The sequence below is a fragment of the Nyctibius grandis genome, chromosome 1, assembly GCF_013368605.1.
Source record: "Nyctibius grandis isolate bNycGra1 chromosome 1, bNycGra1.pri, whole genome shotgun sequence".
Taxonomy (NCBI): Eukaryota; Metazoa; Chordata; class Aves; order Nyctibiiformes; family Nyctibiidae; genus Nyctibius; species Nyctibius grandis.
In genome coordinates this window covers 58,481,028-58,553,116 of record NC_090658.1, presented here as the reverse complement: position 1 = coordinate 58,553,116, position 72,089 = coordinate 58,481,028, and the positions used below count along the sequence as shown (strand labels likewise).

Genomic DNA, 72,089 nt, shown 5'->3' with positions numbered 1-72,089 from the left:
AACGTATTATTCATCACTGAGATGATGACCAAAAAAAAAGTCCAACTCCCACACAGGCAAATTTTATGAAAAGTGAATTTCATGCTTCTCACAAAACTTCACGTCAATTAAGGCCTTCTTACTACTTTCTCAGGCAAGGGTGTTCAGTATAGTTTTCACTGCTTCCAGATTTAAAATGTAACTAATTGTGCAGTTTCCCTTGGATTCACAGTTTGAGACTGACTCACATCTAAACTGGCCAAAAGTCATTGTCATCCAATGGCTGCCCAACAGAGTGATGAAGATGTTTTGATTGCTGTGGTCTTGGCCTTCAGACTTCAGAGGAGTACCTGTCACTCTTGTGTTGAATCCTCACTCCTAACAGTCTTTCAGCAGAAGTGCTAGAGTTATGTGAAGTCATGAAAAGAACACTAACATTGTCATGCTTCAAATAAAGCCTACCTGTAGGAGGCACGCTGGTGGATGGCTACTGAAAGTCTTCTGCCTCCACTGCCACTCTTTGGTTGAAAAACGAGGCTTCCAGCACCTTTACATTTCCTTTACATGGAAATGGCTGTCCAAAAATTGCTGGCACTGAGTGCCGGTGCTCCTCATATACAGCAGGACTCTCAACAGAGCATCTGCAAAACCTGCATGTGCTGACAAAGGCACTTCCTAATCTAGGTCATCCTGATTCAGGGGGTTATCTCAAGGGCTAGAGTACCTTTCTGAACACTATCAGAATTTATTTTCTTTTACTTGCGTTCCAGAATATAGATGCCTGCACAACTCCCCTTCTTACAAAGCTGTATGAGTTTGTAGTTTGATTCAAAACACATGAAATAAAGTCTTTCTAGTAGTAACCCAGAATCCACGTTTCTCTCATTCTCATTCACTTTTGATGTTTCTCTGGCATCATGAAGTTTTTATTAGCCCATTTATAACAAAGCATTTTCAACAGGAGGGCTCAAGAACGTTCCTTTTCCCTGGCCATTGCCTGAACACATACAACCCTCTGGTTAGCACAATTTGCGAGAAAACTGAGCTTGAATCTGCTCTGGCAGTAGCTGAGGACCCAAAAGTTCTCACCCCGCTATGTTGTTGGCATAGAAGGAGTTCCACCACTTCTTGGAGATGTAGGAAGAAAACTGGGATGCTGATGTGTAGGTGAGTTCAGAGAACAGCCCCAGTTCAACACACTCAGGTACGACAGGCAGCAGCACATCTGCTCTGTGGATATTGAGATGTAAGCATTGAGTCTGTTGTGGCTCAGGGGCTTCTGGACTCTTCAAGCAGCAGAACTTAAGACACCTGATGAAATTTAAAAGTTTGAATTAGCTTCGGTGTCTTTAGGTCTTTAGGTTTCTTCAGGGTCAGACAAGAGCAGAAATAGCTTTTTCTCTTTTTTCTTCATTTTTTTTTTTTAATGACTACTGTCTTAAGCATGGTTTCTGTCCCAGATATCAATAAGTTTTTGGAACTTAGACGTAAATTTAAAAACTGGGGAACTAATACAGTGAGGTCAGTATTTGCCAGCATTTTTTCACTTTCATCCATTGTTAACTATCTTATGATTAGTATTTTGAATGCTTATATAAGATTTTAAGTATTATCTACTCATTTTACTTTTGCTTCATATATTGTATACATGATTATGGTAATACATAATTACTATACTTATATATGTATATAATTATTCTTGCTGTTGACCATTTTAAACTTAAAACATTTTACTCTCACTATATCTAGTCCCTTATTTGTTTTTCCCTGTTACGGTGGAAAATGTAAGACGCCATTTATTTTAGCTTGTTTTCAGCAAAAGCATCATCTTGCATCATACTTTCAGTGTCTATTGATAATTTCCTTGTTTGTTTTTAATTAATATTATCAGTCATTCAGCATATGACACTCAAAGTAAATGTTAAATCTCTGGCAGGAAAGTAATCTAAATGGCACTTTATGTGCCGCAATAAAATGGCACACAACGGTTGGTGTTGTTCGGGAAATGGAGTGCTTTACTGGAAAATGGAGCATGATGACCAGCTATCCTGACATTACAAGCCACTTGAGAATCACCAGGCTTATAAAACTGACCTCAGAGAGATGAAAAGAAAGTACCTCCAACACATTTGTGGGGACAGCATCATCATCCACGGCTCCCCAGCTCCAGGTGAATCTGCTGCCCTTCTCTATCCTCCCGTAGTGAGGGACCCAGTTGCCCTGCAGCTTCCTCACCACAGCTTCTTCCCCATGATAAACCAGAGCACAGGACCCAGGCTGCCATTGTTCTGGAGCTGAAGATGAGTTTTGCACTGTACTTTGGCCTCTCCTGAAACAGGTGTCAGGTTTTTTAATAGAACTTTATTTTTGCTGAGAATCTAGCAATACTATTATCTATCATTCTTATTAGCTTAGTAACTGTATATTAGAAAGTCAGCTCAATTATTATTATTACTATTGTGATCTATCATTATTATAGGTTATACAGTTAATGGTGAAGAGTATATATCATGAAAGTGTACAAGAAGGACCTAGGAAATACGGATTTATCATATGGCTAATCCTGACTCCCTTTGTGTCTTGATTTTTTCGCTATACCACACTTCTCCATTTTTCAAAAATATATGTAAATATCCACAGAAAATAATAAAAGCACACCCTGCCAAACACATTCACCAGGATTACAGGTTGTTGAGTTCCCATACTGCTGTGGGTAGGACATTCGTAATGCTATAAGCACTCATTCCTGGCAGGGTCCATGAAAGAGGTCTTATCCCCGTGACTGTTCCTGCCTCAGCAGTGAGCACGTCTCCTTGCAACATGTGATCAGTCTAAGAACCAGTTTACATCAAGCTCACTAATCTTTTGTAGTAAGTGTCACTAGTCAGCACAAACAATAGTGTTTGATTGAAATTTCTTCTCTTTTGAAGGAATCAAATTGCAGTTTTGTCTTCCATGAAATCAGGCTCACTGGCTTATGAATAAGATACATTATACATCATAATTCGTTTCCTTGTTTATATGCCTATATATATGATGTGCTCAGCCAACATTCCAATAAACAGATTTCTTTCAAGAAAAATCTCTTATGCTTTGAAGTGATAGCTTCTTACATTGTTTTCTGGCAACTGGAATTAGCAATACCTCTTGCGTAAAGTTTAATAAGGTTCACTTCCATACCGTTAATGACTAGCAGGTAACACTTGCTTATAGGGAAATCTTATTTCCATGCAAATAGGTCTTCTAGCTTTTCTGTGCAAGTACAGCTCAAGAAAGAGAAGATACTGAAGGATGTACAGTTACAAAATGGAGGTCTAATGATGTGAAATAGTATTACAACAGGGTATTTTTGTTTTTTGTTACAACTGACCATGACTCAGAGCAAAATATACCTGCATATCTTGCAATTTATGTAAGATGCTACAGTAACACTTTTTCAGGGTTCCGTTGTGGTATAGACATCAAGCATTTTCAAACCATTCTTCATTTTATAAATAAGCAAAAGAATGACCTAATGAAACCTTTTATTCTAGGAATAAATAGGCAGGGGGGTTGAACTAGATGATCTTTAAAGGTCCCTTCCAACACAAACCATTCTATAATCCCATGATTCTATAACTCTATGAGTGGAAGGTTATTTTTATACGAAGGTAATAAACATCTTTATATTAAAACATAAAAACTCCACCCATCCAAAACACATACTCAAAGAAAGTATATCAAATATAAATTCCAGGAGGAATTTATGAACCTAATGTTATCTCAGTTCATATGAAACTGAAAGAGAAGTAGTATATTTCAATGTATTAAAATTTATTCTTTTTTCCCATTTGAAACTGACACAGATTTCCCATATCAAATAAAATATCAGAGTTCAGCTATCAATAGTGCTGCTCCTGTTTGCTCTTTGACTTTTTAATATACCTTCCACTTACAGTGTAAACACCAGGAGCATACTGAATATATAAAAGCAATTAGTTATCAATAATGTAATCATGGTTGTTACAACATTTTAAATGTACTTATTCCAAACTATGGGACAGAGGCTAGAGAAATAGAAGGTGTCATGGTTCCTTCCCCAACTTATTACGCATTAAAAAGCTGAATCCCATTATATGTCTACAACTCCATTTTATATTTGTGATACCAGAAACACATACATGATGATCATTATTTCAAGTATATATGTATTAGTGTTTTGTGCTTTGAAATTGGACTCTTTTCACTGTAATTTTTTGCCTTGCCCTGCAAAAAAACAACATACAGTATAAGATTGCTAGGAAAAGGAGCTGACATTTTCCATCAACCTGTTGATACCTGTAATTTTTAAGGTAAGACTAGTAAAAACTTATTTCAAGCTTTATGAGAGATGGATTATATCAAAAATCCTGAAGCAGTGGAAGCTATGCCAAGGGTCTATCCCGTTACTCCTGGTCATGAAGTGCACGTAGTATAAATTCAAAATTTGCCTATGGTATGCTTAGCTCACCAGTACACAACTGCAGTTTCACACAGGTATAATTCCTGTGAAATCTTTGGTGTTAAACTAGAATAAAACTGGAGTACCAAAGTTTCGTTTGCAATAATGTATTAAGACAAAGAAAAAAAAAGATGGAGTGTTAGGAAGCCTCCTGTGGCAAGGCAACAGTTGGAAAGAAAACTAATCAGACACAGTCAGAAACAGTTGGTTTTGATAGACTGTAAACAGTAAAAGTCATGATTTCTCTCAGTCATCTGACACCTTCAATACTGCAATTGCTTATTTAATCCTCCTCACGTCAAGAAGCAAATGCAGCTTTATTAGGCAGCTCATGCAAGCTTAATTTTTTCTCTGTGTTCTTCACCAGTACTTACCAATTAACACTGTGCATCAACAACCTGCATTTGTAGCAGCTGCTGAGCTAAAAATGTATTCAGATAGTATAACAGTATTCAGAACTGTCATGCTCCTTCTAGGAACATGACCAAGTGAAGTTAACTATTATAAAATATATTTTGGACTACAGCTATATAATACCTGAAAGGGAAATGTTCATCTGTAAATTTTCCATAGCTGTCCAGCTTAACAATCATTAAACTCTCTATTTCATTCCTCAAGCTCTGGGTCCTATTTTAGCAAAGTTCAGCTAAGTAAATATCTCAGGTTTAGTCATAGGCATCTTACAAAATATTTAATTTTAGATCTTGACTTCTTATGCCACATTGGTTAACTCATCGGCAGAATCTTGGTAGCAAAGCTGTTGCAACCAGAACAGACTGAGGAAGTAAGAGAAGCCAGGTTTTGTAAGGAGAAACAATACCTTTTAATAGACCAACACTTCAAATGGAAAAGCAATCAGATTCAAGCTGTTCTTAAAGTATGTACCAGAAACAACAAAGAAACTTTTAAGACTATGTAAGTATGTTTTGTGAGAATACAAAATTCCTGGATTCTGGCCACAGAGATTTGACAATTTTCAAAGACATTGTTTCCACAGAGTTTTTATAACAGCTGTAGTTGTGGCTTAATTTAGCCAAATTTCTATAGTACATGTTTATTTCCTTTCCAGCACTGAGCCAGATGTCAAGTGGAAGACTTGGAGGGATTTTTTTCTGTTGCTTGGTTGATTGAAACTTTTTCTGTCTTTCCTCTTCCAGTGTGCTGGTGCAAGTAAGAACACATTTGTATTACGTAAAAAATACCGGTGAAATGTGAATAAATGACTATAGTTAGCAAGAATGGTTGATGCATTCGATTATCAGAGGAAAATATCATCAATGCATTTTACTATCATATATTTTAACCTTTTAAACAAAGATTTTCATTGAGAATATTATAAAGTTCCTTCAAGTTACATGCTATATGTTGTAAGAGAAAATGAATGTATCTTCTTTGCTTTGTTAATTCCCCTTCTTTCTAGGCTGAGTGAAGAAAAACTAGATATATTCTCTATAGAACTGAAAGTGTTCCTTAATCTGTCTTTGCACTATGTAAAAATCATTGACCCACACTTTGACACTAATGGGGAGGTCTCAGATGGAGCTAAAGGCTTAAATAGAGACTTCAGAAAATGAAAGTCAACCTTCCGCTTTTTTCTGGACACAATCTTAAATGTAAGAAATATAGAGCAGGTTGTAAAATGCAAAGGTTGAATCTATCACATGCTGTTTCATTTTTTTTTTTTGTTTTCCACATTCCAGATAAACTTTAACAAAACCTTCTTGCAGTGGAATTTTAGTAGATTAGTTTGTCCAACAAAAGCTGTTTCTGCAAAGAATTATCATGGAGTAGACAATGTTACATGTGCAAACTGAGTTGTACTAATTTCTTCTGTACCTTGAAAGAGTACAGCTCTTATACTTTATGATCTCAAAGGAGGCAAGCAGCCCTTGTGATCCGAGTCAGTCTCTGCTAAACTCTTGTAATGCGTGCTAATGCAATGTTCCTAAGGGAATGTCATGGTGATATTTATCCTCAGCCTGCCTGCTAAGAAAATCCCTGCCAAGCAGGAGAGGAGGCATCTGTATGTGTGATTGAGCAGCATTTTTAGGCTAGCAGATATTGGAGGGCTCTGAAAAGACTCAGATTTGGTAGAAATTGAATTTGAGAGAACCACCTGAGGAAAGGGCATTTGGAATTTTTTTCTTTAGTTTGGGGGATTAACTTGACATTTAAAGTACTACAGCCATCTGTAAAATCACACCTTGTCCAGGAGTGCCATTATAACATGTTGAACTCTTCCAGACTGGATGAAATAACAAGTTAATTGTGATCTTAATAGATTTCTCAGGTGCTTGCTGCAATCAGATCTACCTTTTTAACAGTCCTTATTGCTCACTAATTACATTTCTTCTCTTAATTTCTCTATTTCTTTCCTATTCCTTGAGGAGTATGGAAACCAATACAACTAATCACCTCTGAATTATGCATGTGAATCATCCCAGAAATACGTGGTTGGGATCTTTCTCTAGGTCAAGAGGCCATTTTAGATACAGAATAATATCTCATCTTGTGGTAGCAACTTACTGTGAACTTCAGTACAGCCAGAGGCTGTGTGTGACAACTAGCTCTTAGGCAAGAATTTTCATTCTAAACTAATTAACGTGTCCTAAACCCTAAACTACTGTAAATGAGAAATAATTTGAGATGACTGACTCACCTGATAATTCTTTTCTTTCCTATTAAATGTATTGAAACTGTCTGAGAGCTCTATCAAATGGACTTCAATTAACCTAACACCCTGACTGCTATGATTAAATGCTATTTGGATATTATTTTTCTTGTACCATGTCATATTATGACATAAATTTCAAGTTTAAAGGTGTTACTTGGTGCAATATATTATTTATTTATGGTGTGATTCCAATGGAGTTGTGATATGCAAATAGGAATACAATTAGAAGCAGAGGGAGTATCTAAAACTGGTATCTGTTTTCTTTCATATACTAATTCAATACAATTGTTTAGCAAATGAGTCATGAATAGCACCCTACAGAATCTCAGCATATCAAAAAGGCACACTTTGATCCTGATCCACAGTATTTTTCATTATCTTGAAAAGGATTCAGTTCAGTTTTTCTCCTTATATGGGCCTTTCTTTGGCTTACCCGTAAAATCAGTGGCCTATTCCATCTTCGTATCTGTCCCCATTTCCTTAGTGTCAGGGTTTTTTGGGTTCGCAAGAACAATATCATGTTACCAGGATATATATTCAGTTTTTGTAGATCTATAGAGCTAGTCATGTATTCTTTTTTCATCAACAACTAACTGTGACCTTGCAAGGACTTAGGAAGTATACAGAGAATCTAGACCTCGATTGTTGGATTCCTCCCTGTGGAACACAAAGGCAAAAAAAACCAGAAAAAAAACAGGTATTTCTTTATAAGGAATTTTCTAAAGAGTAATGAAAAGTGAACTCCAATGATATAGTGACCCACTTCAATGATGTTGTGGTTTAACCCCAGCTGGCGACTGAGCACCACGCAGCTGCTCACTCACTACCCTCCACAGTGGGACGGGGGAGAGAATCGGAAGGGTAAAAGTGAGAAAACTCGTGGGAAGAGATAAAGACAATTTAATAGGCAAAGCAAAAGCCACATACACAAGCAAAGCAAAACAAGGAATTCATTCACTGTTTCCCATGGGTAGGCAGGTGTTCAGCCATCTCCAGGAGAGCAGGGCTCCATCACATGTAACGATTACCTAGGAAGACAAATGCCATCACTCCGAACGTCTTTCCCTTCCTTCTTCTTCCCCCAGCTTTATATGCTGAGCATGACGTCATATGGTGTGGGATATCCCTTTGGTCAGTTGGGGTCAGCTATCCCAGCTGTGTCCCCTCCCAGCTTCTTGTGCACCCCCAGCCTACTTGCTGGTGGGGTGGTGTGAGAAGCAGAAAAGGCTTTGACTCTTTGTCAGCACTGCTCAGCAGTAACAAAACAATCTCTTCATTATCAACGCTGTTTTCAGCACAAATCCAAAACACAGCCCCATACCAGCTACTATGAAGAAAATTAACTCTATGCCAGCCAAACCCAGCACAGATACAGCGAACCTGAAGGTAGCAGGAAACAAAGTTTAGATTAACCGTGTTTATGTTTTATGCTGCAGAGTTTTCAACAGATTGTCATTTCCACTGGAAAGTCCAAGACCTGCCAAGAATTAGATAAACAGCTATGTATGCAAGTGTGTGTGGGAATATACATGCATGTATCGTTATCTACATTGAGTGAGGTAATAAACATGCAGCAAAGCACATTTTCCCAATGGTATTTGATTTATCATGAAACACTGAAAATGGTAATATGTGTTCCATTTTTCTACATAAAAGTGTGGACTTCCTTATCTTTGAGTGATATTTTTGTATGTATGAGGTTTCACTTTCTCTGGAAGTATTTTGTGACCCAAAACATTGATTATTCTCTACTTTTCTGCATTTACTGATAGTTTTAGAAAAGTAAAGTCAATGCAGCTACAATATTGACAACCATCTAAGTTTCTCTGTATGTGTAAATCTACACAACAAAACAGCCAAAATGAAACTCAGTCAGAGATTTCTGAGTAACAGACATTCGTAATGAAGAGCTTTACTATTTGCTGATATGTGACTCTCTTATATGTTGAATTGGAATATAGCACTCAGATCCCTTGGATGTCCAAGACCTAGTCCTTGCTATCATAGGAAAACCATATCAAATTACCAAATTCACAAATGTACTAACTTTATGAAGTACTGGTTTAAAATTCAGTTTGGAACATACTTCCAGATTCTCAGCTCTGTGGTAGCTAGAAACTTCATCTCATTTCTCACATAAATTTACTCTTTGTTAATTTACACAAACTTGTCTCCCACAAGCATTATCCTTTTTGTTTAAATAGCTTTCCTCCTCCTATGTGTTTATCCCTGGTGGAATAAAAATGAAAGGAAGGAAATTATGGCAGGAAATATGGAAATTATGGTAGGAAATTATCCCAACTTTAATCTGTCCTTTTATTTTGAAGTTGTATTTAAAAGAGAAATAAATAAAAAGAAAAATAAATTGAAAGAAAAATCTGATTCACCAAGCTACTCTTTTTTGAATATGTATACACTGTGTACTTAACATAAGTCTATGAAGAAATACAAAAGCGGTGGTTTTGATCACATCACACAGTTATAGGAAACCTTTTGAAGATCTCCATAACTAAAAGAAATTTAACCAGGAATATGAAGTGTCAGGAAACACATGAAATCATAATCTTCATAATAATTATATGTACCTCCACACAATCATCTTTGACATAAGTAATAACAGTGTCCTCCATCCAAAATGTGGGTACATCAATTGTATGACTGGAGAAGGGGTCACATTTGTTCAACATTGGAGAAGTACCACATGCCCTTGACAGGCTCTGAATGCAGTGTTTACTCCTGTAAACCAGAACAATTCAGAGAAGTCATAGACATTCTGGGTCCTTCATCAAAGTAGAAAGATAATGATGTATCTGGAAAACACTTTGCTTGCAACACATTCTTCAAATATTTTCTAGACTGGAGATGAGCAGTTCATTAATTAAACAAATTGTCTCCTAAATGAATCAAGTTATTTGAGGCACTTTTCAAAATCCAGTCTCTTGGAGTTCTTGTTTGCTGGCAGTCAATACTAATAAAAGGAAAATAAGATTAAAAACATTCATTTGCCTGGGTTACAGTGCAACCAGCTTTAAGAAGTTTAAATAAATTTTTGTATGTAAGTTTGAATGGTTCAGCTTAAAACTTTCTACCTCTACCAAGCACAGATAGAGCATAACCTATTTTTTCCATTTACTTTTATTTGGTTTTATTTTGTTTCCTTGTGCAAAACATTAGCAATATGTTCCAGTTTAAGCTTGTATCTAAGCTGCAGAATACAAAGGAAAACTGACAGCTAGATAAGCTGTCCTTGGAAACCTAGTATTTGTATAATTTATTTAAAATTATTGTCTGAATGAAATTATTTAATCAATACATTTCTGAAAAGCTGTAATAGCAGAAACACCTCAAAAAGAAAAAAAAAAAAAGAATTAATTTTTCCTGTTAGTTATGTCATATCTGGGTAATTACTCCAAGAGGTTTGCAGTGTGTATCTAGTGCACCTAAGCATTACAAAACAGAAGATTTTGCAACATTTGAGTTGAAAATCTCAGGAAATTAGACCTGGCCAAGCCTCTGTTTCTGAAGATGATAATGTAGAAACTAGAAAAAATATCTAAATGTATAACAATTCTTAAATTAAATATCAAATCGGATTTAAAAATAACTAAGGACTTGGATTTCTCTTATTTTTTCAGCAGCAGATTTTTCCACAACGAAAAAGACTCTCTTTCTTGTAGTGTCACAATTGTACTGTGATTTTATGCAGATAAGTTACAATGAGATGCTCTTTCAAATTCCTTTGTTTATGTGCAGTAATACAAAGAAGCCTAAAATAATAGTGGGTACTCAAGGAAATCCACAGTAGTCCTCAACTGGTGCAGAGCTAGCTAAAAAGAAAACTCTTTAAGCTGTATGTATGTTGTGGGCTGAATTTGGAAGGCTGTGGTTCCTGAGCCTGCCAGAGCTCCTCTGTCAAGGCACAGCTCTTACAAAGTGTAATCAAACAGCCTAGATTACAGCAGCCTAAAATCTGCTCTAAATTTTACCAGAGCCAGTGTAGAAGTCCTTGAAACCATAATCTTTTCCACTGTGGTCTACCACTGCAGCTACAGAGTAAGGCTGGGGCAGGAGAAGTTCTCCTTCATTGATTTCTTCGCTTTATAATAGAAAGTAATTTAATAATCTGTATGCATTGTAATTATGTAGCATGCTGTTTTTACACTGAAGTTTATCATTCAGCAAACATAAAATTAGTATAAAACACAGTATGTCTGAAGCAGAATTTCTGATAGATTTCTCTCAGGGAATTGTTAAGTGGTAATGTAATTAGGAATATAAAATAGAACATTTATATGGATTAGTCCTTATTACAGAGATAAATTGTCTATTGGCCATGCACTTACTTATTAATCAGATCCTGCAAACATATTTATAAAGAATAGCCAAGAAAAAGTCCCATTGAAATGTCATTCTGACTTTACCAGGTGAAGTTCTGTTTGTTCCATCGCCGAAAAGCAACCTAATTAACTCATATGTTATTCCAGAATCATTCAGAATATTGTAAACATGCAAAAGCTATTCAGCTGGGCTAAGGACAGGGAAATGAAATTTTGAATTAGCCATTCTTTGGGAAAATACATTTAAAAGGAGCCTGAAAGTTACAGAACGTGCAATGCCCAATTAAATTTGATCTTTACAGAATCAAGACCCTTCTCTATGAAAGAAGGGTACATAAAGCACTTGTATTCTCACCTGTACTGGACAAAGAATGAATCATAAATCAAAGAGCAATGACCCAAGTAGTCCACTCAGCTGGATTTCTTTATTCCTGCACAGCAGTAGACTAATGATCCAGAAGGTAATCCCTGTTGTAACCCTTTAGCTATGGATGAAAGGAAACCCTCGGCCCCTCATCATCACTGGCACTACACTTTAGCACAATATTTTAATATACATGACATAAATACACAAATAAGTGCTTGTATGGCTCTCTTCCATCTTCCTTTTGAAGAATTAATGCTGATGACAGGCCAGTGTGTAACCTATACCACTCATTACTCACAGAGGAAGTCAAAGGACATATAGCTCTCCTTATCCTAATCTCCCACATAACCTGCTAGGGTTTTGCTGTGAATTGACCTCCATTTCCCCTTCCTTAAGCTGGCAGAAGCCAGCAAAGGGCCAGGGGTGCTGCTGCTGTCACCCGACTGCCCAGTATCATGGATGACGGAAGGGAAGCGTGAGGGCTGCACTTGTCATCTCCCTTGGCTGTAGGATTAAGGAAGTTGGATTGAAAAATACAGGCTATAGCCATGCAAAAGGATACATTCAGAGATCTAGGTTCACTCTAGAACATGACCCCACTGGGCATGAGGAAACAGTCTTGGAAACGGAAAGTCATTTACAAGGTGAGAGAAGACAGACTTTGTTTCTTTAGCCTAACAAAGCAAGGGCTGGGAGGGAAATGCAGTCTATAAATATATCTAAGAATACAACTCCTGAGAATACCAATGGTACTCTTACAATGAGGACATTAGGATGGTAACAAATGGTTGGTGAGGCATCTGTCAAACATTTAGGCTACCCGTTAAAAGAAGGTTCCCAACAAGTACAGCCACTACATCCAGAAGCTGTCGTGCAGCAGCAGAATTAGGGGACAGACAACCCAGCTGTGCTCCTGATGGAGTTTGTTAAGTTAAAGAATAGACTTGCGTGATGTGAGGTCCTCTGACAGCAAGAGATGACTCTTGCTTTCTTCTCAAAGCAAGAGTCTTAAATCTACAGGGAACAGAAAGCCATATATAAACTAGGTTTAATATCAGGTACTTTTTTGAAGGCACAGTCTTCAGCTGCTCTATCTCAACATTTACCAGTTTCTTCTTCTTTCATACTACATGCTTCACTTTTCAAGACCGGAGCTCTGGCACCAGCTTTGTAATGCCAAGTGCAATGCACTGCTCTGGAAGTAATCACCAGACTGGACTGAAACCACCGGCACAAAATCTAGAGTTTTTCAAACTCTTCTTACTTTTTAACCAAGATTCAGTCTTTCTGCATAAATTATATATCCCTAACTTTGTCTTGAAAAGTCTTCCTAGAATACAGCAGTTTGCTTTCTATACTCCCTAATAAGAGGCAAAATTTCTTGCATAAAACAGTGTGCAGATGTTCTGGCTGTTATTGTGGGAAGAGGGATTGGCTGAAATTCAAAGATGAAGAGCTGTGTTAGAATAGCAACAAATGGTGATAAGGCATCTGCCAAACATACTTGTGACCACTTCCAGTAAAAAGCAGTTCAATAGTATATAAAATAAGCAAACAACGAGGAGTCATCCAGGCTCCATATAAATTATTTCCTCTCTATCAAAAAGCTGATGTGCAAGATCTTGACATACCATTTGGCAAAGTGGCAACACTATCAGGTAATTTTACAAGCAAAACTAGAGATCATACTGTCTTTCTCCTACCCAGTCAACAGCCCGGCTATTTCACTGGGCTTGCACCACTGGGGCAACGCTCTAGTGTTGAGGTAGACCAGGAGGTCTCCCATCCCCCTAGGGTGAAATCGGTGTGCTCAGCTTGCTCCCTGAAATGCCTGTACACCAATGCACGCAGCATGGGGAATAAACAGGAGGAGCTGGAAATCCGCGTTCGGTCGGGGGGTTATGATCTAGTGGCAATTACAGAGACTTGGTGGGACACCTCGCATGACTGGAATGTGGTCATGGATGGCTATGTCCTGTTCAGGAAAGACAGGCCACTAAGGAGAGGTGGTGGAGTTGCTCTTTATGTGAGTGAGCAGCTAGAATGTATTGAGTTCTGTCCAGGGGCGGATCGGGAGCCAGTTGAGAGTTTGTGGGTACGAATTAAGGGGCAGGCTGGCAGGGGTGATACTGTTGTGGGTGTCTATTACAGGCCACCAGATCAGAATGAGGAGGGTGATGAGGCCTTCTACAGGCAGCTGAGAGCAGTCTCTCAATTACAGGGCCTGGTTGTCGTGGGGGATTTCAACTACCCTGATATTTGCTGGGAGGCCTACTCAGCCAGCCATCCTCAGTCCAGGAGGTTCCTCCAGTGCATTGATGATAACTTGCTGATGCAAATGGTAGATGAGCCAACTAGGAGAGGAGTGTTGCTGGATCTTGTTCTCACTAACAAGGAGGGTCTAGTTGAAGCAGTGAAGATTGAGGGCAGCCTTGGTTTTAGTGACCATGAGATGGTAGAGTTCAGGATCTCATGTAGCAGGAACAGAATAGCTAGCAGAATTACAACCCTGGACTTCAGGAGGGCCAACTTTGGCCTTTTCAAGCAATTGCTAGGGGAAATCCCGTGGGACAGGGTACTAGAAGGTAAGGGGGCCCAAGATAGTTGGTTAGCATTCAAGGACTGCTTCTTCTGAGGTCAAGATCAGAGCATCCCAGCAGGTAGGAAGTCAAGGAAGGGTACCAGGAGACCTGCATGGTTAAACAGGGAACTGCTGGGCAAACTCAAGTGGAAGAAGAGGGTGTACAGATCATGGAAGGAGGGGCTGGCCACTTGGGAGGAATATAAGTCTGTTGTCAGAGGATGTAGGGAGGCAACTAGGAAAGCTAAGGCCTCCTTGGAATTAAACCTTGGAAGAGAGGTCAAGGACAACAGAAAGGGCTTCTTCAAATACATTGCAGGTAAAACCAACACTAGAGGCAATGTAGGCCCACTGATGAATGAGGTGGGGCCCTGGAGACAGAGGATAAAAAGAAGGCAGAGTTACTGAATGCCTTCTTTGCCTCTGTCTATAGTGCTGGAGGTTGCCCTGAGGAGCCCCGGACCCCTGAGGCCCCAGAGGAAGTCAGGAGAGAGGAGGAGTCTGTCTTGGTTGATGAGGGCTGGGTCAGGGACCAATTAAGCAATCTGGACATCCATAAATCCATGGGCCCTGATGGGATGCACCTGCGGGTGCTGAGGGAGCTGGTGGAAGTCATTGCTAGGCCACTCTCCATCATCTTTGCTAAGTCGTGGGCAACGGGAGAGGTGCCTGAGGACTGGAGGAAAGCGAATGTCACTCCAGTCTTCAAAAAGAGCAAGAAGGAGGACCCGGGTAACTATAGACCGGTCAGCCTCACCTCCATCCCCGGAAAGGTGATGGAACAACTTGTCCTTGGTGCTGTCTCCAGGCACATCGAGGATAGGAGGATCATTAGGGGCAGTCAACATGGCTTCACCAAGGGGAAGTCATGCTTAACCAACCTGATAGCCTTTTATGAGGACATAACCTTGTGGATAGATGATGTTAGAGCAGTGGATGTGGTCTATCTTGATTTCAGTAAAGCGTTTGACACAGTCTCCCACAGCATCCTCGCAGCTAAACTGAGCAAGTGTGGTCTGGATGATTGGGTAGTGAGGTGGACTGTGAAGTGGCTGAAGGAAAGAAGCCGGAGAGTGGCGGTCAATGGGACTGAGTCCAGTTGGAGGCCTGTATCTAGTGGAGTCCCTCAAGGGTCGGTACTGGGACCAGTACTATTCAATATATTCATTAATGACTTGGATGAGGGAATAGAGTGCACTGTCAGCAAGTTCGCTGATGACACAAAACTGGGAGGAGTGGCTGACACGCCAAAACCCTGTGCTGCCATTCAGAGAGACCTGGACAGGCTGGAGAGTTGGGCGGGGAGAAATTTAATGAAATATAACAAGGGCAAGTGTAGAGTCCTGCATCTGGGCAAGAACAACCCCAGGTATGAGTACAAGTTGGGGGCAGACCTGTTGGAGACCAGCGTAGGGGAAAGGGACCTGGGGGTCCTAGTGGACAGCAGGATGACCATGAGCCAGCAGTGTGCCCTTGTGGCCAAGAAGGCCAAGGGCATCCTGGGGTGTATTAGAAGGGGTGTGGTTAGCAGGTCGAGAGAGGTTCTACTCTGCCCTGGTGAGGCCGCATCTGGAATATTGTGTCCAGTTCTGGGCCCCTCAGTTCAAGAAGGACAGGGAACTGCTAGAGAGAGTCCAGCACAGAGCCACAAAGATGATTAAGGGGGTGGAACATCTCCCTTATGAGGAGAGGCTGAGGGAGCTGCGTCTCTTTAGCTTGGAGAAGAGGAGACTGAGGGGGGACCTCATTAATGTTTATAAATATGTAAAGGGCAAGTGTCATGAGGATGGAGCCAGGCTCTTCTCAGTGACATCCATTGACAGGACAAGGGGCAATGGGTGCAAGCTGGAACACAGGAGGTTCCACATAAATATGAGAAAAAACTTCTTTACAGTGAGGGTAACTGAACAGTGGAACAGGCTGCCCAGAGAAATTGTGGAGTCTCCTTCTCTGAAGACATTGAAAACCCACCTGGACGCGTTCCTTTGTGATATGATCTAGGTAATCCTGCTCTGGCAGGTGGATTGGACTAGATGATCTTTCGAGGTCCCTTCCAATCCCTAACATTCTGTGATTCTGTGATATCCTACTGGCAAAAATTGCTGCTCTGTGTACACTTCCTTAGTAGAAATGTCTTCACTGACCCATCTCATCTAACAATAGCAGACAGTGACAGTTTTCAGCTTCTCTTCTGTTTTCCCCCTAAGCCAGAAAGAGGATATGGGCTGGATAAGAGCAAATTCTGACTTGACAACTATTAAGTAAGATGATCATATTAAAAGTGTTTATATTGCCTCTTTGGAAATAACTTAGGCTCTTATTGTCTTTTTGAAATGTGAAATAGGGCCTCTAAATGTCCAGACCAGTTCCAGAAAAGATCCAGAAAATGGATCTTATGTACCACTCTTTAAATATATTATCATATGCAAAACTCTATCTAGTATTAAATAATTCACTCAGTGGGGAAGGACAAGATCTTTTTTCTCCTTTTTTTTCCCCTTGTTATTGTAACATTCCCCATTCTTTGCCAAAAACATGCTTTACTGAAGATATTCTTATCACACAAATGGTGATATTTAGATGATTTTTTTTCACTGTATCATAATGATTTATGTCACTCTCAGCTTAATCTTTGAATAATCAGCCATATTTTTATCTACAATTATGGTTCAATTAAGTTATTGAAAATACTTATAAGGGAAAGCTGTTTTTTTCCCTCCCTACAAAGTGGCCTGCATGTATCTGTGTATAAAACTGAAGTAAAACTTTTCCTGTTGGTTTACGTCAGAACCAGAAGATGCATCAAATTATTCTTTGGACTTTTTAAAAGTTTGATGTAAAAGCCCAGTGTCTAGTTTCCTACCTCCACTCCTAAACCAGCTTGGCAACCTGGTAAGTGATTTGTCTGTGACTGTTCCAAAGCAGAATGGAGAAAAGCTGAAAATAGTGTAGTTGCCCAAGCCAGCGCGGGCCCCGAGAGGCCACATGTTCTGTTTAATGCATCCAAGGAAAGATCAGCCTTCTGTGCCAGTCACAAACCAAACGGGAAATCTCCAGAGGGAAGTCAGGGGCTGTTTGTGAGCAGGACAGGTTACTCCTGCAAATCTGGTTGTGCCAGTGCTCTGCAATACTCATCTCCATAACCAAGGCTGGCAGGTATTAATTGCTGCATCATAAATTTAAGGTTTGCTGCAATTGTTCCTCTCAAAAACAGAGGTATACATTCATAGAGTAACTTTGCAAGCCAAAGGTGAGAGTATTAACAAAGAGTGGGGAAGCTTGTAGTAAGTGGAGGAGGGAGAGAGAAAATAAGGAAAAATGAAAAAGGTAGTGGAAAGCATAGGTAGTATCACAAGAGGCAACGGACAGCCTTTTCCATCTACCTTTCCCTAATGCCTTACAAGCAAATAATTTGTTCCTGTATACATGCATATTAGGAAAAATTTCTTCACTGAAAGAGTCATCAAGCACTGGAACTGGCTGCCCAGGGAAGTGGTTGAGTCAGTATCCCTGGAGGTATTTAAAAGACGTGTAGATGTGGCACTTACGGACATGGTTTAGTGGTGGACTTGGCAATGTTAGGTTTACGGTTGAACTCGATGATCTTAAAGGTCTTTTGCAACCGAAATGATTCTACAATTCTATCAACTCTTCCCAAAAGGTCTTTCTTTGGGGAGAATTCAATATTCCTATACATGAAGTTATACCTATGCTTTAGATCCAAGTTACTCATTTTCCTATTTTTAAACAGAAATTTTGTCTCAGACTTTCCGGTGGAACAAATATTCATAGCCCCTCAAACCCATTTAAAATATCAGAGGAGCTGTTAGGGTTTTATTAATTTTTATGTGTTTTTACCAGCTGTAATTTTAAAATGTTTTGTCAACTTTTGTAATTCTCATGGTTTTATATGCAGTCCTGAGGTTTGCTCTTGAATGGGTGATGATTGTACAGATGCACACATGCATGCAAATCCTCTCTGGGGATTCAGGACCAGAAAATATCCCCTTTCAGTGCTGGTAAAGATGCACTTCAAAGTGAGTCTGTCCCTCTCTTTAAGAGGTCCATGGGGTAGGTCCAAAAAGCTAGGAATAAGGTCCAAATAAGATAGTAATTGAGAGCGGACTACCATTAGAAGACCACCTTTCAAGAGAAAATTTCAAAATTACATCTAACTTTTGTAAACCATTCATTGGCTTAGGCTAAAATAAATTCTGTCAAGGCTAGATAGAAATAGCAATAATAGCATTTAATCTGTGCAAGCTAGGTTTTTTTGACATGCAGTTGCCAATATTCAAAAAAATGCAAACCGTAAGGCTACATATTTATGACAACTAGTCTCCATAAATCTCAATTTTTATCATGTTTGAAGCTTCCTTCTAAAATAGAACAGTAAACTTGTAAGTGAAACTTGTAAATCAGTTTTATCACTGTCTATGTGTGCATATGTATGATAAATATACTTAAATTCCAAATTGAACTTGTAAGTAGGTCTGATAAGTTTTTCTACTTCAAATTTCATCTCATTCTAGAAAGTGGGAGGGGAGTCATGGGAGTGTTATGGCTGGTATCATGCATGAATATGCATTTCATATGTCGTGCATGCAGTACTGCACACTTTGCTTACTGCAATGGAACTATCAGTTCTTACAACAGTAAGTACTTCTTTAGAAAATGATCCAGTTGGTTAAACCTACAATTTTAATAAAAAGCTACCAGATTCTTATTCACAGCAACAGTGAATCAGCTGCAAATTTCCAGTTCCATACTAAGCTATAATAATATAAAGCTAAAGAAATATGGACTGGAGGCTTACTTCCTCATCTAATACAACATAGTATACCTCAGTTAAAAAATAGTACGTTCCTGTATGACTATAGTAGAGACAGAACTTACTGGGACCTCTGCTGTTCCAGGTACTTGTAGCACTGATTCAAACCAGTAGTAGTTTGCTGTGATAATAAAATGATTTATTGTCTGCATATTCTGTAAATTACATTTGTTCTGAAAAAATAGTAAAGTGTATTCATATCTATTTTATATATAAGGAATAGTTTCATCATCAAAGCTACAAACAATTAAAAGTAGAATAACCGGTGACTTTAGGCATCAAACAAATCAAGGGATAGCATTCTTCTTTATGTGATTTGACAGCTCCAAAGCATCCAAAACACAACTGAAAATAAAGGATACGTTTCTGGTCTTAATATGATTTGTATATTGTGAAATATTAAAATGTAAACAAGGAGGAAAGATGTTGTCAGAGGTCAAATAATATTTAATGCTTTTTCATTTTCTCTAGTTGCTTGGTAAGCTGCTAGAAAAGCATTCCCTTTTGCTTGGCAGTAACCTTCAGAGATCTTTATAATGCAGTTTTACACGTTTCACACATTCTTCTCACATTTTTACACTTGTTTGTGAAGCTATCTGGAAATGTATCCATATTATCATACAGGCTTATCTGAAATTGTACCACACCTAAAATAAGCCAATTAATTAGTAATGATGGGCTTTTTTCAGCTGCACACTCATTTTCAAATGAATTTATTGAAGTAAAGGATTTACAGCATATGGACTCACAGACTTCTCAGGAGTTAAACTGGCATCTATATGTACAGCTTTCAGTAGAGAACTCTGGAGTAGTATTTACAATGTAAATATCAACTTTTATTACTTAAGAAACAAATATATCACAACTTTCACTTCACAACATATTTGTTCTGGTTTGATGACTAAAGTCATCTCTTTGAAATACTATGTGGAACTCAAAAATAACTTGTTCTTGTCATAGACTTTACCGCGTGTCCTTCAGAGATCCTGAAAAGCAAAGGAGAAATATGTTTTAAAAGTCATTTTCGTAAGCAGTTGCATCATGAAGTGTATGAAAGCAGACAGCAGATAAGAAATAACACTTGATATAAAACAATTGCTGCACTTGGGGCTGACAAGCATGAGATGGAGCTATTCGCAGGAGCTTTGTGGGCATTACAGACAGCAGACAAGGCGGTAGGATGAGGAAGAAAGGTTGAAGGATTAGGCAAAAGCATTACTGCACATTGGCCTAAAGTGCAGAACAGCTCACTTTGAAAACAACTGTATCCTTGAAACGGATACACGAATTCAGGTTGCTTGATACACACTCCATCAGCAACTGGGCACTGCAATAAAATGACCAGTAACAGCCAATGCTGAGTAAGCTATTCACTTATAGGGAGATCTGCATCATCTGTACAGTCCATAAAAAAATGAAAGGACTGAAAATATTTCCAGGAAGGCACCCACGACCTGCTGCATCACTACTCTCTCTCAGTCAATGCTGGAAGTTTTAGAAGGTGCAAAATGCAGGAGAATTTTTGAGATAATCTTCTCTAGAAAGAACACTACTTTCCCAAATCCCATCCCCTAGAAATTGTTTTGTTACTTGATGCACGAGCAGTTTATGTTCTTGCTAATCTTTGGGAACTTTAGAGGAACTACTACATTTGTGGAAAGGAAAAGAACATTTTCTTTCAGTCTTAAAAGGAAACAACATTTTGGAGAAATATCTTTTCTCCTTCCCTCCTCCCAAAAAAATGTTATCTTCAAGAGCAGCCCTTTTTCTCACTTGTAGTTCAGACACAGCTGAATGCCAAACACCATCCTATCATGAATTTCATGATACACTTTCGAGAATGCCAACCCAATTCACTTCTCCGTTACCCTTTCAATTAAATGCCCCTGCAAGTGCTGTGATGTAGAAGAATTTACATTTCAGTAAACCAAAGAAACATTAGTTGTGAATGATTTTAGAAAAATAGTAATAGCTAAACGGAAAACAGTAACTGCAATATTTGCATGTCAGACGATCCCTCTGCAGCACACCTTAGATGGGAGTCAAGTGCTTTCTTAATGCTTAGGGTTCATGTAGCTGATCCTGTTAGTTCTAGGGGTAACTCCCTTCTAATGAAATACATGGTAAACAAAATGTGCAGGGTTTTTTTTAATTAAAAGAAATTAAAAGAAATATCCTGGAGGTTGTTCTCTCAAGAAATAATAATCTTTGTAATTAAAAATGAGTCAATTCTGGTTTTATGCTGCAGTGCACACAAGCTGAAACACCCAAGTGAGTTAGGTACATTATTAACAGTGCCATTTAATTAGGAATTTTCATTAACAGCAATCATGGGATAACTTATTGTTATTAAAATGACTATTATATTCAGACACAATCCCTATAGAAACATGCAGTGTTTCATGAAACATAGCTCTTTCCTGGATGATTCTGCTTTTCTGATAGGCCACGCTTCATGTATGATTAATCTCATTTTATGGTCAAGTCAACTAACACACAGCAAGAGGAAAGAAAATCTGGGCATACCAGTGGGAGGTGGCTCAGCAGCTCATCTACAGAATCATAGTTTTCTGAAAAGGAAGGTTCAAGAAGTTCTGCTTCATCTGGAAGTTTGGCGGGGTTTAGCTCTTCCTGGCTGTTGCGATCAGAAACAAGTTTTATTGCCCTCAGAAGAAAAAGCAAACAAGCAAGCAACGCCTTCTTCTAACTGTAGCTATTGCACATTTTGTTACACTTATATGAAAGTGTTATAAATCACGTGAAATAGCATGTTTAACAGGTGAAGAAACATGATATTTAAAAGCAGTTGTCTAAATGAGTGAATATGCAAACAGAATATAAACTCTTCAAAAACATATGCTGGCACTTCTCACCTACACTGATTAGGTCTTTCTGGGACTTCTAAGTTTTCATTTAACGTGCTTACTTAAAGGCAAATTTTCAACAAATAGTGCATTTTCTTTATAAAATTGTTGTTCATGTTCTATATCTCTGTGGATTTTTTCTTTAAAAGGCTTTTTTAAGAAATAAAACTGTTTTAAGAATCTGTGAGAAGCTTTTTAAAATTGCCAGATGCTGTCTCCTCTTTATTCTTTTATTCTAATTCGATTGTAGTGTCTGTTCACGTCTGGAAGAAAACGCTATCTGTATCTGAAAACGATGTTATAAACTACATTATAAAGTCATTAATGTTCATTGCCTTTTGTTTGTCCCCTCTACATACATGCTATAAATCTTTTCTGTGTTAGTACTATACAAGTATGGAAAAAATATATATTTGCTTTCTTGTAGTACCTTCTTTTTCCAGTTAAAACTGAGTTTAAGTATTTCTTCACAGCCATTTGCTTTCGAAAGCGGCTATAGTTGTCAGTGAAGACAGCATCAGAGTGGCGTTTGACAGGACTGTCCTGGGAGCTGGTGATACAACAATTACAAAGAAAAAAATCAGTGGACTATATTAGTTTTAAAGAAGATATCATTAAATCAGTGAAACAAACTTTCTCATGTTGATTAGCTAAATAAAATCAAATTTTCATTTCAGCTTTCATTTCCAGCTGTGACATTTCTTCTGTTGAAAAGCAGCCATTGCTTCTACTGCTTACTACGTATTTTAATAATAAGGATTAAATTCTAAGTATTCAGTCTTTTTGAGCACACCTTTCACGGATTTATTTCTCCTGCTCAACTTTGCCATGGCCCATGCAGTTAGGATCCATACTCAATGACTTCTAGAGTCCCTGTCCCAGGAATTCTGCAGGATCAAATGGCTGACTGAATTTCCTGACTCGCTCCTGTCTGTTCTCATAGTCCAGGTTACTCTTTTTTCATAAACTCACTTTATTCTGGTTTCTAACATCTGCATAAATATATTTTAATACAATGCCTAGGTGCAGACTGGTTTAAGTCACAGTAAGCTCTTAAAGGACCTGGTCACTCTTCACATTTAACTCAGCGAGGATGGAGCCTGTCTCTGAGGAAAGTAATAGTTTAGAATCACATACATAGCTACAAATACTTGTTTTAAGGAGGTATCCAAATTGGGAGGCCTATTTTTCATGTATGATCTTGGGAAGTCTCGGGGTGTTCTGCTTTAAATGATCTGTTTATAGCGTATGAGAAACAGGCACTATATGTTATGAAACAAAGGCAGCATTGACATAAATGTGGGACCTAATTTTCACTCAGCTTTTGAGCATTCATAGGAACTGTCATACTGGGTCAGACCGAAGTATTCTACTATTCTGTTCCCAAGAGTGTCCAGTAGCTGCTGCTTAGGGATATGAAAAAAAGGGAAGTATACAGTGATCCTTCCCAGCATCCTACGACCATTAGTTTATGAATGTCCTGATCTGGAAGTTGCATCCAGATCTCTTGTCTATGGATTTGTCTCATTCTTTTTTGAATCTTTCTATAAGGCAGATCTCCCAAACATATTGCTCTGGCAATATGTTCTACAGTAGGAAAAAATATCATTCCTTTTTGTTTCACTGTAAACTAATCGTTTCTTAATTTCATTGAGCAACCCCCTGTTGTTACATAGGTACTGAGTCATCAATCAGTTTGTATTCACTTTTGCCATTCATCTGCCAAAGCTAGCAAAAACACTATCAGACAAAAAAATTAGCAAATTGGTGTGATAATCATCATAATATTGCTAGTATTTATTATCAGTGCTGTGTGCAGTGTCTGTTGCTCTACCCCTCACAGCTGTATCATGAATAAATAGTAACATATTCATTTAGTAACAAATACCACTAAGTTGTTATATAGGATTTTCAGCTCCCCCATTATTACATCAGTTTCTCATTCATTATCTCTAAATTGCAAAAAATGAGAACTTAGGTACAGAAGAGTAAAAAATTGCCAATGAAGCCAGCTAGGAAAAAAATCTACCTAATGTAAGTGTCACCTCACCTAACTCGTTTTCTAATAAGCGAATGCAGATATCTCTTCACAGCAAGTTTAGCCAAAAGATGGCTGTAGACACTGGTGAAAATTCCATCAGCATGCCTTGCATTTCTGAAATGGACAATAAATAAACTCTACAATACAACCTGGGTTGATATCATTTTGATAACGTTCATTTTGTAAATATACTGCTTTCCTTAAGTTATCTATTGTACATATTAAATTAAGCTAATTTCATAAAACAGCTTCCAGATTTTCACATTATACTTTTTAGCCCTTCCTGAGAAGTGAATGAACTCATCATGCCAGAATGGCAACGCAATCAATATTTCTGCACACATTCCTACTGCTACCAATATTCAACCAGAGGCCATGTGTTTTTTCTCTGTAATTGATTCTTCCTTTCCTATTTCTCAGTTTGAAAATGTGACCGATCTTTTGGCATAATTCAAGTAGTGCGTCATCATTTGTATTTATGATAAAAAAGAAACTCACCTATCAATAATTCTGGACAGATCAAAATAGAATTTCTCATTTTCAGGTAGTGTGTTCTGCAAAATTTCTGATTCAGACTTTAATGACCCATAGGCATGGTCAGGTTCACTGGCTCCATCAAATGGCATTCTGTTTCCCAATCTGTTGAAGAAAACCATGAGAAGTACAGAAAGCTGAGGACACACAACACTTCACTGCAGCTTACATTCTGGCTTGTGTCAAAATGCACATTTACCTACTTTAATCCGTAAGGCATTTTAAAGTAGACTGGATAAAACAAAAATCACTTTCAGGTATAATCCGTGCTCAGGGATAAGAGCAATCGACATAACAGATCCTTCTCTCTAATGCATATTTTCTAGATATATGTTGTCATTGCACACAATTTACTCCAGTGAACAGTGCATAATGTATGGCAATTACAGCTCAAGTGATAACCATGAAGCTTTTCACAACAACTATATGTTATATAAACGATGGGTGGAATTACCAGCCTCCACCCATGCAAAGTGAAAACAGTTCCTGTGAAGCACTTACCTTCCAATTAAGACTTAAAATGTACATTAAAATGCAGTATGAAACAGTTCTTAGGCCTTCTCTAAAGAAAGTAAACACACCCTGAAGAACTTCAAACTAAGTATGAAGTGCAGTCATGTATCTCTACGTGACTTTATTCTCTTATGTTTTAATTAATTTGGTGGTTGCAAGTTAAAAAAGGTTCACATTTAATCTTCTAAAATCACGGCAATTGCTCTGTATAAACCAATTTACAGCTACTTCACAGTTTCGTAAACTGCTCTTTCTTATGATGTGTCATATTTTATCAAGGGCAATCTGACTGCATGGCGGTAGTTTGGCATCAGGCATTTCTTTTAGTTGCTCTCATGTTCTCTGGCAGACAAGAGGCTACCATCGCTATAGTAAACCCCTGTGTGTGATGATGTGCAAAAATTACATACTAAAACTAGTATAGTCTGTTGTCCTTGTAATTTTACAGTCATAGCTATTACTCCACTTATATATCTGAGGCATGTTAAGATTTCTGTCTAGTAAAAAAAAGTAAAGTTGTGTAAAATAAACCAACTCAAGTCACACCTTTTGAAAATCAGTCACTATGCTGTACTGTTTTCCTTTGGTCTTTTTACACTTTGCATTCCTTTTACCTAAATGTAAAACGTACCTTTCTGCCATCTGATTTACTTTAGTTAGACAGCTAAAAACAACTTCAACAGTTCAAAGCACGCAGCAGTACAAAACTACACATCAGTCCGTATGTGTCAATTCCCCTCATTCATGACACAGGAACTTTTAATACGTTCGATTTTGCCTGTCTGTATCTCTGCTTTTTAAAATACATATCCACCTAGCTGAACTTCGGAGATCGAGGAGCTTTCCCTTAAGAAAAGCTGAGACTGTTTTGCTGGACGTGCACCATGACCCCGAGCACGTTTTAACACATATCCTCTACGCTGTCTACATATACGGTGGTCACCGCTACCCGGCTCCTGGGGTAGCATTGCTGCTGGTGCCTGGGAGGGTGCATGTGTGTCTCGGGGGGCTTTTCAAGGGCAGGTTCGGCGGGCACCGACTGGGATGGGCCCCGCACGCTTGAGCGAAGTCTCAGCGCGGAGATGCGCACCGCCAGCTCCCGAGTGAGCACCCCGGCACGGAGCGCCGCACCGCGTGCTTGCAGGAAAAGCACAGCGGAAGACCGGCGCTTCTCAGAGCCCCCTCTACCCCCATCCACGGCGGGCAGGGGCGCGGAGCGGGGAGCGGAGCGGCGCGGAGCGCGGCCCTTACCGCGGTACGGCGGGGAAGGCGGCCCCCCGGGGGGGCAGCGCCCGCGCCCGCCAGCAGAGGGCGCTGAGGAGGGCGAGGGCGAGGAGGAGCGGGGAGGCGCCGCGGTGCTCCATGGCCGCCACCTGCGGAGGGAAGAGCGCAGCCGTCACCCACCGAGCCGCCCGCACCGGCCCGCCCTGTCCCGCGGGGGCAGCGGGGCCTCGCCTCCGGCTGCGGAGCAACCGGCCCCGAGAGACGCCGCCGGCAGCGAGGTCGCCGTGGCGGAGGAGCTGCCGGCGGGCAGGGAGATCTGGCACCCCCAGAAGGCTACCCCTGGCCCGGTGCGGGGGGCAGCAGCACCCGGGATTTAGCGACCTTAAAAAATACATGTCCTTTTAAAGTGGTAAAAAAGAAAGGTCTCTCCCTGGCTGCCCTGGGCGGCCAGACCCGCTCTCCGCGAACCGACGGCCGGGGCACCTTCCCTGCGGTCGGGGAGAAGGGGAGGCGGGGGACGGGGACACCCTCCTCATCCGCTGGGAAGTTGCCGCTGCGGCGGAGGGAAAGTTACTCACGGAGCCGCGAGTCCGTCGGTGGGGCTGGCTGGGCGGGCGCGGAGTGGAGCGCTGCGCTGCTGGGGCCCTGCGCCCTGCCCCGCTGCGCGGCTGCTGGGCTGCGCGGCTGCCGGGGAGGCGGCGGCGGAGGATGAGGACGAGGAAGAAGAGGAGAGCTCCGTCCCGCCGCACGCTCTGAGCTGCCCGCCGCGCCGCCGCGTTTTATAGCGTTTACACGTTTCTGCTTCCGAATCACGTTACTGGGGAGACGTCACCCTTCCCAAGGGCACGGTCGCTTTGTTCAGGACAGTGAGAGACTTATATTTAATTGATGAGCAGCCGCGCACCGTACCTCTCCCCTCCTCCCCCGCCCGCCATTATTTGATTTATATTAATGAGTTAGTTTTGCGGGGAGCAGGGCCCCGTCGGCAGCGTGATTCGGCCTCGCAGAGCAGGAGGCTGGCGGGGGCTGCGGGGGGCACGCCGCACCGCGCCCCCCTGCCCGCACCCGGGGCAGCCGGGAGGGGAGGTGGCTGCACCCTCCGGGGCCCTTCGCTCCTGCCCCGAGTGCTTCCCTGCGGAGCCCCCTCCTCGACCCCGCCGTCCCTCCCGGTCCTCTCCCTAGCTCTTCGCCGGTGTTTTCAGGGTGAGCCGGTCCCTCTCTGTCCCTGGCACATGCCAGTCCCTGCCGGGGATCCCCGCCCGGGGCGCGCCGTCGGATGGGCCGCCGCTCGCACAGGGGCTGCTCTGCAGGGACTTGGTATTAGAAATAAAATCTTTCTGCGGGCTTCAGCTTGATTTTAGCAGGCGGCGGGGTGTTTACCAGTCTTTGCTTTTTCGTTTAAACTGTGTGTGTTCGTGGGAAGCGGAGCAGCCCCCACATCCATGCACCGCTTGGCGCATCCAAGCACCTATGGTGCTTGTAACCGTTGCTCCGCTGATCGCAGCGCCGGCACCCGCTCCGCTGGCGTGCAAGGAGCGCGACTGGAGCGCATGTTAAACCTCCGTGCGCGGGAAGGGGGTCAGCTCTTCCTGCCTTCCTCCTCCTCCCAAACCTCGGGGCTGGAGTCACTGACACAGCAAGGGACAATCAGGTAGTTCCAAGCTTTCGATTTTCTTCTTCGAGTTTTCCCTGCCTCAGAGAGATCTGTGGGCAGCAGGGAAAGAAACACGGGGAAAGTGGGCGTGGGACCCGCGGGCGGGCCGGCAGGGCAGGGCTGTTCCTGCAAGCACCTGTTCAGTGTTGCAGTGTCTTTGAGTGCCTGCCCTGAAATAGTTGCTAAAGAATCGCGGCAAGAATTTCAGCTGAAAAGGTCATTATCCTCTTTTTTTTTTTTTCCCCCCTCTTGGGCTGTTTTATGCCTCTAATCCTCCTACTGAGTAAATAACGATTGTACTAAATCCATACAGACGATTTCACCATTTCTTCTTACTTCTAATAAGTTTCTCTGTTTCATGTTTCACTAAAGGTTAGGCAGGCTCAACGCCGAAGATTCTGCGATGCTTAATCATATTTTCTAATTCAGTTACATAAAAATTAAGTGAATTAGATTTAAAATGCCTGGAAATTTGTTTCTCGGATGACAGCTGTGACTAAAACCAGAGTTCCTGCAGTAGTCTAATTTCAGGAAATTTTCCCCTTGTTACTACATAACTAGAGGTCGAAGAAGCAATTCTGCTCTGGAATGGCGAGATGGGCATCAATGGCACCTCATTCCCCTCACCCTTCAGAAATATCCCAGCTAGGACTTATAGGCGTTGTGCTCTATGCACGATCTGGGAAAGTTCAATGGACTTCACCCAAGTGCTTGAAAGAAGAGAGAGGAGGAGAAACCCAGCTCCTGGGTGGCGTAAAGACGCGTCGCTGGGGCGCTGTGAAGGCTGAGGGTGCCCAGCCTCCTGTCGTGGAGCGGCGCGCCGGGGGGGAAAGGCGGCTCTCGGGCCGGAGGGTGCAGGCACCCCGCGGCAAGCGCCGCGCCAGGCTCGGGGGAGGGGGCCGGAGCACCGCGGCTGCCCGCGCCCCCGCTACTCAGCCCCGCTCCTGCGTCCCGCTGCTCGACACCGCTCCTCAGCCCCGCTCCCCAGCCCCGCTCCTCAATCCCCCTCCTCAGCCCCGGTCCCCAGCCCCGCTCCTCAGTCCCCCTCCTCAGCCCCGCTCCCGCCCAGGGCGCTGCTGCGGGTAAAGCCCAGACGCAGCCGTCAGCAGGAACCGGAGCAGAAAGGAGAAGTTTCCTTTCAGCATGCCCGGGCTAGGGCAGCATGAAGAGGGGGGTCTCGCAGGCGTCCTGCGGGCTGCAGTCCCTGGGAAGGAGGAGGGGAGCAGCCGGCTAAACGTAAGGGATATGTGAAAAACAAGCCCGTTGTCAGTCGCTACGTATGTGCTGTATGGGTGGCTGCATGTTGTGAGGAAATGTATAGAGACTGCACTGCCCCAGAAAAACTGAGAATCACTGGTAAGTCAGTATTTTTTTACCATACCCTACCACACCATACCCACTTATTTACCATACCTGGTAAATCTGGTTTGCTGTAACATTGTTCCCCTTTTCACAGGTGGTATGCTAGATTGGACAAGGGAGTAACATGCTGTAGCGCTGGCTAAAATAACCTCAGAACCTCTCTAGGGGTGGCAGTATTACTGAAAAAAAACCCCTCTCGACAGCCCCTTTAATGATCTGAGCAATCTTTAGTGCATCTAGTCTTACAGTACAATCTATTTTCCCTATTCTATAGACAAGAAACTGAGTCATAGGGAGATCAAGTAGATTCCTCTTGTTCACCCAAAGAATCTCCAGTGGAGCTTTGAATTGACCCCAGATGTCCCAAGCACTTTTCAATTGCACTAATAATTGTCTGCATTTCCCTTCAACGCCCTGCTGCGCCCATCATCTCCTCCTCTTGAGTCAAGATAAACTGAAGAAGAGATGCTATCTCACTTTTTCTCCTCAGTCCTTTCATTTCTTAAGAGGATTTTCATGGAGGGAGGTTGTTTTGGGATGACTGAGAAGGGTTTGTGGTGGCAATCCAAATTCTACCTTTTCCAACTTTTTTTTTTCCTGAAACTTACATACAGTATTATTTCCACATCATTTGGAGATGTTTTGATAAGAGCAAGTCATTAATAAGAATATAATTCTGTATAAAGAGACAGATAGAGAAAAGCCCCTTTTCTGTAGGAGTCCTGAGTGAGTCCTCTAAGATCTAGGCAAATGGACCCTTTCTGGATGGTAACACCTACGGTCTCCTATTGACAGAAACTCTGTGCTTTCAGAAAAGTGTCACTTGGAAAAAAACAGTGCTTGGGAGCTTCCCCAGGATAATAATTAGACACAGGCAACTCTTGGGAAGTCAAGTATTTTGCAGTGGCTGTTGCAAGAATCCTGATGAATAGCAGCTCCACATTTACTGAACCTTTTATCTTTGGTCCATATGTTATCAAATATCTTTTGGTTACTGTTCACTCTTGCTTTGTTTTCTTTAATGTTCCACTAAACAAAAAAAAAGGGTTGTAATCACAAAATGGCAATATTTGGGAATGATGAAAAACCAATTAGACAATATTGAGCAAAGAGCAGAAGCTTGTCTGAAACTTTATCTCACCATTTGTGTACATACTTGTGTGATGTATACATAAATCAAGGTTTGTTAGTTAGATTTGATTACTATTTTTAGCATGTAAAACTGTGCTGAAATTGATGGGCTAAAAAACCTCTTAGAGACAAATCCTTAGATGAGAGAAATCTGTTTAGTTCCATGGAGGACCTGCTTAGCATTTACAGGATTTATCATGTATTTTGAAATTGTATTTTGAAAAGAGAAATTACATCAGCAATAGAAATAAAATTTTACTTTGGAAAAAAAAAAAGAAAAATAATTTAAGAGTTGTTTTAGGACTTGCGTATTGTATCAGAAAAGGAAACTTTTACTGACTCATGAGCTCTGCCTCACGAATCATTTGGTGTGCAGAATCTCCCTTGTGTATTACAGCTCATGCTCCTGTAGATGAGTCCAGAAACTCTACGTTTGATCTCATAGCCGTATCACATTGATCTGTGAGTTTTTAGAGCTTACAGAGCAGACTGATGGAGCACTACCATTCAGCAGCGAGCACAACAGCTTTTCCAACTTCCACAAAAGAGGTAGCAGAAGAAATGTCAAGAAACTGTATATGAAGAGTAAAAAATAAAATAAAAGTGATAAACTAACCTGCCCATCTCTAATCCTTTTAATGGCATGATTAGCATAATGTCCAGTTTCTGCTCTCAGCACCCTGTTGCATTGCTGGGTCCCACTCTCCCATAAACATTCTTATTCCTCAGTATCACCTGGTTGGAAAAAATGGATGGGGTGACTTGGGGAAACTTGTCCCAGCTTCACTTTCTTTGCAGCTCTCTCTGAATGCTTCTTAGGAGAAATAAGGAGAAAACCATCAGTTCACTCTTTTAGGTAAGTTTTATTTCAAAAGCACAGTCACCATTCCATCATACCTTTAGCCTGAGTCAGTTCTGTACACTCAGAAATACGATGGTGAACAGAATAAAACACAGACAAATATTTTGCAATTGAAAACTCGTGACTTGCCTCTTGCGCCAGAAACATTTGGCAGAAGAGTGCTTGTCTCCTTGGTTCCCAGGCTGTGAGGGGGTAGCGCAGGTGGAACAGGGGAGCCTTCATTTCCTCTTTCACCCTTCTTGAGGCCTGCTTTCAGGTCACAAGTGTGAATCCTCAGACCAGAGCCATTAACTGGAATAAATTGCAACAACTAAATTATATTAATAGACATGCCTACTATGTACAACACTTGCACAAGTCCGTCCTGTTCCAGGTGGTACCTTTGGGTTATGACTCTGTTTGGGTTGACAATTTTCAAAATAAGTTTTCAAAATCACCAGAACATTTGGATTATGCCCATGACTCCCAACCACGCTTCCACCTCTTGCATTAGTATGTCCTGACATGTCATTAACACAGACATGCTTGATTAAAACTTTCCAGTGGACACCATCATGAGCAAAAGGCATGCAGGAGAGCTGCTGACTCCAGGGGTACTCCCAAGGGTATTTTCCCCCAGTCTATTATGCCATCTAGGAAAACTCTTATTGCTTCTAGTTTAGTTCTATGTTTTCATACCCCCTGCTCCCTCACCCCAAAGTGCAATCTCAGCTTCTCTCAAAGACTTCAAAGCAGTTTGGGATAGACATTTTGTTCTCCAGGTGTTTATGCTGTTTCGTATGTACTTGAACTACTGCTTCATGTCCATCTAGTTCATGGTATGCAGCTGTCCTAGAAGTGTCAGTCCAAATTCCTTCTCATTCTTCAGCGTTGACGTGAAGTTTTTGCCATCCCCATCTCCCTATCAGACACGTATTCTGCATTCATTCCCCAGGAAGATCTGTGACTACACAAGCTTTAACAGCAGCTTTAATATTTCTGTTTTTCTTTCAAAGCAATCTCCTTTTAATGCTTCACGTAACTTGTTTAAATAATTTAAATCACCTTAAATCCCAGAAAATCACATGATAATACAAAGCTTGTCAGGAGGCAGAGTAGTTTCTGGTTTGGTTATGTTGCATACTCTTTGTTTTTAACAAGCTATCTGAAATATGTCCTATTCCTACCAGCACTGTTATACTCTTCAGCCTCCAGCAAAGGATCAGATGATACTTTCATCACCAGAAATGCATTCCTCCTCCTTCATCTCCCCCAGCCCATTCCTCTTCTCTGCATATCTAAAAAATCCTCCGTATATGTCAAGAATGTGTGTCTTTAAGATGCCACAGCATTTAGACTCAGCTTCCCACACATTTCCAGCCAGCTCTTTGCTTCACAGAGTTTTGAGGTTTTCTACATAAATCGACTTGTCTATACCAAACTGGATTTTCTGTGGTAAACCTTTGAAAAATCACTTTATTTTTCCTGATATTCCAACATATGTAAGTTTCTCTAAACTAATGTCTAATTATCTAAACAGATATTAAGAATGATCTTTCAAACCTGCGTCCCTACATTTTCCCCATGTTTTCAGGCCTGTCACCTTGATATGATACCTTATGGATGTCCTTTTGCCTCTAACTGTACAAAAGGAGTTCAAAATGGAAATAACCTCCAGAATCCCTTCAGATTACCTGTTCAAAGTAAAAACCGTTCAACAGTGCCACAGTGGAGCTCAAAATTTAGAAGGAAAGCCGGAGAGCAAACATGCCTGGGGCACCTTATCTTACTCTGATTCACTGTTGACAATCACCTCGTGGAATTTGGCTGCAAGTTCATCAGAAGCTCAGGGAATCCAAGAAACTAATGATGCTAATGACTAGAAGCACTTCTTCAGATGCAGCCAAGCTGTTAAAAATCCTGTTGCCTTCCTACCTACCCCATACTGACTGCAAAACAAACCCCATGAAGCATCAGAGAATTTAGTCCATTTATATGTTTGTAACTGTATGATTGGAACCTTTCATGGGCTGTATACAATAATGTCTGTGCTGAAAGGACTGGGATATTTCTCCAGTTTTGCATAGATCCTTTTTCCTGTGTATAGTACAAGATCCTGGTTTTAGACTGTGCACGTGGCCACATTCTTTTGTGTTCCCCAGTGAACATTGCTACTATTGCACTGTCTGGAAGCTTGTGAGAGCAGACGTATCATCTCAGGATTTAGAAAAACCCACGTCAGTCGGGCTGGAAGGCACTTCTTAAGATGCTAATTATGCCAAGATAACTTTATCCCTTGAACTGACCTAATCATCACAAGTTCTTTATTTACCAAGCTGAAAAAAGCAACCATCTAAAAGCTATGGCAGAAACAAGCTAAAAATGCTTCAGTCTCAAGCAATTACCACTATTGTCTTGATGGAAAAAGAGCTGAGAGAGGTTTTCTAAAACTGTCCATGTGTATAAAGGGCATAGTGTAATGTGCTTTCTCTTAGCACTACTCTAAGCCTAATGCACACTATTATGGCTCTGAAAATATATATTCACATCTACTTTTCATGAAGAAGCCATGTAGAAGAAAGTATCAACCTGTTCGTTTACCATCTCTAATAAATGATATAATTTGGACTTACCTGTTTTTGATATTAGTTACGGAAGAACATTTGTAGTGTTCATGGACAAGAGGACAACCTAGTTTATCATTTAGTTCAACTCCACAGGTCACCAGAAAAAGCAATGAACTCCTACATCTTGTCTAATTCGCTTCTTGGCCAATACATCAATGGCTCATTATCCTTTTTGTCCTACATAAACAGGTAAGAACATCCCAGTGAACATAGCACCACAGTCAATATATTCCACTTTATTAAGTACACATACATAAATCCAATACTATTAGAATTCTAAGGGATTTTGGGAGGCAAAGATCATCACAAAGATAAAATAGATTAATAGGCACAGCAACACCCTTGATAGCCTTCATATGTGCTCTCATCATGTATGTGTATAATTATATTCTGCAATTTGTTTGGGTTTTTTTATTTGACAGTTGAATGAAAGTGCTTTCTGCAGAAACAAACAAAATATTCAGCACAGGTGCTACAACAACTAATGCAGTATTTTAATTTCTATTGAATGTTAATATTAAAACGTTGCTAACTATTGAACATAAGCAATGAACCATAGCACCTTGAAATTTGCTAAACTTCATACTCTGATTGTAACAAAGCACGAATTTGTAAATCATTGATCTAGATGTGAATCTTGCTCCTGGTGACTCTGGGTCAGTCATGCAGTTACATCAATAGCTGCACAATAAAAATAACTGTCTAACTCTCTTCCAGCATGTAACTAGAGCATTTTTTTTTAATTTCATAGTAGTAGATAATTATTTTGCACAAGCTTTAAGTACAGTTCCATCTCTCTAAATCACAGATAATTTTTTGTCTTACCTGACACATTTTCTGGTTTAATAGAAAAATATTCCATAGATGTGGAATCACACAATGTCACATTAGAAAATTATGTCACACAACACTGGGTGTGGAAAGGGCAGCAAAGTTTATCTGTCACAGGTATTCTTCCTTGCTCTTGTTTTGAGAGATGGTCTCTGGTTGCTTCTACCGGCATCAGCTCAGGTGGGAAAATTTCCACATGGAGTTTTCCAGAGTGATTACAAGTTCATATCAAAAGGGGACCTCTTTGTCTATTGGCATTACTCAATGAGTGTTATCATTTTGAACACTGGGTTCAAAGGCCTTCAGAGTGAAGGGACAACAGAACAGTTGACTCAAGGATGTTTACCCTTCTCTCAGATCTTGTAACAAATATGATGAAAAGTATAGCTGCGCTTTTTGAGAGCATGGGCAGCATAAACTGAAGCTGAATCCATAGTCCTGTCTTGGCCTCTGTTCTCTTACACACAATGCTCTGTCCAGAGTTTTATGGCTCAGAAAACTCATCCTCAGCCCAACTTGTTGTCCAGGTGTCTGTCATTGAGCAAGGTCAAGTATCAGTCTCCCAAGCAGCAACAAGAGCTGCATCTCCCAACTTGACTGACAACTGTCTGGCTAGGAAAAAACTTAGTGATTTTCAGCTTTGGAGCTGAAGAGTTTATTAATGTTTGGTGTAGAAGTATTTTAGTCCTAGCTACCTACTGTGTACACTACCCAGTAAATAACTGTGTACTCTTAAGGTTGAATACAATTCTGCTTGCAGAGTTTGTGCACACAGTAAAAGATACCCAAATAAGTGTCCCAATAGTGAAAAGATTGCAAGGTCACTCAGCGATGCATCTCATATACAAATTTAAGAATCTGAAAATAAACCATAAGCAGGAGTCACTTAAACAATTCCAGACTCTCTTCTGCCTTGTCCTCTAGACAGCTCCGGATGAACCTGAACCCAAAGCAAGATCTCTCAGGATCTATCAGTATATAACGCATTATGTCAATTCCTCACGCTGTCTAGAAGCAGCAGAGATTGGACACAATCTTTTTATAAGTCTGTAAGAAATTGTCCTGCTGGGGACAGTTTGTCTTCAGACAGTCTTGATTACAAATAGGATTGCTGCAATTTTGGCCTCAACAGCCAGAGGAGAGACTGGCTATCTGATGCCAGAACTGTCTTTGCTGAGCTTTGCTTTCCAAACTCACCTCTAAAATGTCCCCCCAAATGGTGCCCAGAAGTGATTTTTAGCAGAGTGAGACTATAGAAAAACTTCTATTATATCATCCAGAGAGATGAGGTGATGTGATATTCTGCAAAAAAACCACCTCCATTGAACAAGGGAAGTGCTGAGATTCAAACAAAGCTGTGATTCAGGAGTTCTTAACCCTGCTCTCACATCAAATAATAGAAAGGAATGGCCAAGCATTGATTCACCATGACCTCCATTGTCAGCCCCTCATGTGTCTGCATAAGGACATAAAGATCACCCTTACATTCTCACACAACATTTTACATACTCAAAAAGTGACTGGACAGGTGACATGAGCAGAGTAGTCACCGGTTTTCACAGAGAATAAACTTTCAACAAACAGAAATCACTTGGCAGATACAAGTTATGCTCTTAAATTAGGCACTAGAATGATGTGATTTACAGAATTATATTCTGATTCAGCAGAGTTATTAAATATATGAGTAATCTCACTGCAGTCAATAATAAAGCAATATAGATGAAACCATCAGCGGTCAGTCAGAGCATTTGGAGGGTTAAGAATTAAGTGTGAACAATCTGTTTTGCTGGGTTGGGCTTGTGTAACAAGGCCCTCAGTTGTGTGTCTAGCACACCCCATTTGCAAATCTATCCCTACAGAACAGCAATCCGTAATACAGTGTATTTCTTACTTTCTTTTGATTCATCGTTCTGTTGTACTGATAAATGAACAGTTAGCCTTGAAAGTTTTTGATCACTGATGACTCAGATTTTGAGTACAATGTCAAGCTCAACAAGACATGTCTGAAACATTCTCGGTTTGTTTTTAAATCTTTGTAATGCTCAACACTGGAAGCAGCTTTTGAATCACCTGGCCATTCAATGTCTTGCAGGTGCCTTGAAAGAAGCAGGAACATCCATTTATACCTCTATGAACCTAGTAAATGCATTTAAATGTATGTGATGACATCTAGCCTTCAGTACCCATAAAATGCCTGTGAGAAGGCATGCAGATGCATATGCTTTGTTATGGATTAGGGGTGACTGAATCAGGAGAAACCCTTCCAGGCATCTTTCAGGAACACTATCAGGACATTAAACATAGTCACACTTCCACTTACTTTGCAAAGTCATGGTAAATCTGCCATTCTCTAACTTATATGGATTAGTTGAAGCCCATTTTAACCCACACTGAGCTTTCTCAGTCCCTGTTTCTCTCCTCAATATTTTTGGTTTTACTGGGGGTATCTCTGGCCTAGAGCAGGTTCCCTCAGTTGGTAGAAGAGATGAAAATCTGCAAATGCTTAAAGTTGGTGTCTCGGAGAGTGCTTGATTTTTTTTAAGCTAATATATTTCAAATATGGTTAAATGATGTGGGAACATATTTAATGTTCAGTTTCCTTTTCAGAAGTGATTCAATGCCTAGAAGCATTTAGACGCTTTGAAAGATTTTATTTAGTGTATATACAAGCACACAAAAATATGTTTTTTGAGTGTGCAGGAATTTTTACAGGAGTCTATTTTGTGTTACCCAAAATGTTCAAAAATATCTGCATCATGAATTAGTGCATTGTAGAGTTATAAGAATTTTGCAAGGCAATTCAAAGTTTTACTAAATGATGTCTGTCATTTAGTACTGACAAAAAGGTGTCTATATCTTTCCATGACATCTGCCCAAGGGATTACAGAAAAAAAAAGAAAAAAAAAAATCAGTGCTTTGATGCTGGCAAACTAGTGCTAGAGAGCTTATCACACGCAACCCAATCAATTCCTTAAAGTGATTCTCTGGACAACAAAGTAATCTTCTCTGTTAGTTGGCAGAACAACAAAAGAACTGGATAGATGAAGACCTGTATATTTTTATCATCATACTTATCCACAGAGAGCGAGTACTGAATAGAAAAGACGCTAAATGAGAAAAATATTTCTACAATCCCTCTAGAAAAGGTTTAAAGGGAATTCTTTCCTCCTACAAAAATAACTTTAAAAGATCACCAGGATATACAGCACAGGAACAGAGCAAGGGCAGAGAATGGGCCTTCTCCTTGCCTCTCCAGTGTGCTTCAACTCAAGCTGTAGACTGGTCAGTCTAGAGGTTGAAGATTCATCCCGTTTCAGTGCACAGCTAGTCATCCGCAACTTCTCCAAGCATGTGCAAAGGATGCAAATTACTGCCAGGTGTGATTTCTGCTCTTGTCCAGTTAGAACAAGAGAGCAGCATCACCTTTCCTGTGTAGTCATCAATGTGCTACCATAAAATGAAGTGGATCGATATTGATGCAGGTCCACCCTGAACTAGATATGAATAATTTTGCATTCCAGTGCCTTTCCATACTGTCCCTAGTCATCGGCACATCAGACAGTTATGTCCTAAATCAGCAAATCCAATTTCCTGCTATCTCAGTCCCATCACTCTGCATAATCCCTTTCATGATTAAGCTACTCTTTTTTAAAAGAGCTCCTTGCTCTAAAATAGTGAAACTGCTCTTTCACAGCCCTCAGCACACAATCACTTGATTCTGCTGCTAAATAGAACAAAACGTGTCTCTGATGCAGAATGTCACTAGGAAAGCAGACAGGAAACACGATTACTGAAATAGCTCCACAATCCAGTCCATGCCACTCAGACACTGCCACCCTCATGCAGCAGCGTCATCAGAAATCTGATGGGAGCCAAAAGCTTCCGTAGAAGTTAAAAGCAGAAACAAGACATGCAAACCAGACTTCTGTTTGGGGGCAAAAGCATTGAATAACGCACAGCCCCCACCTAGCACAGCAAGGCCAGAGATCCTGAGTGTGAGGCAGAAAACCAAGCTAGAAAAGTCTCCTCTTTGCTGCCCTGTGTTCTTCAAGAAGAGCTGCTGGCAGCAGTAACTCACCTGTTGACTGCTGAAGTAGTTTTCTCAAAACTCTCCAGCCCAGCCAGATGAAAAATACCGAGTCAACTATAGTCACTATTAATATTGCACTGAAAAAGAGATTAAATAGAACCTTGTCATCCTTTTCAGCATTCAAAAAAGTAAATAAATAATTCCTCACAAAGTCATACAGAAACTCCAAACACTGAACCCCTTTGAAAACTCAGTTTTATTAAGAGACCCAAATGAAGATATAGGTATTTTACCTGAGTTTTAAAACACTTTCTAAGGCTGATTTATAGAATTCTGTTCTCTGCTTTGTGAAGTTATATCTACGCTGCTGTCTTTAATCTGCTCTGGACTTGGTGGAGGTAAATTTCCCATTAGTGTTTTCTGTCTTTTTTTTTTTTTTCCAGAAGCTGTACTGCATCATAGACATCACCTAATTTTATCAAGTGCCTATAGGTCAGGGATCTGGCATGTGTCATTTCACCTCTGAGAGGATATTTCCAGTAAATGTAGTTTTCAGTTTATACTTAAGAATGGACGTTGAGATGACTCAAAAACTTCATGGTAAATTGCAAGTGAACTTTCAAAATTTGATTTGGCAAAGATAGTCCATGTTCAGTGTGTTACAGTATGATAATAAGTCGCTGTCTGAAGAAGTGATCAGCAGTATTTCAGCAGGAAAATACCAAGGAATATAGCACAAGCTACTTTTGTAAATACGCTGGAACATAACTATTCCCAGAGAGCTGTCAAGTTTTGTCTTCTATGTGAAACCAAAACTGGAGCAATAGGTTTAGTGCACATGGACAATAATAGAATAATGGTTCTCTTTATGAAGAGGAGAAGTAGCTCTGCTCACTTCAGGACAAGGTGTCAGGATATCTGGAGGCTGATTAAAGCTCTGCCTACCACTCCTTGTGTAATTCTGGGAGCACCCTTTAATCACTGCCTCTCACTGTGAAAATGTCTTATATGGAAAATTATTGTGAAGCTTAATTCATTGCTTGTGAATCTTGAAATTTGCAGTAATACATATTTTTTCGTTAATCTCTTCTTCTCTAGTATTTTAAATTGAAATAAAAGGCCAGAAAAGACCATTACAATAAGCAAGTATAATCTTTTGCATATCAAACACTCAGTGATTCCTGAATCCTGCAGTTCAGCTTGGGGGTTGATCCTGTGCAATATGCTTTGTTCCTAATGCAATAAAATGTGCGAATCCACTTAAGCACGAAACTTACAGTGATTGCCCATCTGCTTAAAGCAAATTTGGTCAAACACTTTGTGGATTGAAGTCCACTTGGAAACCAGTGAATTTAAAAACCTATAAGCACTGTTATTTGTGAGAGACATTCTCACTTGTAATCCTTGGAAGGTGTTCTCATATGGCAAATTCTGACGCTGACTTCATATAATGTCATCAACTTTCGAGTGTCTCCCCATAGAAGCAGAGGAAGGACCAAGCCCTCATTTACACTTCCAACTATATTAGCTTGCATGATTAAAGATTACACACTTCCCTTTAAAGTAGCTTTTATAGACATGAACACATATATCTTTAAGGAAATACATGAGCTCGAGATTATAACATCTAACTTTATTTCACATTCTGAAGCTTCCAGAGTGCTTGCAAAACATTAATTTCAGACATTGTTTAAACCAATACTTAGGTATCTGACATCCATACTGGTTATGCACCAAATAATACGTGTTTTTAATCTCCCTAATCCAGGCGACATAAAAAAATGTTTTGATATCTGGTGCAAATTTCAGGAGGAAAATAATACAGGACATTTTAGCTTCCCTTTCTACATTGTTTACTAAATATAGTGTAATACAAGTAATAATACGCTGTGGAAAGTTCTGCTGTAAGGTAATAGTAATGTGCATTTACAATCCAGGAGTAAAAATTTACTCATCTAAAATGATTTCCATCTCAAGGAGCAAGCCGTTTCGGACAGCTAGGTACACACTGTAGGCCAAGTTGTGTCTTCAAATAGACCACCAAACTCAATAAGCAAAGGGAGCAGGCTTGGATTCTGCTTTTCATAGGCATGTTAGAATAGGTGGCATCACCTATTCTAGAGCTAGGACACTGTGAATGCACTTGTTCATGCAGAATTCACCAGACTCAATAAGACTAAATGAAAAAAATATTATTAATGAATGAAATACAACAACTTACTTTCTCCAGAGGACTATTGTTTTAAGTCCATAGCCCATGACCATCCAAATGCAGTTTTGCAGTCTTATCAGCAAGACCTCGGTGTACTAGAACCCATAGTGTCTGCAGTGAAACATCTGTAAACTCTGTAAATTGTTGTTCTTCTAGCAAGGACATATATCCCTCTAGAAGGGAAAATGTTGCACACAAAAAATAAAAAAAATGAACGCCAGTCAGTAAATACATGCAAAATAATTTGCCTTTAGAATAAGGAATACTTGTGGTTTACAGCAAGTAACGCTTGTAAGCTCTATGTTTGTGGTAATATTTGCAAATGGCGTGATGTTGGGCTGGAAGATTGTAGTTCAGAGATCAATACCAGTGCGTCCTGAGGGATGCAGTGCTTGGCAAAGAGATGCATGCTGCCAGTCTCCAAAAGCCTGGAAAATAAGGTGTTAAGCATTTTGCCCGTTCTCAAAAGCTGATGAATCTTTGTCCCTCCCAGAAGACAGATGAGGACTTATTCTCTCTACAAAAGCACAGGATCAGGAGTCCTGTGGCTGGTAGTTGCCCAGCCCTTTTAGGAACAACAGGCTTATTTGTAAGTGAGCTCCTCTACTTGTGGAAATTCTTTACCCTTTATTTGAACATGAAATATTTAACAGGAAACTGATACAATAAGACTTAAACCAAGCCCCATTTATCTGTGATATTTCCGAATCCTGGACTTCTCTCACATCAGTGCAATTACTATCTACTGAGCCAGGGGTTAGCTTGACACGATAAATGTATAACAGTTAAGAATGTATGTTAACCTCAACTAAATATTCCATCTTTATGTTCATATTCCATCTAATTGTACAATCCCAGTATTCAGCCATAGATGTCTAAAATCTTGCTTTAGTGAAAGACAAGATTTCAGTGAATAATTTGCCAGGAAAATTATACGTTGGTAGAATTTGAGAAATACAATTTGAAATAAGGATATGAGTAATCCCGTAGCAAAGCAGGAAACTTAATTAAAAAAATAGTTGTCATTCATGCTGCTTATCTTGATAACCAGAGCTAGAAAAATGAAACATGAGGAATTCTGCTCCCATACAACCCTTACTGGGTATTGAAATATCACTACCTGTTCCGCCAGCTACAGACAGAAAATTCTTTATAATTGTTACCATGCATTTAGTGCGTTGTTCGAAACTTCTCTCTGCATGAAGCTTCGTATACTTCAACATTTTTTCCACACTGTGAGGAATTTTATACAAGCAGCCCTAACACAGAGTCTTTTAAGATCCTCTACAATCAGCAGAACAGGATGCCTATGACCACAGCCAGGACTGTGTCGTTAAATATCCTACAAGGTTTGTGTCTAAGGTTCCTCAGACAGAAGCTGTTCTGTGGTTATAGGAAGAAGTTGGGTAATGGGACATGTTGTCTCAAAATTTAACATCCTTGGAAAAATGCATAAAACCAGAACTTCTTTTTTTTTGTTTGTTTTTAAAGAAAAAAAAAGAAACAGAACTGTGAAATTTGCAGAAGTGTGTGTATCAGTAATTCCTAACATGATTTCTTTCTTCAAGAAATGATCTGGTTTTTATGTGGCAACATTTTCTTTCCTCTAAAGATAGAGTGGCTACAAATAAAGATACCACACTATAAATATGGAAGCGTATGGCAGAGCAGTAAATTAGAGCCAGCAGTGCATAGACAAGTGATTCCTTGGACAGTGGGATATTGTGTTTTAAGAAACCACTGCTACCTGCCTCTTGGCAAGGTATGTCCCCTCCGCAACATAAGCAGGAGAATTCTCAGAGATCTTCATCACGCATAGAAAATTGTTGAGATGATTGAGGTTCCTCTTAAAATATACATGTGCGTTTGCAGCAAGGACCTTCCTCAGGAGTCTGGGAAAGCTTTTATGATGGTTTCATAGGCAGGAGGGGGTGTTTGTGTGGAGTGGCAGATGCGAAGGCTGTTGTTAGACCAGTGGAATTCAGGTCGACTTAAGCTATTGGTGGTGTTTCCCACAAGGGTTGTGGTGGTGTTTGTGGGAGTGAGCGTGATCAGCTGACTGTTCGTCTCCACAGGGAGGGGAGGACACTGCAGGAAAGGGTGAAAGGTGGATGCACGGAAGCTTGACTTCCTGGGGAAAGAGTTGGTTTGCTCCAAGGAGGCTTGCCGCTGGAAGGTGAGGCTGGCCAGGCTGAGGTTGCTCCGACGTTCGCAGCTGCTGTTGCGGTAAAATCCAGTCCTGCCAGTAGTGTTGCCATGGGATAGGGGTCTGGACCGACGGCTGAAGGCTGAGGAGCTCCCCTGGGAAATGTGGGCGCTAGCTCTGCGACGGGACAAGCAAGTGAACAATGCCCAGATGATCCCTCCAATCACCAGTCCAACTACCATGGACACTGTGAAGGCTATGGTTATCTGCTCTGAAATACAGCAAAAATACACAGCAAAGTTATTTCATTAACTCTGAAGGATTTTCCTGCCAGAAAATTAATTGAAGATGGCAGCCTCCTTAAAAGATGAGCAAACCCTAGGATCTTTGTATGTAATACATGAACCTTACAACACAAACACAGCAGTTCAGATTGCTCTCACTATATGGTGTTTTTTCTTTAATTTGGGTAATTCAACAACATCCACAAAGTAGCTTGCATTTAATACCAGTTTCTGTACCAATGCAAGGGAAAAGTCTTTAGTCTTGCCCAGAATCAGCCACCCACCAGCCCCAAGGTGTGTTATAAAACTGCCAAGTATTTGCTTCTGTGGGCAATATGAGGTGCAGATTTATGCAGACTTGTTGTTCTGTTTATAGACGTTTATGTTCTATGTGTATGTGTTTGCAAACTCACCTATTACAACAGTGATGTATCTTCTGCCATGTTCTTAATGGAATAAGCCTTGTATTTATTACAACATGAGAACGTGTCTCAGCCTTTTAGTGCTGAGTAACAGATACTTTAAATCTTCATAGTAATTAATGTAAATTACTATATCCTAAATGATTATGGTCAGAGATAACCATTAGTAATACTAAGCCTCTTGAATATTTCCCATCTCCAATGCCCAATTTAAAGATGCATTGATCTGTCATTAAGAAAAGTAAATTTCTAGCTCTTTTAGAGATGCTTTCAAGAATACAAAACCTGAAAACAAAAAAGACCGTGATTAGGATGGTTTTTTCCCCCACATGTTGTCACAGTGTGGAGGAATAAGATTTTTTTCCTTGTATATTTCTAAGAATAGGACAGTTGCTTCAGAAAGCTTCACTTACTTTTGCAATTGAGTGCCAGCTTTATTGCTGTTCTAAAAAGTTCAGAGATACATTTGTCATCCCAGAAATGAATGCAACATCTCTATAGGTCCCCTCAAAATTCAAGAAGGGATTGGATCTCAAAAAAGAAGGAACACTAATGTTGACTACTGGTGGAGCAAAGAGGAAATAAGTCAAAAAGAGCCACGGGACAGCTTGAAACATGTTTATTCTATCTGTGCTGTGTTATCATGTTTTTGAAGCAGTTCCATTAAAAAAGAAATTGTATTTATTGATGTCTACATTTAGCCCACACCCAGGGCTAAACAATAACAGTTTTTCTCTCACCCAACGTCCTTTCTCCGACTGAGGAAGGGAATTGGGAAAAGGAGGGAGACTTGTGGGTTAAAATTAAACATATTTAATAAAATAAAGAAACCAATATAAATGATAATACAAACCACACAAAATTATACTTAGCTACAAAGTTGTAGCAATTGTTGAGAATGAGAAAGAAAGAGGCTAGAAAAGAAGAGAGCAAAAAAAAAGCCCCACCTTTCCCCCGTAAGCCCTCCCTTTTATAGTAATCTTGATGTTAATAATATAGAACACACCTGTCACAGAATCACAGAATCACAGAATGTTAGGGATTGGAAGGGACCTCGAAAGATCATCTAGTCCAAATCCCCAGCCGGAGCAGGATGACCTAGACCATATCACACAGGAACGCGTCCAGGCGGGTTTTGAATGTCTCCAGAGAAGGAGACTCCACAACCTCTCTGGGCAGCCTGTTCCAGTGTTCGGTCACCCTCACCATAAAGAAGTTTTTCCTCATATTTATGCGGAACCTCCTGTGTTCCAGCTTGCACCCGTTGCCCCTTGTCCTGTCAAGGGATGTCACTGAGAAGAGCCTGGCTCCATCCTCATGAAACTTGCCCTTTCCATATTTAGAAACATTAATGAGGTCACCCCTCAGTCTCCTCTTCTCTAAGCTAAAGAGAAGCAGCCTCTCCTCATAAGGGAGATGTTCCACCCCCTTAATCATCTTTGTGGCTCTGCGCTGGACTCTCTCTAGCAGTTCCCTGTCCTTCTTGAACTGAGGGGCCCAGAACTGGACACAATATTCCAGATGCGGCCTCACCAGGGCAGAGTAGAGGGGGAGGAGAACCTCTCTTGACCTGCTAACCACACCCCTTCTAATACACCCCAGGATGCCCTTGGCCTTCTTGGCCACAAGGGCACACTGCTGGCTCATGGTCATCCTGCTGTCCACTAGGACCCCCAGGTCCCTTTCCCCTACGCTGCTCTCCAACAGGACTGTCCCCAACTTGTACTGGTACATGGGGTTGTTCTTGCCCAGATGCAGGACTCTACACTTGCCCTTGTTATATTTCATTAAGTTTCTCCCCGCCCAACTCTCCAGCCTGTCTAGGTCCCTCTGAATGGCTGCACAGCCTTCCATTGTGTCAGCCACTCCTCCCAGTTTTGTGTCATCAGCGAACTTGCTGACAGTGCACTCTATTCCCTCATCCAAGTCATTAATGAATATATTGAATAGAACTGGTCCCAGTACCGACCCTTGAGGGACTCCCCTGGGTCAGCTGCCCTGTATTTAGCTGCTAAGGGCCTTGATCACCATGGCTGGCCACAAACTGAAACAAAATCCCAATGAAACCAGGACAACTGGGTAGACAAAGGTGAGTAACTTTTACAGCATACAGAAGCGCAGGCCAGCTAATGCTGTGCCTGACTGATCATCATAACAGAAGGCAGTAACTCCAGGACTGGGATGCAGATGTTAGAGCCCAAAAAGGGCAAGGCAAGACTAGGTTCAAAATTTTCTTGCAACGTTTCTGAGAGAGAAACAGCTGTTAAAGAGTTTCCCCTGAATTTATAGTGCTGCTCAAACAGTCGTTTCCAGAACCCGAAATAATGACACCAAGTCCGAATTAGCCAAAGCTAATTCCTGGAGAGGCAAAGAGAGTGGGTGGCTGGAGGGACAGCTATGGAGAGCAGGTGGCTCTGCTCTCCACACAGCAGAGGGAGTAGAGAGGTGCTAGGCATGGCCAACAGGACTGGCCTGCATGCATGGGCACCCCAGTATGCACCAACAGATACCTTTGCTTAAGTCAGGCCTGGGTGCCTGGCAGGGCTTAAACTTAGGACAGGTCACTGCAGGAGGAGGAAAGTAAACATTTGCTTTCCTTCCAGCAGGGCAGATGTAAATTATTAGTGGTATAATTGCACTTTAATACTTAGTTATTATTACCTTCCTTATCTACCTTCTTACTTTTCTTCTCCCTTCAGTGAAAAATTGTTAGCTATGTGATTCATACTTGCAATCGGGGAAAATCAGCTCCTTGAGCACCAGAAAGTTTGGCATAAAAATTTCACAGGTTTTTGGGTGGGAACTCAAAGCAGCATTAAATGTGAACCTAGCCCTTGCTGCTGCCCATCAAATCCTGTCAGAAGGGCGGTATATTCACCCCATGTGCCTTTGCAGGTCTAGTTCTAGACAGGACCAACATTATCATGAATTGCTGACATCATCATGAATCTCCTATCTAAGTTTATTCAGCTTATATTTCTTCAGGATAGACTTGAAGTTCCACGAGGCCCAGAAAAATTAAGCTCTAATTAAGCCATTGATATTTTGGATGGCTATACAATCCTACTGTTGCTTGATTGTAACCTCTGTTTTCAGATAGACTTCTAACCATTATCTTTTTCAAATGGGAAAAAAAAGCAAAGACTGGAGAGGGTAAAGCATGGCATATTGATGCAGAGCACTGCTCTCTTTTGGGAATGCTTTGTTGTTCTTTTTGTTCAGAGGCAGACCAGACTTGACCCTAAAATACAATTTTTCTTTATGCCCTCATTTTTACAACTAAGAAACTCTTGACTGGACAAACTAAAGTTCCTTTTTGCAGGAACCCACAGGCAGCATCCTGCACTGCAACTCCTGGCTGCAGATCAGAGCTCTGTCACCATAAGCAGCCTTCTGACAAACTCATCATGATTCTGCCCTTTATAAAACATCTGCAGAGACACAGCAGGCCTTATCATGCCCCTTTTGGTCAGGAATAGCCTATTACACCATTTTAATGGATTTAATACATTCTGTTACTGCAATTCCTACTCAAACTCCCGAAGGTGGGAAGGGAGAGCCAGGACTTGGTGATCTCCAGCCGAGTAAATCCCAGGGGGTGTCCTAAAGACAGCATTTCCCAAGCACTAGAGCTGCAGTCTGAGTACTCCTACTGCTGTCCCTGCATCGCTGTGGGAAAGTGGAGCAAGAACTAATCCTTTCTTAGGCTGATTTCTTTTGCACCTTGGCTGGAATGCTAGTTAGGTTATTATATTTTGAGACTGCCAAGGGATCCCCCAGTCCCCCACAGGGCTCTGTGCTGCCACCCGGTACCCCTGCTCCTGTTTGGGCTCTCAGCTCCAGCAGGGAGGAGGTAAAGGGGATCTCTGCGGGGCTCGAGTGGAAGCAAAAGCACAGCAAGACACACAAGTGTACCTGGATCTGGGGTTGCCATGCACCGTGGTGAGGATTTGTCCCTGCATCCCTCTAGCCATAATTTTCACCATCTGCACAATCAAATCAGCATTTCACACTGTTAAAAGCAGATGAGTGAATTGACAAAAGTATTGAGTGCAGCTCTTCAGTCCTTCCCACATGCTGTTCCCCTGTGCTGGAGGTACAGCACAAACAATTATCCCTTTGGATAATGTCTTCATTTTCTTTAACTTTGATTCTTTTATTTTCCTACCTCTATACATGAATGTAAAAACAGAGGGTCAAGTTATTCCCTGGGGAAACTCGGCTGGGTTTACACTGACTATTGCAGTTGCCATATAGTACCCCAAATGCTCTCATTTCCATTTGGACCTACATTTAATCCTTTTGGTTCTTATTGTAGAAATATCACTAGACCCATTGGTTACAGACACTTTCTTCTTTCTATTCCCAGACTCTCCCTGACTTCAGTGAGAACTGTGGATCACACTAATAGGCTGAACTTGCTCTTTGTTCACTCCCTGCAGAGGATGAATTTCACTGAAATGTAATTCAGTTCTAAAAACTTACGTTGAAGAATTGTAAATCTATGCCCATTGATTTCCTCTTTAGAATGTCTAACAATCACACCCTGAGGTACATTGGAGGAAATACTACCAAACAGAGGAAAAGATCAAAGGCAGAGTGGGACTTGCTCCACCTGGGATTCTGAGGGGAACAGCTGGCTTTCACAGAGTTGTTTTTCTCTTCCTTAGCCTGGGCAGTGCCAGGGCAGAGCTAGCCTTTCAGGAGAGTCAGAGCAATACTGACACGAAGTGTCTCCCAAGGAGCCTTTATAATATCTTATGGTTTCCTGAGAGCTGTACATGTCATTCTGTCCACTGCTTTTAAGGAAAAAAAAAGATAAAAATTTGGGGATAAGGTAGGGGTATACCAGTAATGATAACTCTCCAGATGCTGGTCCCCTGAATATGTTTTGATCTGTGTGTTTCTCAGGCTGCTCACACTGCCTGCTTTATTTGATTATGCCATAACTGAAAAGATTTGGTACCCCATCTCAGTCAGTTTTCTCCACACTCACCTCTAACACCAGCTGAGGTGAAGGACAAAGGGTTTTTCAACAATGCAGGACAGACTTTGAGGTACAAAGCCAGAAATAAAAGGATAAGGAAACAAAGCAACTGAATATCTTAGCTACATTACCTTTCTTATCTATGGTACTTCCAATGTGTCCATGCAAAAAAGGTTGGAGGTTCAGAACCCACAGTAACACCCATGACTTCTGGATGTTACCCCCAGATCTGAACACCAAGACAGCATGTGTCTTTCAGCCCAACATCTATCCATATCAGGCAATTCCTTCTGAAGTCTGTTTGTTCCCTCCTCTCTGATTTCTGCATGCAGTGTTAAGCAAATGCAGTGCTACAGGTTTGTGCAGGGGATTATTAACTCTGTTATGCAAAGCTTTTTCTTGGTTGTTGCAGCTTTATTTAAGACTTTAGTAACTTTCCACGAACTGTATATATGAAGTGTTAGCATATATCGTATCAAGTTGACAGCCTCTAGCAAGTTCCTAACACTCCATAGAATCCACATAGGAGAAATTTGGACATGTTATTAGTAAAGGTGATAGACTGGCTGATAAGGTGCTTTTCCTAGTTATGGCTCTGAAACAAGTTCTTCCCATCCAGCCTGCACATCAGTAGCAAGGCCAACTGAAAGGGACTCATACCAATCTGTAAGTCTTCTCAGAAGTAGACTGTGTTCTCGCCTTCCTCACTTCAGGGTATACCTCACCAAAAATTAGCAACACAGTCCCTACCTAGACTTATCAGTCCCTACCTAGATTTGTCAGTCCCTACCTAGGCTTGTCAGTCCCTGGATCAACCAAAATCTTCATAAAATAGATTTACTTTTTGTGATGGAGGATCCTGCCTATATCATGGAACTTAGGAGGATCCTTGCAGACATACTCAGGTCAATCTCTTATTTCTATGAGGGTTTAATTATTCTTTCATGTGTATGGACCACATCAGATATCAATACATCCTTTTGAATTCAAAACACGTTTGTATTGAGAATTCATTTACCCAAGGAATCTCCCTCTTGCCCTCAGCTCTGGCTGCGATGGTCTGGAACAGCATTTTGCTCCCTGAACTCAGGAAATCTTTCAGACTTGCATCTTTCCTATAGCCTTATGAAAAATTCCCCAGGGTGTAAAGTTAAGGTGGGCACAAGATCTTCCTTGCCCCATGCTCACAAATACGTATGTTTGTAAACTTTTCAACTGTCCAAGTATACGAAAGGATAGTAGTACCCTTCAAAATCATGTAAGTAGCAGCTTCCATGAGACCATCTCTGAGCAAGAACCAGGGCGGGGCAGGGGAAGAGGGGACCAAATACCGAATGCAAAGGAAAAAGAAATGGATAGCACCTTTTAGTTAGGCTGTGCACACATGACTTGAATTTGAACTGCATCTTTGCCAATAATAGCTAATAAAGCTAATAAAGAGCCACTTACCTTTCCAAGCATCTGTTCTGCTCATGCTATTGCTAAGCACAAGGAGGCAGAAAACACCCATAGGGTGAGATGATACCTACGCATTTGATTTGATTTCTAGTGGGTGACTTTCAAGTATTACAATCTGCTTTATGTTTTGGAGCTGTTAATTTTTTGTTATTGCTTTATAAAAAGAAATAATTAAGTAGTTTTATCTTAAAGTTATTAGAAGTGGTAAGGTAGCTTGTTAGTCAAGAATGGCATTGTTCAGCATTCAGACTCAGCTTGCTATAGAGATGTTTTACTCATATTCTGCCAGAGCAAGATTCAGTTCATTTACTTCAGCAGCTGAGAGTAATCTTGCCATTTTCTTTTCCTCCACCTGCCCAAAACTGCACACCTGACATGCAAACTTTATTCTATGTGGGCTCCAGCAAGCTTGTATGCAAAACGTACAAGCTCATTGATTTCAGCTGTATTGGCAATGAGGAGTGTCAGAACATATCACCATGTTGTATAGTGGAAAAGAGCTATTTTTATAATTTCAATCCAAATATTAGAATTCTAAATTTATTTTCATTTTCATTCTTTCCTTATCACATTTTTATGAGCTCTCTTTCCTTTATGTCATGTCATATGCCAGTGACTCAAAACTTGTCTAAGCTTTCCTCTCCCTAAATGCACACACACTTGCGCACATGCACATTGCCTTGTCCCAAAGCTGAAAAGCCTTGACAACTGGTAGGGAGTTCGGTGTCAGACATGGAGAAATCCAGTTCAGCTCCTGCCTCACCCTATATTTTTTTCCCGAGTGAAAGCTCAGTATAAGAAACCATACAAACCCATATGGAAATTCATACCCGAACATTGCACAGCTCAGCATAGAGCACCAGCTAGCGTATTAAAGTAAGAATTGCACTTACAAATGACAAATCTAATAACCTGGCTAATAAGAATGGTTCAGACACTGTTTTACAGGAGCCTCGGTGTCTCAGGTTTCAGGTGAGGTTCAGGTAAGTCATCAGCGGATGTTCATAACACAGTCTTGTTTGTGCAAAACCAGACGGGAGCAGCCAGAGTCCATCAAAGTTCCGACAAACTCATAGCACCTTCCTGCAGCTATAGCAAATCTACATTTCTAAGCTGGACAGGCTGCAGCTACTTCTCCTCATGCATCCCAGGCAGCAAGTTTGGAAAGGAAGAATATCCTGGGCCCAGAGAGCCACCATTTTTTCCCACCACAGAAGGTTTGAAGTGATTTGAACTACTTGAAATTTTATGCTCGTTCTACCAACTCCAAGCAAACTTAGTTTAAAGCTGGGGCTGGTATCAGTAGCCAACTCCTGAGCTGCTGTTGTCATGCTGAGTTCAAATGACCAATTTCTCTGTATCTAGCAAGTGTTGATATTACTATCTTCCTGATCTTTGTCACTAATTGTATTAGCCAAACAGCCTCTCATTAATCATTTGTAGGCAGTCCATGATTCAGTTGGGTGGGTGAATCAGTTGCTCTGTAATATCAACCAGCTGTGGTCTTAGTCATGGCAAGAGTTTAAGAAAGGTCACACAAGGCTCTTGTGCAAAGAGTGAGAGTGACAGGCAGAAGGTGGTTTAGGTAGTTGTGACATACAGAAAACAAAGAGATGAGGAAGGTGGCATCTGGAAAACAGAATCTGTGGGGGGGAAAAAAGGGTGAAAGAAAAGCAGAATGTGCAGGACATGAGAACTAATAAACAAAATAAGTAAGATAGGCTGTCAGAAATGTCAGTGCTCTACATTCAAACACAGCTTGCTACAGCTATGTTTTATTCGGCCTGTGCTAGTGAGAGATTCTTTTTTTTTTGCAGCAGAGAGTAATTCTCCCACTTCACCTAATAACTAAAAAGTTGTTTTTGTGTCCACTGCAGATAAAATAAAAAGTACTGGGTTTAAAATACAGCGAAGGAAATTAAAAAATGTGTTTCGATCTGTGAGGACAGGTAAGAACCAGAATAGATAGTCCTGGTAGGTTGTGCATCTACCCCCATTAAAGATTTTAGAAACCAATATCAGTCAAGGGCTGTTATAATATAGTTAATCTTGTCTTTAAAAAAAAAGGGTAGAACAGACGACAGCTCAAGGTCTGTACTGACGTTATTTTCTGCAGTTTCTAAGACTTTCTTCGATCAGGTAAGCAAATAGACTCCAGAAGGGTCTGAAAAAATATTAAGTAAATGACAAGGAAAAAAAAATACAGTCTGTGCCCTTGGATTAGTTCTCCGTTTGAAATGCAGAGGGGATGGCTGTTCATTAGAGGGTTAACGGGTCACCTACCTAGGAACAAGATTGCCCTCTGCTGGAAATTTATGCTGAAAATCTAAACTATACATAAAAGACCTTAATTCTAACAAAATAGGGTATCAGAAAAGCTAACAAGAAACAGTCAAACGAAAGATTACAGAGAAGTTAATAGTACCTCAAAACTCAGAAAAACTCTGAATTACATAAACAGGACTAGCATTCTGCAGATGCTTTGAAAGTATGGTAGACTGAGGCACAGCAAGTGTTCGGAAGCTTAGCAAAGTAAAGCTTGTACAGATTTGTGGCTTTGTGCAAATATCTGTGCTGATGGAGGAGCATGAGGCTAAGTCTGTTCTTAAATTCACATTTCTCGCCATCCACAGTGATGTCCAGAATGATCTTCATGCATCAGAGTACATTTGCTTTGTTTACTAATATCATCATTCATTGTGATAAAAAGCCAGAAGAGTAGAATATGCCATCTAAATATCCTACAGACCAACTCAGAGTTAATTATGTTCCCTTGATATTACCGGCAGTTGATTTTTACTGGAATGATAAGTAAAGAGTAATTGTAATAATCAGAAGGAAACATCTAAGATAGAGATGTCAACATGTTTAATTTAATGCCTTTGACATAACTATATAAAACAAAGCAAAGATTCCTTTATGTTGACTGAGATAGAAACTTTGTTACCATGTGGTTTCATTATGATTCTTGATGCATTACGAAGACAGTAATATAATTTTCATCTTTTCCGCATGTGCAGCAAACAATCTTCTGTCAAGGCATTCTCACCAACCTCACAAAAACAGAGCATAGGCCTAACCTATATGGCCTCTACATGAACCTAAATCAAACAGTAAATCACAGTTTGCCACAGTGCAATATGGCATTATAATTGTTACTTAATTGAATAGATTATTTTACAGAGCCTGAGAATAAAATCATTTCCTATACGAACAGAACATGAGTGACTAGAGTGAAATCTTAAAATTAAGGAGGATTTCCTATAATTCTTAAAATTAAGGAGGAAATACCAAAGTAAGTATGCTACATTTACGAAAACAGAAGACATCCAGGGTTAGAATAAAGCACAAGGTTTTCGAGGGAGACATGGAAGAGTGAGGAATATGTTGAAGCCATCCTCAGTCTCACCACAGCAGTTCTGTTGTTTGTGGTCTGAGAAGAGCCTGCCTGACCCAGACACAGCTTCAGGTGGAGCTTGTCCTTACTGCAGGAAGCCACGAAAGACCAAGAAGTGTTTACAATGAAAGCCCAAGTTTTATTAGAATATGAAGTAGAATATTTTAAAAGAGAGAAAACTCAGAGTGACAAGGTACAGTGATAAGTGAGTACCTTGAAATACTAGATATACTAGACATAAAAAGCACATTTCAGCTTGCCCAGTACATCCTACAAACAGTGGTTCTCAATTAAGTGCTTTTTGGAAGTGCTACAACCTCTGCACATTTGCCTCTATGTTTCAAGTGTCTCCTTACATCACCCAAGAGGCAGGACCTTGTTTCTGCTCCTTGCTCTTAGCTGTGCAATCTCTCTCCCTCTCCCCCTGCAACCTGTTCAGCTGCTTCCCAGGAGAATAGCAAACTCCTCTTCCCAGTTTCATCTCTCTTACTCTCCATTTTAAATGTACATCATGTATTAACATAAAAAAAATGAATGAAACAGATACATACAACATAGTTTTGGAGAAGCTGAAGGAAATCTACTGAGTCCCAAAACGATGAAGTTTCTCAAAAACAGTCTTTTCTCACTCAGAAATCTACTGCCTTTGAAATATTGCCACAGAGTATTCTGCTGACAGTTCTAAGTTGTGTATTGCTTGTTCAAAAATAGTCATCAATTAAAATACTATTTAGTGCTCTATTTATACTCTTATTATTTTTTATGATTGCTAAAACTAGGGCCTTCTTCAGGTGAAAATTAAGTAAATTGTACAAAGTTGAAGAATGTGATGAAGAGGAGCTGTTTGTGAACTTCACTGAATACTAATCTAAAGTATCCAACAAAGAAGTATTCAAGGAGCAGGAAGAGGGATCTGTATTTAAATCAGATTTTCTCTACATTTTCACTGCAGTAATACCTGAGTTACATCCAGTAATGCAAAAAATCTCCTGCTACATTTATCTTCCTTAGGGAACAGATATAATAGTGAACATTTTGAGAATACAGAAGTATGTTCATATGTGGTAGCACTGTACTCTTCGATTAGTTATATGCAGTTCAGAAATTTGAACATTTTTTCGCCCAGTACTTCCTGTGTGAGCATCAATCAGTTTCAGAGGTTTCTCTTGTATCAAATATCTATGAATATCTATTTCAGTGTGGGCTAGGAGACCTAATTAAGTAGTACCCACAAGAATCCATGCAGCCACAAGCTGATAAATGCTGGTATAATTTCTAAGTGAGATGATTACTTATCTGGAGTGTTAGTCAAGTCTTGATGACCCAGGACAGATGATCCAGGCAGGAGACTCAGTGTGAAGTGAGACATTGGTGTTTGTCCCACATGAGCCAGTGGTATCTGGGAGACTGTGTTTGTGCCAGGCTGGTCCAGGTCCTACTTGCCTAGAGACTCCTGCACTTCTCAATCAGCAGAGCCATCAATGGTCTCCTTCTTCCTTTATACTCTACCTGCATAATTTATGCACCGTCCACAGAATCCATGTGTCTGCTTGGTTGGCTCAACCTTCCATTACCCTGGATAACTGAGAGATGGCATCAATATAACATAATTTTTTAAAGCAAAAGGTTTAAAATTAACAGATGTCAGTTACATGGTCAAATATGCCAAAAGTGTGTGTTAAGATACTGGATTGTGAATTTAAATATCTGAAACAGGGAGTTATTGTTCTTCTGCAAATAAGATGCCAGAGAAGCAAGGCACAGGCTTCTGCTGAGAAGCAGAAACTGCCCTGGCTGTTTGCTTCAGCAAGCATGTGTCAGAGCCCAAAGAAGATTTTGCATTGCATTGAGTTGATTATTTTTTTCCTCTCCAATTATTTTGCTGAAAATTTCCTAGACATCATTTCATAATGCTGTATATACTTGTATTGATGATGTAGTTTTTGTCGAGGTTATTTAACACGAAAATCTTAATTTACTATTGTCCTGTTTTCAAGCCATGAGAATCATCTCATGTAAGTCTCGTTTCCACCTCCTCAAGTAGAAAGGAATTAAATTATTACCTTGGAACCAAACCTACTGCAGCCTAAAAACTTACTTTTACATTTTCTTTGTTTTTGAAGAGTTGTTAGGAGAATACCTTAGGATTGCTTGGTGCAAACTTAGCTACTATACAATAGATTTCAAAATTTGAATAAGTACCTTTTATTAAGGTTCTATAGGAACTGAAGCTTCGACTTTGAAAAGCAGGAAAAAATGAAGTTGCCTGTACTAACTGTTATTGATAGACTTTTCTGATTTTCTTTTTTTTTCCCAGACAAAAGGATAGGGTTATGAAATGAAGATTATCTTAGAAAGACAAAATAGGTGGTCTTGAGTCTTGATTTTACTTTGTGCTCTTTTGTGATCGTGGACATCTCATTCCATCTCCATGCTTCAGACTAACCTGTATAAGGGAGATGGTACCACTCACAGCCACTCATTTGGCTCACAAAGATTTTTGACTCTTGATTAAACTAATTACAATGGTAAAAAGGGAAGTTGTGTACAAATACAGAGCACTTTCCTTCAATAGGTTCTAAAAGAAGAACTGAGGCAGAATTATTGCACCCATAATGTACTGAGACCAACTCATCTGAATCTGAATCTTGCTAGGCTCTAGCAGTTGAGCATGCAGCTACATGGGATTTTTCTTGGGGAGAAAGCACAACACTAAGCTCCTTTTATTATGTGGCTGCTGATGCCAACAGGTTCACATGCCAACACATTCACTGATGTGGTTCTTGGAAGAAAAAATGTACTCCATTTTCTAAAGATGAGATTACTGGATTTGGTGGATCAATAAAGCGTGACGCTTCGGGCAGCTCATGTGACAACAAGCAGCACCACATACTCAGACAATACAGTAAGTGCAATTGCCAAAATATGCATGCACTGTGTTTGATTAATATTTAAATAATACTCTGAAGAAACTTTGCCTCTTCCTTCTACTACCTTAGATCTGTCTCTTTCCCGTTAAAGATGGTTAAGCATTTGATAAATCAATGGCTTTGTAGGGGGAGGCGGGCAGGGAAAGCAGGAAAGGAGCAGTAATTAGGAGGCAGCCTGAGGATGACTTTTAAAGTCACTTTAAAAGAATAATTTATACACAAGGAAAAAATCGTGCTCTGAATAGACAGCATGCAAGAATAAGACTGGTCTCTTCTCTTCATGACATAGTTTGTTGCTTTCATCCAGCTACAGTAATACTTTTTTCTCTTTGGGCTTGCCAGAATAAGAGCAAGGAAAAAATAGGTCCCTCATTAATATCTACTTTTATCTTTCTGACAGGTCTGCACATAAGATCTTGGAATGGATTTACGTATTAGTTTCCTAAATGTAAAGTCTGATTATTGATATAATCCCCTTTGCTTCAGTAATGGAAGTGATAACTTTCACCGCTTCTCAAATGTTTTACTTAACTCATAGCAAAATAAGCACAATCGTATTAAATTTGGAATAGCTTGATCATTCTGACCCTTGAGAAGAGAGTACATGATTGTCACAGTTTAAAGCTGGGCTGACTATCAAACTGGTGGCAGATGCTCTCTGTTAACCCTCCTTCCCCCTCCAGAATCTGAGAGGGGGAAGATGAGCAGTGCCTTCCTTTTTAGTTACATCAGAAGTCATAGGTTTATTTCTCATTTGGTATAGGAATATTTCTGGAGGACTTCAGAGGAGGAGCCAGGGACCCTAAGTGTTACAGAGGAATGAGATTCACTGCTGTCATGTTGCCACTGAAGGGCTGATGTTCAAACACAGTTGCTGTCACTGCTAATGCCTCACTGTCACATGCTTTTGTCTTTCTTCGGTTAAACCCACACCATTGTTGCCATTTCTCTCAGTATTAACACTATTTATATGAAAGCTGCATCCTGTTTGAGTCACTAGCCCAGGCTGCTCTGCTGCTGCCTTGTGACACATCCCAAGTTAGCTCACACTGTGGTCAGGGGAGCTGGAAACAGGAAGATCTTCTGGTGTCCTTGATCTGGTAGATAGAACAATGTCCTGCTTCCTTGTAGAGATCTTAACAGGTTCAGGCAGAGGAAAGGTGGTATATGTGGGTCTCTTTTGCCCCAGCAGTCCTCTAGCTACCACGATCATTATCAAAATTATCTGTAATACTTAAATCAGCTTCTGACTTGAGAAGTTATTTAGTTATGGGACATATTCTACATCTTTATCACAGGATTTTCATGGGGATTAGTATCTCATCTGAAGGGGAAAAAAAGAGATTGTCATTAGTCTGGGGAAATCTCTGTTGCTCCAGAAGCCATGCAGCAAAAGTTACTCTGATGCTGCTGGGCCTCGGAGGATGCACAACCCTACAGCCCTCTCTAAGCGGTGGAAAAAAAAAAGTCTGTCTTGGTTCCTATATAGGTGAAGCAGTCTTTTACTGGTATTGCTGTCATTTATTTCTGTTTATGTACTATGTTCTCAGGGTCTGTCTGAGGTCCCACTGAGTGGCATTTGTGACAGACAAAACCGAAACTGGTTCCTATCCTAAAAAATCTTCTGAGCTGTATGGGATTTTCACAGTCTGGATTTCTGCACATTCACAATGCAGAGACATTGCAATTATTCTTCATCAATATGAAAAAAGTTACTCATTCAAGTGAAATACTTGGTAAGGTAATCTGGAAATATGGCTTCACTATTAAATTTGTGGCATCATATAACTTTTCACTGAGGAGCAGGAGGGAGAACTTGTAGGTACACTAGATTTAAGATTGATAATAAGAAGGGAAACATTCCAAGGATGTAACATTACCGCAAGGATCTCATTTCTTTCACGGTGTTGTTTAAATGTATCATATTTTATATCTGTGTTGTATATCTGCTCCTCAGATAAATGTACTTGAAAAACATCAGTGTGTTTACAGGAAGCATTTGCAAAGAAGAACTGACTTTCTGTCTGATTCTGTGTCACATTTCAGCTTATCGTCTTTCTCTTCACATTCCTACGGAGCAGCACAGGGAGGTTTTCTCTATTTTTCAAATAGGGACCTGAAATGTGGAGGAACCATCTGTCTTATCGTCTAGAAACCAAAAGAAAAATCTGCCTCTTGGTATGCTTATTTCCACAAACATCTTTTGGGAGCTTGCTTTAAGTTCAAGTTGACCAGAGGAAAATAATTCTAGTTTCTCAGTGAATTTGGGAAGAATCAATGTATTTTACTCCATGTTAGGATCCCTACCTCAGGAATCTGAACATGTTTTGAAGTTGATAAAAATTCTGTGCAGTGTTGGCAGGTTTCTTGTAGGAGGATAACATCACCGTTACCTTTACTCAACACAGCTACACAGCCACACAGTCACTAAGCCAAGTGTGCCTGCAGGTGCATTACCTGATAGAATCAGGGAAATCTGCAGCCCCAAGGACATCGTCTGTCCATACCAGACTATCACAAAGGAGTGTAAGCATGCTCTACTTCTTTCTGTGCTATACCTCATGTTATGCAGTCACACCATTTACACAACCAGAAATTTCTGGTGCAGACAACATTTGCACATATTTTAGAGGAATAATGCTCTAATTAGTCTATCTGATGATTATTTTCTGGGCTAAGAAACAGGGAAGAAGTCTCCAAAGCTATATTTTTCCACCAGTTTTCCTAGCCATTTCATGCAGTGAATTCTGAGAGCTTTCTGCCTAAATGAGGAAATACATCCCTCCTTCCTAGTTATTATTTTATGTGTTAGACTACTTTTGTATTGGGTTGTCCAAATTCACATGCCACTGACATATACTAGAAACAATCAGTGGGGGCATTTGGATTATATGTTCTTCAAAACAAGCTCTTTTTCTACCATCAGTAGATATACTTGGCTGTGAAATGGGAATGAAAGACAAGCTGCTCTTTGTTATTAGAGGTCTTAACTATGGAAAGGTAGCTTTGGAGATGTACAACTTTTGGGGTTTTTTTTAAGGCTCCAGCTTGAGTAGGTAAAGGAGAAAATATTAGTTAAATGGAAGGTTAGGCAAGCAATAAAGAACTAGCAGGGCTCTAGAAAATCTGTAATAACAAACCTGGAAATATGAGCTATTTATGTGATCGGAAAAGATAGGTGGGGAGCTGGAAGGAGGGTTTGTTCACGTACAATTGGCTCTCATTAACTCCGTCATGATGGGGGGCAGAAATCTACTCAATGATTTGAGTCCTTTAATATCACAAACCATGAGGTAAAACCCTGAGTGTCAAGTCCTGTGTGATGGCTCAGTATCCCTGATGAGCTAGAAGCCAGGCTCTGAAATTCAAGTGTTAAGCAGACAGACTTGTTAAGGTAGTGTGTGATAAGGCACCCTGGGAAGTCTGAGCAGGAAAGTTGTTGCTGTAGATATAGTCAGTGTATGCCAGATGGGGAGTCAGTGTGAAGACTGGGTTTTTTTTATCTCTCTCTATATAGAGAGATAAAAAAATATATATGGCTGTCTGTGACCTGGGGGAGATATTAGTACAGGCTCCTGGCCAAAGAACTCAGATATATTCTTTCAGATATGTTTGACTTCACCAAATCAATATGGATCATCCCTTCCTCTGATAACATTTGCTGGGACCATCCTGCTCCTTTCCCTCTCACTTACCATGTATTGGTGAATTTGGCCTGCTTTTCATTTGTATTCTTAATGGGTAATTTTATCTACTGTTTATATATTGTTTTAACTAAATGCAAAAAGGCAATGAGGCTAAAGAAATTCAAAATTGACAAAGTCAGTTATCACTGGAATACAAATTTCATTTATTGTCCCCTATAGTACTAAGAATGGAGAAATTCTACATAGTCATAAAAAATAGTGTGGTGTTTTGGGTCATGGTAATACACATGTTTGCACACCTTGTTTTAGTCTGTTTCCTGTAGAGGACAATGTCCTACTACTTCGGATAAGCACTGGAAGGACTTATTCCCTAAAACACTAGAGCAGGACTGTGTCATGATGTTGGATGAAAGTATTCTTGCCTCTCCCTCTCTCTGTTCTCCCATTGAGGCTGCTTCCAACAACAGGAGCCTGTAAAGTCTGAAGTTGTCTGACTCCAGCAGAATGCCTTCAAAAGGAAGAAGCTCACTTCTTCACATCCCATTCCCAAACTTTTGCAGGCATCACTGATCTAAACTAAAGACTGCAGAAAGAGATTACATCTCCTGTGAAGATATTTATTCCTTGTGCTATGAGCTCCTTATGATGTGTGATATGCTGCCACATATTGCACTTTTAAAATCACTAGTGTTTTCCAAAACACAGAGAAGTGACAAAAAAAAGAGACAAACTGCAAGAAAAAAATCCAGTTGATGCAGTTAACAGCCTGTCTTCAATCACCTTGCTCTGTTTTGGCTGATCACCACTAATTAAACTACCAGGAAGAATATGCATGCTAGGGTGAAATTGTGAAGAGGGAGAAAAGAGAATGGAAGGGGAGGGGAGAAGAAAAGTAGCAATTCAGGAAATACATCCTTGGAGGTTGATACTGCACCTAAACCAAAGGCTCTGATTTTGTCAAGTCTTCCTCCTACTTTGTTCCACTTTAACCCTGGAGGTTGTCTATACTAAGAAAAAAGGCTCCAGTGATGTAAAGCATCTGTAGGTGCCTCTATGTCATGCCTTCACTCCCTTCTATCTGCCAGCAAAGGAATTGCATCTTCAGCTTACTGAAGTCCGCTGTCCTATTAGCAATGCCCAGTCTACCAGGATAAAGGCTCTCTGGAGTTCTCTGGTTTATGTTGGTCTTTTCCAGCCATCAAACTAGGAAGAGAATGGTCTGATTGATAGGAGATACCACTGCCACATCTGCTGTCAAGTGCTCCATGGCTGGCTCCAGATTGCAGCCTTTGTGTGTCCACATCTTCAGCAGCGTATTTGAGGCAACTCCCAGAGTCTTTATTTGACACTGCTAAGGCTAGACTGGAGTGGTGCAAAGTGTGCGGAGGGGAGCAAAGGGAATGAGGAGAGACCACCCAGTGAGTACGCTGGAAATGCACTGACACAGTCACCAGAGTGGAAGCCAACAGGCTTAACCTGGTCACCACACAGCTAGCCAAATGCCTCTTTTCTCACTTGCAAAGAACTGGTCTGAATTTGCTGCTTGCTCTTCTACTCTGCCACAGCTACCACCCATGAAGGATCCCAGAAGATAAATTGGGCCCCATGGCAGTCTTGGTTGGACTTTCCTGTGTTTGACAGCTGTGTCACTGTTTGTGTCAGCACTGTCCTTCACAAGTAGTATTTCAGTTCGTAAAGAGAATGACACAAAGTCCTTGACCACCATTATTGCTACACCAGTAATGTGATACCATGACACAGTGTCAGACGTTAGAATATGCTCATCGCCAATGACCATCTTTTCCAGCAAAGCATATAGTCTGACTTCTTTCAAGTAAACAAATGCATTTTAATGAGAACAAGACCAGTGGGTTGAGGGAGAGACAAAGCAAAATTTTACATTATATTTAAAACCACAACTGCATTTGTAGCTTATAAAGTAAAGTGATAATGCTTAAAGTGTTAGTGCCAGGCAGTTCACAATCTTAAAATGCTGGTAGCCAGCTGATATATGGCATTGTTTCCACACACTAGACAAATAACACCCTGGATTCTGACTCAAGAAAAAAAAATTCCTTAATGTTTTTAAGGTATTAAATTATAATGTTGCGTTTTTAAATACATACTTGAATACAACTAGACTGAAGGATAATCTAGGGATCTAAGTTTATGTTGATTAATATCTGCTTACACTTTTTCTCCCTGTTGATGTCATATTGATCAAATGTACTATTTAAATTAAATTTCCTGATCTGAAAGTATATTACTATCTGCACTGGAGGAATAGGATTATCTCAAAGCCATTTATTGTATTTAATTGTGTGCAACTGAAAATGCTTTTAGGAATTACAAGAAATGCACTTCTGGTTAAAATGGAAACATCTTTGCTTCCACTGTTAACATACAAATCAAAATGAACTCAATAAAGACTATATTAAAATAGTAAAAAATTAGATTAGTAGTTGATGGATGGGTACCAAACCCCGAATTTCTCACTCAGCTTTTGCCAAAACTCCCTTTGAAACTACCAATAAAAACAAAAAAAACAGAATCTCTGTCTACAGTCCCATGCGATACCAACAGTGCTGAAGTTCAGCAGAGGCTGACTTTAAGTGCTTCTCTTCCTACCTCTGCCAAAGTACCGTACCATGGATTCCCACTGCAAAGGTGACTGGAGGCTATATGGCTTCATAGAAACTAGCACCTGAAAGAGATGAGCTCCTGCATCGTTGCAGTAGCTCAGACAACTTGTCTGAAACAGGCACATATGTCTACAAAGTCTCTGCGCAACACCTCTAGTAAGGAACACCTCTAGCAAAGTGAGAATCGGAATCCTGATTTTGTGCTTGTGACACATTACACAGACGATATTTGCTGACAGGGCCAGGAGCTCTATCATGAAACTCATCAGTTTAAACCAGAGGAGGAGGTTACTATTCCGTTTTCATTTTTTTTTCCAGCAGAATTGATTTTAGGCCAGCAAAACTTGCTTCTTCTGTTTTACTCTGCTGCATAATTTAGCATTTCAAAAATACTGCAGGATGGTGATGGTGAAGACTGAATTCAAAAGAAGAATTCCTGCAAGATCTGCATCTAAACATGTTATTGGCTCTCTAGGCCATCACTGACTCTACACTGAGGCTGCAAAAAAGTGAGCTAATTTTTTTATTATTATAATTTGTTACAGGCTTTACATGAATAGAGAGAGAGGATTTAGACGACTTAGGCAATTCACCCAGGATGACTCATATCAAGTTGTGGGTATATCTTGTTTTTACCAACACAGCTTTATTCATGCACGCTTACACTAGCCTGAAGCAGCTGTAAAAAGATTTATATGTGCTTACACATAAATAAGCAGAGGACAGTTTAGTTTGTTCATTGTTTTAAAATTCTTAGAGTCACTTTTAAGATGCTATTGTGTGAATTTCCCATTGGAAACTAGACAGCTTTAGAAAACAGGATGCCCGTATATTTTCCAGAGCAAGGAACCAGCTGTTAGACAATAGATGGTTTATAAAATTGTAAGAGATTAAATATCATTATGAATAGTTGCTCTAAAAATTTTTATAGCATTTATTTCCTTCTCACAAAGTCAGTCCCTCTCAGCAAACCTTTACACACATGCTGAGGTTTACATTTTGTCCAAGTCCATGGAAGCTGCTGAGAAGTCACACATGCATGGAAAAGGATCTGCATCTTTGTAATGTATTCACACTCACAGCACTACATAGTGCGTGGCTTAGAAAAACAGTGAAACAGACTGTAAGCCACATCCTGAAAAACCAGTTTCAAATACTGCATTCTCATTTAATAAAGAATTCAATTTCATTTATATCTATTATGTGCAGTTTTATTTTTACCTCAGATCATGTATCTCCAAGGATGTCAGAAAACACACTTCTATCATTTTAAGTGAAGTTCTCACAGGGAGCTTCTGTCAGTCATTGTCTTCTGACACAGGCTATATAGTGTCCTTCCCTAGTCTACCACACTTTATTAACTCTTCTAAAATCTATCAGAAAAATAGGAAAAACCTAAGAGGCATCTTCCCTTCTCAGGACCATTCAAGCTCCTCGCAGAAACCCAGTCTGTGAGGTTCATCTGCTGTCAGAGCATAAGCAAATGGGAGGTGATCAGGGCTGGGTACAGTGTCAGTCCCTAGCAAGATGGGTGGGCAATGCCGGTGAAAGGAGATGCTGACCCTTTCAGCAATAAGACAGCTCATGCGTGTCCTCTGTGTTTTCAAATGCAGCTCTTCATGTTGAAGGACCAGGGATTGGTGCACCTGGAGAAGAACCTTAAATGGAAAAACAGAGTAACAGCAGTAGCAGTGGGGTCAGCTGCATGCAATTTGCTGTTGAATTTAAATGTTCACTTCTTAAGTACTTTTTTTGACTCTTCATTAAGAGGGAGAACACTTTGCCCACAGTCTGAGCGTTACAGTTAATGAATCCTTAGAGTTTCATATAACTTTGCCATTTCTTGTTTATGTTTCCATGACAGTGAAGCAATAATTTACCTCAGAATAAAAGCAAATCTGCAGTAACAAGGGACAGCATCTTTCACACAAGGATTCTTAAAGTACACGTTGATGAAAGGACTTTCATTTCTGTTCTGAAAGAGACATTTTAGAATTATGTGTAGTTCCAATCTACAAAAATTATAGTTATTCTTCAGAGTTCAGCAGGCAGCCTCTGGACAACAAGAAAGTCTGAAACAGTAATAACAGTATTTTTTCCTCAGTTAATCTGCAAGTATTTCTCAAAGATGTCCAGTATCATTATCCTACTTTTTAGCCCAAGACACAAAAATGAAGTGAGTTGTTCATGGTCTCCCAGTAGGAAAATATATATGTCACTGCAGGAAACGCGGATGGCATTCAACAGACCCTTGTTTCATATGCTGAGGAAAAGACTGGACATGGCACTTAGTGCCATGGTCTAGTTGACAGGGTGGTGTCAGGGCAACGGTTGGACTCGATGATCCCTGAGGTCTCTTCCAACCTGGTTGATTCTGTGATTCTGTGATTCTGTGATTGAAGGAACTTCTTTAAATCTTTTTGTATAGTTATTTTCCACTCTTTTTCCAAGGCACTTCTATGCAACAAAAGTCCCATTTTGCTAATGCATAGTATTTTTTAGTTTTAGATAGTGCACAGATTCTTGGAGGGGTCATTGCTCTATAGCAATAATAAAATAGACAAAACCAGATCACATGATCCACGCTAGGGCTAAATGCTAATACATGTTAATGCTAAACACAAAAAGCAATGGAGCTTTTTGGAGGGAAAGGTTCTCCACAGCTGTTGCACAGAATCCTTTAGGATCAAGTCACTGAGTCTAATTACCTTGGATGAATTTCAGTATAACATATACTTCCACCTCACACTCTGTATGTTTCAGTTAAAGAACCATTCCTGGTTTGGGTGAAGGAAAACTGTCTTAAAAGATAATAATCAACATATACATTGAGGAAAAAGTAAGGAAAATCTGATTGTGAGACACCACAACAAATTACAAATAATTTTTCATTCTGGAGGAGTAAGAGTTTATTCCAAAGATTGCAACACGTTTAGTTTTTGTTATCTCTTTTTCATCAGAAGATGAAACAGATCATGTCTGCCATGTAAGTACATCCATTAAACAGTTGAGAATGTCTACCCGATCTGACACATACTGAAGTCAATAGACCCCTTTTCAACTGACTTCAGTAATGAACTTTGTCAAACAATCAATTCTGCCCTGGCAGTTGCTGCTGTCTTGATTAGTTCAAAAACATTATAAAACTTTGTCAAAGAAACATATGGAAAACAATCTTTTGCACTGCAAGAAATAAAAAAATCTATTAGTTACTTTTTGCTTCCAACATGAGGCTTGAAATTATCTAGATGTATTTTTTAAGGCAATCAGCAGCAAATCTCAGCATCTACTTTAACAATATTCTAGAAGAAGAAACAAAATTCTTACCCCAAAACTTTGGTGGCCATGTGATGGGAGAGTAAGTACTGTTTCTATCCATAACATCCAAATAACAAATATAGAATGGTATGTCCACAGAGGAGGAACAGGTTTCTGAACGTTTGAGATTTAGCAGTAGAAGCAATGCTTTTGTGCTGCCAGGGAACTGTGTTGTTTGCCTGAAAGGAAATTGATGTATCACGTTTCCTGCTTGTGGACTCGAATTAGCAAGTGCTAGCCTTATCTTGGAACACCACATGGTTCCCGAGACGGGGGAATAGTTTCCTTCTCGTCATTTCCTCAGCCAGCGCAAATTAAGTCAGAACAATACAAAATCTCCTCCTTCTCTGAAATTTTTTGAACCCCAAAACATTCAGAGATAGAGATATGAAAATTCCTTTTGCTTTCTTTTAAAGATTTTCTATGTTGAAAACCTTCCTTAAAGATTCAAAAGCACTTCTATTCAGTGGGAATTTTCAGTAAGGAAGAAATGCGTCAAGATGTTTTTAATAAACACCATTTTGTTAGTATATTAATTTAGGGTATGAAGATTGTTAAGTATTCGCCATTGTTCCTCAGCTAGTTTGAGGAACTAGCTGGGCCTGACAGTGTAACTGGAGGTATTAATATTTTAATAAGTGCACTTCAAATTTCCTTTGACAGTTCTCTTCCTTTCCACACCCCATTCTAAAATATGAGTTCCCTGGAAAACAAACAGGCTTTGAGCTAATTGTTTGAACAGTTTTAATACAATGCAGTGTTAATTCCCTGTTGGAATTTGTAGGTACTGCTGCTAAATATAACAAATAGCAATAATAACACCTTCACAAAGAAAATAGCCAAGATATTTAATTACATAGACCCAGAAGTAATGGAGAATGTATGGGAATCAATAAAATATATGATTTTGTATTTATATGATAAATTCTGTAGGACCTCATTGTAACTATTTTCTTCTTAAATATATTGTAGATAATGGATGCCCATACATTCTGCTCATTCTGCTCATTCTGCTGCCCATACATTCTCACACATTCTGCTGTGAATTTCAAACCTCTATTCTCTGAAGAGTTGTATGAGGTTTTGTTTTGTCCATTGTTAAAAAAAAAAAAAGAATCAGCTACATCTATTTTTCACAATGAGTGTTTGGAATCACCAAAATTTCGGAATACTGCAATCTTAAGATTTGCATCTGGCATAATTTTAATCTTGAATCTCTTTGTTTTGTTTTGTTTGGGACTTTTTTGCATTAAATAGCTTTAAAGAATACTTAGTAAAGATAGTCTGATGGTTAATGGAGGACTGGCGGCTTTCAAAGCTGGTGCTTACAATGACATACCCAAATACTGAGTTAGGCACCTGAACGAAAAAGATCTGATTTTCAGATGTCTGTGAACAAGATACAACTTGATAAGAAATGCTGGGGTTATTTAGTTTAGTAGGGACACAGAGATGAAAGCAGATGATAAGAATATAGGAATTAAAAAAAATCTGTGACTAAGGTCAGTTTTGTGCTCCGGGAGTAGATGGAAATACAACAAAACTGAACTATTGTAAACTATAAAATAAGGAAATGTAGTGAGTTTAGTTTAATGAATGCATCTATTGAGATTATAATTGTTAAATAGAATTAAACACTGACCTTAATCTAGTTGAAAAGTGTCTGAGTTCAGACATGAACATCTGTACAGATAATTAAATCTTCCATATTATCAAGTGTATGAAATATGAACCTTAATGCTTTTTAAGAAAGTCAACAGCAATGAGAAGAAGCATCACAGTTTCTCTCTGGACAGAGTATTCCAAGATGGGAGTTCTCTCATTTTCCTTAGAAACAAACAGCTGTTATGGGCAACTGTCAGGAGCAGCAGATGAGAGAAGCTGGACCACCGAAAATGTTACCTTGGCCATGCACTCATAATGCTTATCAGCAAGTTGCAGCAAATAAAGTTTTAAATGAATCAAGGTGAGTGGGTTTACAGTGACTTGCTAAGCAGGAGGGTCTCTCAGATCAGTTTCATATTATCTTGCCATTTACTCTTGCAAGAAAAAGAAAGAACTGCAAGTTTGTGCAACAGAATTTATCTAAAATAGATACAGTGTATCAAATCCTGAGCACTCATAATTACAATGGAACCTTCTTCACCAAAAAGATAAAGCAGGTTGATACATCATAAACCTTGTCTTAATTTATTATTTCAAATATTAATTTTGTTTCTGTTCATTTTATTTCTGAGTACTGCAAGAATTTTTTTCTTGGTAACCCCATCAGTTCTTTCATCTTTCTCTGTTGAGAAGTATCTTTTCCTGAAAATAAAATCACCATGACTTGAGGTAACCTCATGGATAAAAATGCTCATCACAATTTGTTATATTGGCAAGTATACTACACTGTCACTTCTGACTGGTGGGGGACATAGGTATGTAGAGGACGAACTGTCAAATACGTTGCTAATGTAAGTGAGTTCTTTTACTCCTTGAAAAGAGGAACTGAACTCAGTCTTTAAAGTTTTTGAATGTATTGATTAAATGAGGGGAGGTGCTTTGAATTTGCAGCAGCACAAGCCCTAATCCCTGAAGAAAGAGAAGAACTTTCAGGGGAAATAAATGTGATGGGTAGCATCATGTATTAGAAAAAATCATGGACAACTAAACCATAGGTACTCAAGATAGTGCCAGCAAGTGAAGAGTCGTCTGCCTCCCTGGCCATGTGCAGCCGCAGGGGGAGGACATAGCATCTTTTCCAGCCTGCTCTGGGGGCAGCGGTTGCTTTCACTGAGGCATTTATGCTTTCCCCATTGATAGATTATGATTCTTCTCTTTTTCTTTGCCCTTCAGTAAACCCCTGATCAGCTAAATATTTTCTGTTTAACAAAACACTTACAGTGGAGAGATACTTTAATGGGTGCATAGAGATTAATTTAGTTGAAACCATTTTTTCAGCTGGCCAGGGCTCATGGTTGTGATGTTTGAATATGATCAGTAAGGCCTACAATTGAACCCAGACCTTAGCTACTGTCAATCACTGCCAGACAGAAGGGTCGTACCACTGTCACTAGAAGCAAAAAAACGAACACTGTGTCAGAATTTTTGAAGTAACTTGCTGAAAACTACTTTTCAGTTTTCCAGTTCCTGGCATTTCTTGGGGAAACATAGGTATATATGCTGAATTCTCCTGCTTGAACCCACAAAATCTTTTTATTTTAAATGTAAGCAGAGTTCACTGAAAAAAAAAAAAAGAAAGAAAAAGAGAAGAATGAACATCCAATGAAACTTTTTCTTTTTTTTGCACTTTCCATCTGGAGATTATGATTTAGGCTGGGATTTCCTTTAATTGTTTCATATTTCAGCAGACTCATATTTGTCCTTGATTAGTTCTACAGCTCTCCGGATGCATGAAGAAAAACTCAGGAATTTTTGGTCTTTGACCAGTGATGAAAAATGTTCCCATCTCCTATCAAACTATCCAATTTAAAGGCTGCTCACAATGTGACAAAAGACAGAGAAACTACAGCTTGAATTTACTGCCTTTAATGAATCACTTCAATCCTCTTCAAGATCAAACAGCAGATTTCTTCAGTTTACCTGCTACAGCTTAAATAGCCTACTTCCACATGCTGGCTTTATCAGAATACACCTTTCAATATGATATGCCTGCTATGAATGAAAATAAATATGGCTGCAGTAACATTGTCATCTCAGAAAAGACCTTGGTTTCCAGGAGTGTACTAGATGTTACTAGTTTTTCTCCAGATGTTTCAGAGAAAGAATTGTGGGTAGGAAATGCATGAGAATTTCAGACGTTCAATATTTCTGGGAGGTGTGAAATCCTAAGGACATAACATGAAGAGAAGGTCTCTCATTACCAATTATGTACCATTACATGACTGGGAAGATAATGTCACCACGTGAATACACTTTGTATTTACTGGAACACATACAAAATTTTTAGATCAAATATTCAACTCAAAACTCTAAAACCATATTTTTTCTATAACATGGAAATCTTATATGGTCTAGTGAAACGTGACTGAGACACATAAAAAGAGGCAGAGGAGAGCCCTCCCCTTCTGCCATCCAGACACTTTCAGATTACTGACCTTTTTCATTATATTTACGGTATTGAAGACTGTGTTTGTATATTTATATGTGTGCGGGAAAGTGAGGGGGAGGAAATTAAAAAAGGGTACGCAGCAATATATATTTTATGTTAATGCGTTTCAGCACTGGTTAAACTTAAGGCCAGAGAGAAAAAAATTTTGTTTGAGCTAGATTTATATATCTTAAATACTGAATGTTAAAAGGGGTAGTGGGTCCTGCTGGAAGCAATAGTGGTAAGTCATGTGGGCAAAAGCCAGTTTTAGCTTCTTTGCACTGTATTCCTACAGTCAAGTAATAGCTACAGAGTATGGTGCTGAGCATTGGTATTATGGGTCTTGTGTAGGTCCAGCTGTGCACCAGGCTAATAGGGGTCACCCTGGGGGACACAAGGAGGTGAAAGAGGGAGGAGGCAAAGATGAGCTCTTTGGGGCTAACAGAAAGTCAGGAACCTCCTCTCTCACTGTTTTGTATCTAAAAATTTGCATGATATTTTGTGGTGGCCCATGTGGAACTAGCAGTTTGGACTCTAGCTTGAAAACCCCAAACCCAAACTTTTATTTTATCAGGAGACTAAGTTGTGAGCAACCATCCCAGAACAGAAGAAAACAAGGTACTGTCATTATCTAAGATTTCTTTCCTCATAAGGAATTAATTAGGTAAAATGGAGGCATAAACTCACTTAGCTTCAACCTTCAAGCTGAAGCTGGATAAATTACTGACGAGGATTATATGACATGATTGCTCATAGGGGCAGATAACTGGAGTCAGCAAACCAAAAAAATCCCTCTTGGTTCTCTGTTCTCCTACAAATGCATCCTGTGAACCACTTCCCATTCAGCAGATGAAAATTAAATCTACCAATATGCTTTCCAAAGGGTGGAAAATTTTTATCCAATGGCCAAATCTGCCAGTTTTGCACAAATTTACAATCTAGGAAAGAGATTTGCCATTTTGTCCTCAGAATACAGCATTTCCTTGTCTTCAGTTATGATGCTAGAGGAAAAAGGATAGGGTAATAGACCTCAGAGTCTTTCTATCCAGTTCTGCTCCCCTGAACCTCCTAAGATCTGCAGTGCTAAAGCATGACATTTAGTAGACTTATTACCTTCAGATTACCATCCTGTTCTTTGCCCATTAAGAAAGAGACCAAGTAAGCGGAGAGAAAGAAACAACGCCCAAACATAATTCAGTATGACAACAAAATAATATTTTAACATGTTCATAGTAACTGATAGAGCTCTACAGCTGAGTTGTAAACTTTGCATCCAGCTACCAGCATTGGACAAAAAAATAACTCTTGCTGTCGTATTCTGTCCTACCTGCTGTTAAAAAGATGGAATGAAAGGTTATCCATTTTTCCCATTCCCTAGGGTGGTCTGAAATTTTTAATTTCATTGACAAATAATGTTCACAGCTATATCTATATTTATTCACACTGAGAGACACTTCTCTTTCACAGACATCAGTTTGCTGGTGTGAGCAGCAGGTGTCTTGTTTACCATTACAGTGCTTGAACTGTTTCGAAGCAGAATTGTATTTGTCCCAAGCTGTCACATAGAATTTAATGGACTTGATTCATCATGCAGCATTGCCTTAGAACAGGAAAAAATATTCCTGTGTGGTACCATTTGCATATGGACTTGT

The 72,089-nt window shown here is 40.0% G+C and overlaps 2 protein-coding genes across 2 annotated transcripts; both read right to left on the bottom strand.

The window, feature by feature from the left end:
- Window positions 1–19,946: 19,946 nt before the first annotated feature.
- VIP (vasoactive intestinal peptide) lies at window positions 19,947–27,122 on the bottom strand. The gene is made up of 6 exons (XM_068408757.1): window positions 27,004–27,122; window positions 26,453–26,574; window positions 24,653–24,793; window positions 22,544–22,663; window positions 21,776–21,884; window positions 19,947–20,235 (listed from the first exon to the last, which is right to left on the bottom strand). The coding sequence occupies exons 2-6, from the start codon at window positions 26,563–26,565 to the stop codon at window positions 20,227–20,229; spliced, it is 492 nt and encodes a 163-aa protein (XP_068264858.1). The 5' UTR covers window positions 26,566–26,574; window positions 27,004–27,122; the 3' UTR covers window positions 19,947–20,226.
- Window positions 27,123–40,519: 13,397 nt separating this feature from the next.
- MYCT1 (MYC target 1) lies at window positions 40,520–66,603 on the bottom strand. The gene is made up of 2 exons (XM_068402691.1): window positions 66,354–66,603; window positions 40,520–43,530 (listed from the first exon to the last, which is right to left on the bottom strand). Exons 1-2 carry the CDS (start codon window positions 66,601–66,603, stop codon window positions 42,998–43,000), a joined length of 783 nt encoding a protein of 260 aa, XP_068258792.1. The 3' UTR covers window positions 40,520–42,997.
- Between the last annotated feature and the right edge of the window lie 5,486 nt (window positions 66,604–72,089).

Coding starts and splice junctions, on each gene's coding strand:
- VIP (XM_068408757.1), bottom strand. CDS start 26,565: ATGGAGCACCGCGGCGCCTCCCCGCTCCTCCTCGCCCTCGCCCTCCTC. Junction 24,794..26,452: donor GCCTTCCCCGCCGTACCGCG/GTAAGGGCCGCG, acceptor TTTCTTCAACAG/ATTGGGAAACAGAATGCCAT. Junction 21,885..22,543: donor GTTTTAACTGGAAAAAGAAG/GTACTACAAGAA, acceptor TGATCGCAACAG/CCAGGAAGAGCTAAACCCCG.
- MYCT1 (XM_068402691.1), bottom strand. CDS start 66,603: ATGTGGTGTTCCAAGATAAGGCTAGCACTTGCTAATTCGAGTCCACAA. Junction 43,531..66,353: donor ATGGCCACCAAAGTTTTGGG/GTAAGAATTTTG, acceptor GCTGTATTTCAG/AGCAGATAACCATAGCCTTC.